Genomic DNA, 72,089 nt, shown 5'->3' on the forward strand with positions numbered 1-72,089 from the left:
GAATTAGACATGCAGATAAGCACCTATGAAGTGTTAGCTGCCATACAAAATCTGAAAAGGGGCAAAAACTGTAGCGAAGATAACATTTTGAATGAGGTTTTTATAGACTGTTCGAATGAACTACTTCTGTGTGATTACTAATGTTTTCAATAATATATTCAAGTCTGGGTTTTTTCCAGAGTCATGGTCAAAAGGTTGTGTAGTACCAATTTACAAAAAAAGGTGATATCAATGACCCAAATAATTATAGGGGGCTGACATTAGTGTAGTTGTATGTATTACATCGATACTTAACAAAAGACTGATGAAATGGGATCAGAAGTATAATGTAATAACAGATGCCCAATTTGGTTTTAAGCCTGGATGTTCTACAATTGATGCAATTTTTGTTTTGCAAACATTGATAAACAAAACCTTAAAAAGTTAAAAAAAAAAAAAATATATTGCTGCTTTATAGATTATAAGAAAGCATTTGATCTAATTGATAGAAGTATTTTGTGGACTAAACTTATAAATCAGGGAATCGATGGAAACATGCTAAAAATCATTCAATCACTTTACCAAAATGTGAAATCTTGTATCAAATATAATGGATTTCTGTCTGAATATTACAGAAACACGATCGGTCTATTCCAAGGCGAAATATTGTCACCGATTTTGTACAGTTTATATGTCAATGATTGTGAAATGTGTTTTATAAGAGAGAACTGTCCATCAGTAGAAATTGGTTTGATTAACTTGTTTTTGATTATGTATGCAGATGATACAGTTCTACTCGCTGAGTCGCCCAAATCTCTGCAAGAAATGATTGATACGTTATATAAATATAATAACGATTGTAAGTTGACTCTTAATGTTGATAAGACAAAAATAATGATTTTCAGAAACGGGGGTAGACAGAGGGAAAATGAATATTGGACTTACAATAATGTTAACATTGATGTAGTCGACGAATTCAATTATCTTGGTATGTTATTTAATTACAATGGTAAATTTAAGAAAACGCAAATTCATGTTGCAAATCAAGGAAGAAAAGCTTATTTTTCCATATGTAGTAAGTTGAAAAATCATGCATTTAATATTTCGACTCAGTGTTCTATTTTTGATACATATATTAATAGTATACTGGGATATGCAAGTGAAATTTGGGGACATCATAAAGCTCCTGGTGTAGAAAAGGTGCACACTAACTTTTGCAAAAATGTTCTTGGAGTAAATAAAACAACTTGTAATGATTTTGTCTATTTAGAACTAGGAAGGTTGCCTTTGTATATAACCAGAAAAATCAAAATTTTGAAGTATTGGATAAAACTAAAAGGTACTTCCAACTGTATTTTAAAAGAATGTTTAGATACTAGAATTGAAACTAATGATGAGTGGTCCATCAACATTAAAAATTAACTAGCAAAAATTGGATAAGCATACCTCTGGAATGATAGATACGTTGACTGTTATACATTTAATATTATTGAAAATAGAATTAATGAGGTATACAGACAAGAGGTTATCAACAATATAAGTAATACAACACGAAGTATACTGTATCAACATTTAAATGATAATTTTTGTTTACAATTTTATTTTTAAGAAAGCCTATTGACACTGTATATAAAAAATGTTTAACCAAAATAAGAATTTCGGCACACAATTTGAATATTGAAAAGGGTAGAAAACAAAATATCCCACGAGAGGATAGATTGTGTACATGTTGTGATTTAAATGAACTTGAAGATGAATATCACTTTCTATTACAATTTCCATTTTATGTTGATTTACGTCAAAAGTATATTAAGAAATATTATTACAGAAGACCAAGTGTTTTTAAATTAGTTAAATTATTAAGTGTTAACAACGTTAAAGAATTACAAAATACTGGTAAATTTATTCATTTTGCTTTTAAGAAAAGGTCAGAAAAGTTAAAAAGTTGAGACATTTGGCTGGAAATTTATTATCTATTATATAAATCACTCTCCATCTCATTTGTTATATCAATTGTATATTTCACATGATGTAATTTGTACTTATGGACCGTAAGGTCCACGGAATAAAATAAATTGACAATTGAAAATGAATTGACAGCTGCGAGCCGATCCATAGACAATCGAGCCGTAGTCAAGTTTTGATCCAAAAAGCATTTCACGGTCTGCACCCCAATCAGAATGGGAGAGAACTCGTAGAATGTTCAGCGCCTTCGAGCATTTATCCTTCAGATGGAGTTTGATATGTGGAACACAGGATAGTTTCGTATCAAATATTTGTCCAAGAAATTCAGTTTGTTCGACTACTGGAATTTTAATTCCATTTAGCGTGAGATCAGGATCATTGTGTGGTTTTCGTTTTTGACAGCGCATACAGACAGTTTTTGATATTGAAAATCTAAAACCATTTTTGTCAGCCCAATTTTGTAATTTGCCTAAACATTGTTAAAGTTGTCGTTCTATAGTGTGCATGTTTTTTTATCTGTAACAGATCAAGAAATCTTCCACAAATAGAGACCCTTCCGTAGATTGGCCAAGATATTTGGTTATGCTGTTAATTTTTAATCCAAAAAGTGTAAAAGACAGAATACCACCCTGAGGGACACCCATCTCCTGTGTTTCTGTTTCTGAAAAAGTTGAACCCGTTCGAACTTTGAAATGCCTGTCAGATATAAAATTTGAAATAAACTTTGGCAAATTACCACGTATACCGATATCATGGAGATCGTTCATGATTCCATATTGCCAAGTTGAAAACGGCCACAAGATGTTCTTTCTTGGCAAAGGCTTCTCGAATAAATGTTTCTCCTCTAACTAAGTGGTCTACCGTTCCCCTGCGGTTTCTAAAGCCGCTTTGCAAAGGACTTAAAACATTGTTTGATTCCAGGAACCAAACTAATCTAGTATTTATCACACGTTCTAGAGTTTTACAAATGCAACTCGTCAATGAAATAGGACGATAGTTATTGGCATCAGTAGCATCCTGCCCGGGCTTCGGAAGGGGTATAATAGTAGATTCCTTCCAAGACTCTGGAATTTTGCCAGAAGAGTAAACTTGGTTAAATATAGTTAAAAGACATTTTAGTGAAGAGTCTGGTAATTGTTTTAAAAACATATATGGAATTTCGTCTGGTCCAGCTGCCCAGAGTCCTTTGATTTCTCAAGGGACTCGAGCAATTCTGGAATCTCGAAAAGCCTATTGTAACTATCAGTATTGGAGGATTTAAAATTTAGATGTCTCTTTTCCTTCTCTTTTTTAATTTTTTGAAAAAAATTTGAATGATTTTTGACGGATGAATTTTTAGCAAAGGCGTCAGCTATTTCGGATGTTGAAGAAAATATTTTATTTTTGTTTGTGAGGTTGGAGGATGGTGTTGTTTTTCTTTTCACATTTTACCAATTATTTCCCAAACTTTTTTTCGAAGATGTATTGGAATTAATTTTTAGTATTTTTTTTTTTTTTTTTTTTTTTTTGCGCGCGCGTCCTAAATCTGTGATTTATCTACTCCTGTTCCAAACTCAATCGGCGAATGTCAAAAAATATATAAAGTGTTCATGTACAATATACCGTATTAGAAACTAAAACGGTCTTCATGTACATACGTGAAATGGAAATTTTCAAACATATTATCTAAATCGAGAGAGAAAATGGTCATGGTGCCAGCCTTAGATCTACTTAATCGTTTTAATTCGTCATTTGTGTAAGAGTTGTCCCCCTTCCTTCATACCCTGATGGAAAAACATTAGGGTTATGAATGTAACGTGTTCTCCCCTTTGGCATTATCAGAGATTTAAATAGTATTATTACAAAAATTGTATTAACATGTTCAGAAAAATAAGAGTAATTATATTACTATTTCAATATTTCCTTGATTGTAGTTTTAAATAACGTTAGGTCCAAAGATATAGATTTTTTTTAATTATTCCCATGGATTTAGGAAAAACCTTCCACGCAACATTGGGAAAAATAGCTGATAAATGACTTCTGCCTATTTCAAATTTGCATGGGTTCTGATTAATCATTTTGCAAAGGACCTTGTCTGTTTCCTGAACGGCCGGGCTGATGAAGCAGGGAGGTGTCAACTAAGACAACTCCCTCCTGCCACCTGCCTTAAACATTCCGCGTTAGATTGAAAAAAATATAGTACTTGTTTACATTGGCGGTATAAGTTTGAACTCTAACGTGTATATCATTATATCAACAATAAGTATAAAAATCTGAATATACTTGTTTCGGTAAATTCAGTGAGCATTACACAGTATTTTAGGAAAATGGAGGCGATATTTAAATGTCACTAATGGACTATTTACGCGTAAGAATATTAATTCAACATGGCGGACATACGTGCATGACAAACCTTGTAAATATTTGTAAGTATAAGCCATGCCAGTTTTGCAACATCCATCTCGATATGAAAGAACGCAATTTGTAATGATATATATTCTTATTTAGCAATGTTGTCATTTACAATATGCTCAGCCCTGTATGGGCGCTAATAACACTGACTTAGCAGGTATTGTTGACATGCCTGATCGTTCACACTCCAGTCATTCGCTCAATCTGTAATAAACACATGATCGTGTCTCGTGCTCGATGAAACTATGTGTCTCACAAAGCTAGGTACCTGTGACCAGAGAAACTCTTATGCTAACTCCACGGTGCATTTCTGTGCGTTAACTATTATTTCTCATTTACTGTGGTCCTAGTTCTAAGTTATGACGCACATCCCAGTAGCAAAACAAAATTGACAAAGATCGTGAAAATCTATAATGACGTGGGCAGATTCTGATGCAGATCCTGGTTTCCTTCCAAGGGTCCGATCGTCTTTATTGATTTGACAGGCGTATATAGGGATACAAATAAAGTGTATTTTTTAAAAGGAAAAGGTGTCATTTGAATGTCACAGTGCATCAGATTTATATTTCCATCCATGTCTTGAATTTTCCCCCTAAAAAAACATTTTGATGATTAAGTCATAATATGGCTGAAAGCAAGGCCTTAAAGGGTGCAGCCAGATTTTTCAGTAATTATTAATTATGCAATGTTAAAAAGTGCGATTTTATGGAAATATCAGAGCCAATTTTTCTGTTTATTTTTTAATCATATATTCAAACGTCCCCTGTCCCCAAAACCCCATTTGAGATGGAAGATAAAAAATTTATTTAATGGATATTAAGTTTTTGGTCAGCTGATTATATTGGAAGGTTGTGTAAATCACTTGACCGCTTTAAATAAAGAGCGATAGCACTTAGATTGTCTCTGTTAAGATTTACGTTTGTCAGATCATATAAGAGCGTTTGAACGGCTCAATTATATATTGAGCTTACATCAAAGCATCATATCCCTGGTGATTACCCATGATTCACTTCCCCATAGGTATAAAAAATGGCAGCCACAAACTGAAGCTGTCAGTGTGTGTAGGATTGGATTTTGAAAATTGGGTTTTTTCTTATATTTTCATGTACGTGTAACCTAAAAAGTGCTTCGCATTTCATGCACTTTGGCGCGAAGGGCTGCACCCTTATTAGTTTATTTTCTTCAGAAAGGAAATTGAGCTATGCTTGGGATGATAATCCTGTTATCATGATTTAATTAACATTATATTATTTTTCCCATATAGTTAACTTATATAGTTGTTCAGGCAGTATTGAATCGTTTCTGATAAAAGTGCTGCTCTCATTCAAACAAACAGGAAAATGACAGAGATTTCGGTATAAAATGTTAAAAGAAAAAAAATATTTACATAAGCTTAAGTAAGAGATGCATTTCTGTTTACATTTTTTCGGTAGTACGGTAAATGAAATTTTTAGTTCGATACCTTAATGGCCAGGGAATTTCCAAAAATATAACTCTTGACAATCTGATTATTTTAATAATCAAAAACAGTCACAAAAGATGTAATATGTTCACATAAGTATCAAAAAGCGAACATATACCTGGTGTTAACATGAACTTGTTGCAAATTTTAAAAAATTAAAGCCATATTACTAAATTAATGGTCAAGCTAGCTGAAACAGTGAAATTAATGTTGATTGTGAAGTTATAATTTCAAGTCATGATTGCAAATATAAAATTGAGTTAATAATGGTCTGACTTAATGTAATGAGAGTGTTAGTCATAAGTTTTAGGGTTTGGTTCAGTTAGGAATTCCTACCATAGGGTCAAAATATGTGTCTCATTAATAAATATATTTTTTTAAAAGCATACACATGAACTGATAAGTAAAACATTTCATTTTTAGGACGAAGAGAACGCAAAGAATTCTAGGTATTTTACCTCAAAACGACAAGATGATAAAACTACACTTGAGAACAGTGTCGTCTGTTGGCTGACAATATTTTACCTGGCATGCTATAGCTGTCATTCAGGATGTGAGAACACTACCCAGAATATTTAATTTGTTTGATATTTTATTGGATTGAATATGACTGTGCCACCATACATTATCAGCATAGCTACAGAAAATTAGAGGTAAGTCCTAGGCAAGCCATAGTGTGCTGCCAGTAATATAATTATTGAATTATGTGAGGAAAAAAATGTCTCAAAATAACAGCTCAAGGTGACAGCAAAAAATGTGGAACTGATGTCACTATTATTGTTCATGTATATCAATTATAGTGAATGGAGCAGAATTAATGCTAAATTTGTATACATATGGCCATTATATAGTAGAATATAACATAGGACATATATAGATAAATCTAAATGATTAATGATAACAATTTATATTTTAAATCCTACCTATGTCTGAAATTAGGGAATATCTTTTTAAAAAATGATCTAAGTTTGAATTCATTAATCATTTTCATTTTAATTGAAAATTGGGTTATTTTTACCATAAGTTACATACATAAATATCTTCTAATTATCATTGAGATCAGATCAGCTGAAAAAAACCAAACATACATATATATAACCCAAAACTTAATCCTTGAATTCTGGATCTGGCAATTAGCAATATAATTTAACATAGCTATATTTGGATGAGTTTAAATCTGGCTTCACAACTTAAGGTCACCTGAAAAAATACCCACCAAGACTTATCACTTTATCAAGTCAATATACATTAAATAAAATTTTGGATATACATGTATAATTAATTTTTCTTTGTTTTCATACCAAATCTGACTTTCTGATTGGCCAATTTTTTTTTTGCATACCACTATGAAAAAAAATCTGAGAATGGCGCAAAACCCAGACGTTATCGTGACATCACAATAGAGACATTGACGTTGCGTATTGATTCGGAAAAAAGAATCCCTTGAAAAACCACTATAATGTTACATTTAAACATACTTCATTTTATCAAATAGAGTATAAAATTAATTATAAGTATTGATGTCACTATTTTTTAATTTTATCGGGGTATCTCACAAGAGTTTGTAAACAATTCTTTTTTCATACCCTGATAAAATTAAAAAATAGTGACATCAATACTTAAATACACAAATAAATAACAGCAATACTTAATTAGTTTAACACCTAACTCTGTTACCGATATATTTAGTTAAACTGTATATAGATCCATACATGCAGATTTACCTGAAATAATACAATAATTGTAAAGTTAAACTGTGACTGACAATGAAACAGCACTGCCATACATATGGCTAGTACTAGTGTTATTTATATTTCACACAGACAAAATGGAGGAGCGTAGAGTGGCAGACTACTTTATCGTGGCTGGGTTACCAGATAACCCATTACCTTTAGAGGAGTACGCTAACGAGGCTGTCATTAAACCGACTTATAAACAGGACCCGATCACAGATATCGGCGTCATCAATAAGACACTAGGAGAAAAGGTGCCCAAGGGATTTACCTGTCTAGAGAGAACAACTGATGGCTTCCCAGCAGATCTCAACCATGGCAGCTTACGCTGTGCAGAGATGTATCTGTGTTATCGTAGGAGCAGAGATAAAACACCACTTACAGATGTTGGGTAAGCACACACACACATGTCATGCAAGACGTAAGTTGCAGTCTCCAATAACTGTATGCATATTGATATTTTGAAGCTAATCACAAAATGAAATGCAGCAATTTTATTTAATGTGTATAGCTCTGCAAATGAATTAGGTAACGGCAATGTGACAATATGATTTGGTGATTTCTAAAAAAAAAATGACAAGATTATGGTTTGTTATCAATGTTTATCTCAGAATTTCTTCTAAGATCAGGTAACCAGAATCTTAATGTAAAGGAAAGAAATGATGGAGAAACATCACTGAGTTAGTGTAGAGTGCACTCACACTCACAGTGGGCGCAGTTCCAAAGTTGGCACAGTGATCTTTTGGACTTTCTTTTTCAGTTAAATTGAAAAAAATATATAAATATGTTATCACATATTTGTTTGCTGTCAATCACTTTTACTAGTTAAATCAAAAAAATGAATGAATACCCCGGGACAGTGACAGTCTCTTTAAAATGTTGTATTGATTATACATGTAATTAGAAGTGTGTGATTATATAGGGTGCTGTTTGAGGGGAAGGAACGACTGATGTCAGAATGTGAGGTAGTACACACCACACCATTTGGGAGTCCAGCCAATGTAAACAACAGTAGTAATGGTCGTACCTATATCACATACCGTAGGGCTAAGGAGACTGCCGCTAGTGACACGCTGGCCGTGGTCGACATATGTATTATACTTACAAACAAGGTAGGTAACTCTCGGTAAATACTTAAAAAGGTTGTACCTACCGTATTCACTGTAATTAACACCCAGGGTGCTTAAGTAATTATAACAAAGGGGACACTTATTAATGAACCAAAATGTAAGTTGTGGATGAAAAAGTCAGCCATATTTAAAAAACTTCAGTACTCTTAGTACCTAAATCTTTTTCCAGTAAACATGCATATGCCTTTTATCCTATGAGATGAATTATTATGTCATGGTTCCCATGTAAAAGACTCACAAGTTCATGTAATATGGGATACAACACTGATGTTAGAGGCATCACATGATGTTAAACAGTGTTAAAGGCTTCAGATGGAAACATTTATAATTATACAACTTCAACTCTTCTTCAGTAAAATGGAGGGACGCTTTCAGGATAGGGGCGCTGACGGCGAATACAATATGAAATAAATGACATGCAGTACTACATCAGTAACAAAATTATCAAAGACTTTCCAACTTTATTTTGAAAATCAAGCGGTTGTATTTGAAAAAATGGGTTCAAATTATGTGTTTAGTCCTTTTCTCAAGTGTTACATTAATTGTTTTCAAATTCATCCTGTCTGACTTAATGTACAGTTTGATACTGCAAGGAATACACCTCGACATAAATTTTAGAGGTTTAACAATTCACCGATGCATCAATGTATTGCATTACTTGGTGGTGCATCGATGCATCATGTGCAATTTATTTGTATCGCAGTACCTAAAAATAAAAATGGAAAATTGGATTATCTCCCTTGGTCAACGTCAGCCGAACATGTGTCAGCTCCTGTGGCCTATAAGACCTCTTGCTGGTCTTATTTCAAGTTTCTGTCTAAATCTAGTAACAGAACATGGGAAATGGATAATTTTTTAAACTCACATCATTTGTAATGAGTGTAAGCAAAAGCCAAAATATTCCAGAAATACAACCAATTGCAACGTAACCTAAAAGCACATTTACAACGACACCACACCATTTGAAGTGATATGCCTAGCTACTGTAAATCAAGTGTGAGTAGGCCTACCAAACTTGCACTAACAACATTACCTTCAAAATATTGCGATACGTATCATATTGTGAACCCTGTATCGTGATGCCTCATTGTATCGTCACATACCTTTTGATGTATCAAAAGATGTCTGAAGTTTGGTTGAATGAATAGTTGATTTTTTTCTGCAGGGTGAGATCCCACCTCATGCTTACCACAGAATAGAGAAGAATTTGAACAGAGGAATGGTAAGTACACAGGTTCAGAATACCATACAATTTCCTTTTCTGTTGTACAGGGGTACAAAATACCATACAATTTCCTTTTCTGTTGTACATGGGTCCAGAATACCATACAATTTCCTTTTCTGTTGTACACGGGTCCAGAATACCATACAATTCCCTTTTCTGTTGTACAGGGGTCCAGAATACCATACAATTCCCTTTTCTGTTGTACAGGGGTCCAGAATACCATACAATTCCCTTTTCTGTTGTACAGGGGTCCAGAATACCATACAATTCCCTTTTCTGTTGTACAGGGGTACAAAATACCATACAATTCCCTTTTCTGTTGTACAGGGGTCCAGAATACCATACAATTACCTTTTTCTGTTGTACAGGGGTCCAGAATACCATACAATTCCCTTTTCTGTTGTACAGGGGTCCAGAACACCATACAATTACCTTTTTCTGTTGTACACGGGTCCAGAATACCATACAATTCCCTTTTCTGTTGTACAGGGGTCCAGAATACCATACAATTCCCTTTTCTGTTGTACAGGGGTCCAGAATACCATACAATTTCCTTTTCTGTTGTACACGGGTCCAGAATACCATACAATTCCCTTTTCTGTTGTACAGGGGTCCAGAATACCATACAATTCCCTTTTCTGTTGTACACGGGTCCAGAATACCATACAATTCCCTTTTCTGTTGTACAGGGGTCCAGAATACCATACAATTCCCTTTTCTGTTGTACACGGGTCCAGAATACCATACAATTCCCTTTTTCTGTTGTACATGGGTCCAGAAAACCATACAATTCCCTTTTCTGTTGCACAGGGGTCCAGAATACCATACAATTCCCTTTTCTGTTGTACAGGGGTCCAGAATACCATACAATTCCCTTTTCTGTTGTACACGGGTACAAAATACCATACAATTCCCTTTTCTGTTGTACAGGGGTCCAGAATACCATACAATTCCCTTTTCTGTTGTACAGGGGTCCAGAATACCATACGATTCCCTTTTCTGTTGTACAGGGGTCCAGAATACCATACGATTCCCTTTTCTGTTTGTTTGGTTAAGGTGACATGTTTCTGTAAACATCAACCTGGATGCTAGGTTCTATTTAGGGGTATCAATAGAAAAATAATATTCAATTACTTACATGGCGGTTATAAAAATGCAACTATGAATGGATTTTACTTCATTTAAGTCCTCAGGAGAGTTTGATACTTTACCATGAAAGTCTAACCCTCCCCTACCAGTTGATATTTACAGTAATATTCTTCACTGTATGTCTTTCTGGCCAAAAAAGGCAAACTTACTTTGGTGTGTGATTTGTCTTATCAGTTAAAGTGATAAGGACATGAGGTCATCTTTATTTTGCGTCCATTTAACTTTTCATGATTACTTGTAATTTTTTGCTATTGTTCTTTTATATCTTTACAACCAACTTCTGAAAAGGGTTCTGAGTTGGTTAGCATCATTTGAGTACTGTTAATTCCAACCTTCAATATTTGTAACATCATATATTTACCCACCAAAATGACAAAAAAGTGAGACTAATCATACTGAAAATAACGTTATTGTCTATGAATTCAAACTCCTGTTTTATCTTATGCTATATGGAAACTTTCAATTTAACAAAATGCCTTTAATTTTACTTATATTGAAGCATCGCTGTGATACGGCTTCTGTTCCTCATGAAATTATATGTTAGTGTGTACTCTTGATATACAGCTGTTGTAAAGTGGTTTATGATTTTGTGTATAGGTGGGTTCTGATGTTTACATCTGCTACAAAAAGGCTATGACTAAGATGGATGTGCTGGCATACCAACCAGGTAAGATTGTAGTCAGCAGTAAAATGTTATTTATAAGTTAGTTGTTCTGTCACTATAAAAATATATAAAGATATTTTTGATGACATGCATGGATTTTATTTAGCTGCATTAAAATTTTAGATTATCATTATTCCTCATTCGTTATGATTTGTGCCGTCTTTATGTTGATAGTGATGATATACATCTATTATGTTTGTAGCCTGCCTGGATCGGTATCCTAGAGAAGATTACCTGAGTTTTCCCCTTCCTGAATCGGTACCCCTATTCTGCCTGCCCATGGGAGCTTCCATAGAGTGCTGGTCAGCCAAGGCCCAACATCCTCTACCTGTATTCTCTACATTTGTACTGACAGGCTCGGCCGGTGAACAGGTAGAACTCATCTTAGAAATTCACTACATTTGTTCTGACAGGCTCGGCTGATGAACAGGTAGAACTCATCTTAGAAATTCACTACATTTGTTCTGACAGGCTCGGCTGATGAACAGGTAGAACTCATCTTAGAAATTCACTACATTTGTTCTGACAGGCTCGGCTGATGAACAGGTAGAACTCATCTTAGAAATTCACTACATTTGTTCTGACAAGCTCGGCTGATGAACAGGTAGAACTCATCTTAGAAATTCACTACATTTTTACTGACAGACTCGGCGGTGAACAGGTAAAACTCGTCTTAGAAATTCACTACATTTTTACTGACAGGCACAGCCGGTGAACAGGTAGAACTCTTCTTAGAAATTCACTACATTTGTACTGACAGGTACCGCCGGTGAACAGGTAGAACTCATCTCAGAAATTCTCTACATTTGTACTGACAGGTACGGCCGGTGAACAGGTAGAACTCATCTTAGAAATTCACTACATTTGTACTGACAGGTACGGCCGGTGAACAGTTTATACTCATCTTAGAAATTCACTACATTTGTACTGACAGGCTCGGCTGATGAACAGGTAGAACTCATCTTAGAAATTCAACTACATTTTTACTGACAGACTCGGCGGTGAACAGGTAAAACTCGTCTTAGAAATTCACTACATTTTTACTGACAGGCACAGCCGGTGAACAGGTAGAACTCTTCTTAGAAATTCACTACATTTGTACTGACAGGTACGGCCGGTGAACAGGTAGAACTCATCTCAGAAAATTCTCTACATTTGTACTGACAGGCTCGGCCGAAGAACAGGTAGAACTCATCTTAGAAATTCACTACATTTGTACTGACAGGCTCGGCCTGTGAACAGTTAATACTCATCTTAGAAATTCACTACATTTGTACTGACAGGCTCGGCCGGTGAACAGGTAGAACTCATCTTAGAAATTCACTACATTTGTACTGACAGGCTCGGCCGGTGAACAGGTAGAACTCATCTTAGAAATTCACTACATTTGTACTGACAGGCTCGGCCTGTGAACAGTTAATACTCATCTTAGAAATTCACTACATTTGTACTGACAGGCTCGGCCGGTGAACAGGTAGAACTCATCTTAGAAATTCACTACATTTGTACTGACAGGCTCGGCCTGTGAACAGGTAATACTCATCTTAGAAATTCACTACATTTGTACTGACAGACTCGGCTGTGAACAGGTAAAACTCGTCTTAGAAATTCACTACATTTTTACTGACAGCACGGCCGGAGAACAGGTAGAACTCTTCTTAGAAATTCACTACATTTGTACTGACAGGTACGACCGGTGAACAGGTAGAACTCATCTTAGAAATTCACTACATTTGTACTGACAGGCTCGGCCGGTGAACAGGTAGAACTCATCTTAGAAATTCACTACATTTGTACTGACAGGCTCGGCCGGTGAACAGTTAATACTCATCTTAGAAATTCACTACATTTGTACTGACAGGCTCGGCCGGTGAACAGTTAATACTCATCTTAGAAATTCACTACATTTGTACTGACAGGCTCGGCCGGTGAACAGGTAGAACTCATCTTAGAAATTCACTACATTTGTACTGACAGGCTCGGCCGGTGAACAGGTAGAACTCATCTTAGAAATTCACTACATTTGTACTGACAGGCTCGGCCTGTGAACAGTTAGAACTCATCTTAGAAATTCACTACATTTTTACTGACAGGCACGGCCTGTGAACAGGTAATACTCATCTTAGAAATTCACTACATTTGTACTGACAGGCTCGGCCTGTGAACAGTTTATACTCATCTTAGAAATTCACTACATTTGTACTGACAGGCTCGGCCGGTGAACAGGTAGAACTCATCTTAGAAATTCACTACATTTGTACTGACAGGCTCGGCCGGTGAACAGGTAGAACTCATCTTAGAAATTCACTACATTTGTACTGACAGGCTCGGCCGATGAACAAGTAGAAAAGTAGAACTCATCTTAGAAATTCACTACATATACATCTACTGACTGCCATTACTGTCAAATTATAAATTTTGTTAAACTTTATAATAGATTATAATTTGCTGCTGGCAAAATTTAATTTGGATGATTTTTCATTACAGCTTTATGGTGCCGCTGTGACATTTTACGAAGAATTTCCAGAAGAAAGACTCTCAGATCTACAAAAACGCCATCTTGGTCTAAAGAATAAGCACATTCGAGAGCAATACCGTATTCTGAAGACTGTGCATGCTCACAAAAGTATCTGCTTACTCTCTCATTGGCCCTTCTTTGATGCTTTCCGCAAGTTTCTGACATACCTGTATCGTATTTCAATCACAGGGCCCCACTCTGTCCCACTAGAAAGGTGAGAAAGTGATTTGTTCACACTTGATTTAGTTATAGTGTAATGAATAACTTATCACACTTGATTTAGTTATAGTGTAATGAATAACTTATCATTAATGTCATATGCAAAATGTGCTAATGGGTCTACATCTTGGATGATTCCTCTTATATCAGTCAAAATTAATTAAAATGAAGTCTGTCAGCTTTATGATTGATCATGGAATGAAATGTTTTTGACATTTCATTTTGGAGTGGTGTTGAATGATTAAGATTTCTTTCCTAAATCAGTCTTACATATAGTTATACACTAAATTGATCAATGAAATGTGTTGAAATTACATCAGATATCGCTTGTCAATGAGCCATAACTTTTTCTTTCAGACATATCTCCCACTTCATGTACGATGTCCCATATCCATCTCCTCAAAGACCACGCATCCTTGTCCAGGTTAGTAAGAATTAAGTAAAGTTATTACAGATGTCTTGGATAGCGTGGACAGCTTCTTTTTCATTTTTCTCTGATTCTATTTTGTTCTACCTATCACGTGCAACAGTGAGGTAAGCCCTTTTGTGTATAGAGAAAATGGCTGGTACTTCAGATGCCAATGATATATGTGATACTTATCAAATCAGTATACATTGAAATGACATTTCTCAACTGTAATTACCGGTAATCACATGGAATGATATGATACATAAACGAGTCGATCACAATGTATGACTCACCTGTGTAACATAGTGATATTTGTTGTAGTTGAACCATGAAGCCCTGTGTTTGTCTATGCCAGAGGATTCTCCATTACCCCAGACGTAAGTGTTAATTGTAAATTAATTTACAGATCAATAGGTCATTTCAAACAACTCTGTTTTGGAGGACTAGAGGTAAAATGTTTGACACCTTAAATATACAGTTACTGTGACTGATTCCTCCATACTTCAAATCTGAGATGTCATTTATTGAATAAAACTGATAATGTAGCAATATCTTTTTTTAAGCTTTTGCCATGAAATGGTGTATATATAGTGTTATCCATATCAACCATGATAAGACATGGAGTTGCGTCCTGCACCAACCTTCACTGAACTCATATATATGTAAGCATAGAGCATTAATGTCCTACAGACGTTTCTAGTGTTTCAATCAGTTTAGTCATCATAACCAAATTAATGAAACTGATGATTTGTTACAGTGGTGCTTCCTATATAACGATGCTGAAGAACCTTGGTCCAGAGAATTGTATGAACCTACTACTACACATACTGCTGGAACAGAAGATCCTTCTTCATTCCTTACGGCCGGCTGTTCTGACTGGGGTGGCGGAGGCAGTCGCCAACGTAAGCATTCAACATTTCTATATGTATACCATTGTCTGATGATGAGGCAAAATAGAGACCGGATAACTAGGTGATGAAATTGATAGCATTTTTATTCTTGAATTAACAAAATATTCTGGTTCATGATAAATAATGATAGATTATTTATGTTGGTTCCAATGATACCCTATGCCTACTGAGATCACGTCGTAAGTCAAACAAATTTTAAAATACCTTCATACAACTTATCAGCAACCAAGAGGCAGATGATTATGATGATATAAATGATTGTGAGCAGACTACGATTAGTAACAGTATCGGATGTGTTAAATTCTTTTATCCCATAAATATGCATGTTTCATAATGGAAAAAACATGTAATAAATTCCATAGCAGTTGGTTATCATTTATGTTTACACACTCCAGTGTGTAAACACCTATGGCGCCTCTGATTGGTCAATGCCAAGATCTCTTGATTCCGATTAGCTTTCAACTTCAGGCTACTTTTCATAGCACATTTTCTTTAAAATAGCATTGTATTTACTGTATAACAGGTAGATGTTTATTAAAAAAGTATTAAATAGAATATTAGTTCACTATTAAGGCACTATATTTTATGGCTGAAAGATATCATTACACATTGTATGGTGGTAAGTTTCCCTGAACGAAGACGAGAAAATGGTCACCACGGTATAACTATAGAGTTAAAGTTATGGGATAAATAAGTTCCCCAACGCGTGACTATTGTTTATCATGTTTATCTAAACTCTCATTAGTTAATTTTCAAAAGACACTCACTAAAGCTTGTGTCTTTAAAAAATTTGAAAATTAACTAACTTGAGTACATGATAAACAACAGTCACTTGTTGGGGAACCTCTATTTAAATTGCATAAGATATAATAACCAAATCCGTTCCTGTCTGTTCAGAACTCCTGTGACAGTTGGCGTGTCAATTTGAATTGTATATGGTTGAGCATATGGGCCTCATGTACTATATTTGAATGAATGTTATCACCAACAGATGCTGTTTCCACTACACTGGCAGTGTGCCTACATTCCTTTGTGTCCCCTTGGTCTTTCCTATGTACTTAGTGCTCCGGTTCCTTTTATTGTCGGTAAGTAGCCACTGTTGATAAACCTTATTAGTTCATCTGACCTGAAGGGCCAGGATGACCTATAGTCATCATGCACCCTCCGTTGTCGTCCGCCAAGCATAAGCTTTTCATTCACTCAATAACTGAATGGCCTGAAGCATGCTGGGATGAAAGGCTACAAAGTTTGTTCAAATGAATGATCTTGAAATTTCAAATTGATCAAATTAAATAGTTCTTTCTATTGCTCTAATTGTTTGCCAATTCTATATTCTTTGAGGTGTTTTATTTTGCCAATAGTCAATAGACTCTTGTTACTGGATAAGAAACGCCTGAAGAATCAACATTATCAATCTGAATTTCTTTTAGCATACAAATGAACACACATATGGTTGTATTGAATGTTTTGCTGGTAAGGGTGAGAATGCCTGTATCATTGATGTGTTGTAGGTGTGGACACTCGCTACTTTGACCTATACGATCCACCACCCGAAGTGATCTGTGTTGATCTGGACACAATAGCAATTTTTCTGTAAGTATTACTCTAAAGTGTCTCTAATAATTCTCTGGTTAATGTTTTAATAAAACAGCAATTGTAATGGTTTAGGAGATATTTTGCGAAAGTTGTGAAAGAATTTTAGGTTTTGATTTAAGATTTAGAAATTAAGGCATTTGATATCTAAGACCATTTATGTTTACGTCCTGCATAACTTTGAAATCGTATATTGAAGGCAGAAAGAAGAATTTCAAGTGAAGTTTTAATAACTTAGATATGTTACATAAACAGTGAAAAGCAAAGAAAACTTTTATCTTGTTATATTATATTTTCAAGTCCTGATGACAAAAAGAATGTATCCTACAAGCAGTTCCCAAAGGTAAGGATATGTCCCAGGAAAGAAAGGGGATGGGGGTAGCTCATCAAGACAGTACCTTCTGGTAATACTGTCACATGAATATTCAAGTCAAGTTTGATCATAAGAAGAATTACCCTGGTAATGCTAATTGCTTATAATATCAAAAGAATATAATCATCTGAAATAAAGAGGATTTTTTGTGCCTAAAGCTAATTTTCAATATGGTGGTTTGGAGATATTAAAATTAAATCATTTGTGTTTATTAAGTCTCAGGTTTGTTTGAATATGATACGTCTCGTCTTTCAGCTAATGTGACTTCGAACTATAATATAACAGTCACCGCAAAGTGAAACAAATCATGCTTAAACAACACAATTTTCACTATCTCAAACTCCCAAATCATGTTAGCATGTGAGGTCTTCCCCAGTCTTTATCATACCTAATTATTTTGAAGATAACTACTCATTATGGGTAAATCTTTACAGAAAGCTGCCCGTGTGTTGTACAACACCCTACATCGACTGTTTGATGAGTTGTGTGCTCAGCGATCTCACACACATAACATTGATGAAATTTCTCTGGAAATGGCTCCAATAGATCACGACTTCAAACGCAAGCGCAAAGAGGTAGGAATACGGTACAGATTCAGACTAATTACAACCTATAAGGAATAAGTATTTTGGTATTTATTTACTTTTCTTCAGGTTGTAAAGTATCGTAAATATATAAGATTTTTGTTAGCAAATAGATTTTTAATTTTTTCTCCAATGAATAGGACAGTATTCGCTTTCTCACTTTTATCAGATACAATGTATGGCAATTTTTGCACATGATGACGCAAAATAGAATTTATTCTTAAGATCAATATTCAATTTGGCTTCACTTTAATTTATGAAGACCATTTTGGCTTTGCGTTGTAATTAATAAATTCTACATCTATATTATATTGACCACCTTCATCTAGCTGAAGTGTATGTCAAAGTGGAGTGTCGGTGTGAAAAAAAAAGAGGTTAAATAGGCAGATCAGATTGCTGATTTGAAGGCTGGAGTTTGGGGATTTGAAAGAATTTGAGGAGGTTGGGAATTCCAATCTGTTATAGTTCAAGGAAAAAATGATTATTTATAATATATTGTCTTATTAGAAGTACAAACCTGAATATGTCTCACTGCCTTTTTCAGACGCTGATGGAACTGCAGATACAAGAGGCCTTCCTTCGGTTTATGGCCTGTATACTAAAGGGTTACAAACAATTCCTAAAGCCTATTACACATGCCCCTACACAGAGTACAACTGACACCACGTCTCTCTTTGACATGCAAGGTTCGTGATGGATGTAAAGTTCTTATGTGTTGAAATCATTTAAAATGACTTTAAATAATCTATATGTGCATCACACCGATGTCATTTTGCAACAAAGGTTTAATTTTCAATTTGGTAAACCAAGATATTTAAGTACATAATTCAGCTTGTCCCTGATGTTTAGTTTCATTCAAAGCTATTGAAGTAACTATTAGCTCAGTTTTAAAACTATGAAACACTCGTGAAATAGATCATTTCCAAATGGATGACAAGACAGCATTATACAAGATTAGCGAGGGATTGTTGAAATTGTCATTTTAAGTCCTTTTTTAGTTGTCTGTTCAAAATCAAACAATGTGTTCATAAACAAACAATGCATTAATGACTACTTTCGTGATTTCATTTCTACTGTAGCCATTTTGCATTGTTAAAGATTAATTTCTGTGGAATGGAATGGAGTAAATGACTGTTAAGGACATTTTGATAATTGATGACCTTGTTGGACAGACATGACACATTAATGAATTATTCTTGTTTCAATATCAACATCTTTATTTTCAGGCTTTTTGAAGAGTAGAGATAAGGCCAACATAAAGTTCTACAGCCAGCTGACAAAAACTCAGACTTTCATCAGATTTATTGAGGAGCGATCCTTTGTATCAGACAAAGATGCTAGTCTTGCTTTCTTTGATGAATGTACAGAGAAGGTAGATGAAACAAAGGAAGAACCAAAGCTGATAGAAATTGATGATTCTCAGAACAGGTAAGATTTACCAAGAATGAATAAAACATTCTCTGATCTGTGACAGATTGTCGCCTTTCCTTATAAACTTGCTTGGGTGGCCACCTTTCTTACGTGGCCACTCTGGAATAGCCTGCTAGACGAAGAAATTTTTGTTATGATCAAACATGTTATTTGACCGGTTATCTCTCACCAAAATCAACGGCCATTTTGTCCAGATGTTAACATCTAGATGATCATATGACCTCAGTATATTTAAATTCATAGAGTATAAAGTCATGTGGCAATCTTTGACCGGGACCCCTCACCTCTCACTTGATTGTACTTGGTAATAAAATAGTTTTGATTATATTACAGTGAGAGAACTGTGTTTATTCTGCCTCCTGAACCTGTCGGACTTCCTGAAGGGATCAAGTACAGGTAGGTTCAGTTTTGAAAGGGGTCAAAGTTCCCCTCAAAGGTCAAAGTTCAAGTAGATTGTATCTAAATAGAATTCTTAAAGAATATGTCGAACTGAAATATAAAAAAACAGCATACTGCTTTTGAATTGTATATCTTTTGCTGAAATAACTGTTGTTTTTTTAAATTTCATGAACACACCACAAAACAAATCCTTAGATGAAATAAAAAATGTCAAGAACATGGTAAAAACTTAAATTATAGAGAAAACAATATAAATAATGTAAAATCTATGTGATTGATGTGATATTGTATTTATAGCTACAATGGATTCCCGGAGTTAAAACATGAATTGTTCATGAAGAAAAATGTATCGGAGTTATCCCTTCCAACTAAAGGCCCTGTATGTCCAAACAGTCCAATCTCACGCCGTACCAAACAGGAGGTTAGGACGGCTCAAAAGGTAAAGGAATTGCCAAGATACAGTCAGGTCAGTATTGAACTGTGTGGAGTTGGCAATTATGGGAGAATGAATGCCAACTGGACCATTACAATTTGCTGCTAACCTGTAATTCTTCCATAATTGCCAACTGAATACAGATCAATGCTTATATTTACATTTGATAGTGATTTGATATGAACATCTAAAGAAATTTGCACCTCTAAATGGCTGGCAGTCTTGCACTGAACAATGCCAACTGTTTAAGGTAAGGTTACATATAGTGGGGTTGCAGGAAAATGTAATAACTTACAGCAAATGTTCCTCTTTATCGAGTACCCTAGCCTGAATTCTTTATATAAATATAAACTCTATATCAACCGTTCGGACCTGATTTCTAATGATAATAATATTAACTACAACTTCATGATTGTTTTGAAATTAAATGGCTAGTAACATAATGTGATATATATATTGCTAAAAATTATTAAATGTATAAAACCTTGTAAACGAATATTAGAACATTTATTTTATTTAAGAGTTTTCCCCCTGAAAGTAACATTTTTTGAATGGATGTGTAAACAATGAATATATTTGTAATTATTGTGAAAGAGATGTAAGTGTTTATTTGAAATAATCAATTTAAATACAGAAATTGGTGTGGAAGTCCTTCTGTGAAAGGAAAACATTGTTTTTTACATGCATATATTGAATAAAAACAAAGAAAAAACAACAACAAAAAACTTACAGCTCAAGATTGTAAATATCATCCAACCAAAACTCAGTATCATTTGTTTATTTCCAGAATGCTGTGCAGAACTCTACTGATCCTATGCTCTGGGCAAAGTAAGTCTGAACAAGTTTTCTACAGTATTCAAAAACAAAAGCCATAATAATAATTATTTGTTTAGTGTTGTGTAATGCTGTAAAAAGTTGCATTCAAATTCAGATTTTAAGTGTTCATGTAAATTACTTTAAATTAAAAATATCGGTGTTTTTTTCATCAATTTTTACCTGTGTATGATATATGATCAATTTTTGAAAGAAAAAAATTAGGGGTAAAATAGATATTGTTGGCAAAGATGACTAGACTAGTAATTTAACATAGACCTTGTGTTGATGTGACAATTACACTGGTACCATGCTTTTATTTACAGGTGTCTACTAAGTCACTGCTACAGTCTCTGGTTTATACATCTGCCGGCATATGTGGCTGCCAGTCCGTCCAAAAACAAGGCCCTGAAGGCAGCTTACGATGTCTTACAGAAAATGAAGCTGGCGAAACTTCAGCCACCAGATGAGGTAGGTTACCGTAAATGTTAAGATTTTAAGAAAACGGGAAAATGAGGCTTTACTTTGTACCTCTAGTATGCTGAACAATTTTAGTTTTAATATTTACAGGGTGAGATCTCAAAGAGTTAAATGTGCCTTAATATTTATATTGAATTTTATTTATGATAACTACTTGAAAATATTGTATGGACAAGATACTTTGTATGGGACCTGTGGGATACAGGGATGAAAAACTACCATCTAACTAGTTATACCCCCAACTCCTCCTAAACTACTCAACAGATTTTGATAAAATTTGGTACACAGAACCCCACTCTGGCGTAAGTTCTAGTTATCCCCTGCTTTCTCCGAAAAGGGGGATATTAATTTGGGTTTATCTGTCTTTTTGTCTGTCTGTCTGTCTGTCTTTTTGTCTGTCTGTCTCTATGTTGGTCCGTTCGTCCGTTCGTCAGTCTTTAACACTTCATTTCCGTGCAATAACTGTAACAAATGTAATTGTGACAAGGTTAAATGACTTAAGGGCTTGCTCAAGTTCAATTGCCACGGCATGTTTCAACCCAGGTAAAACCTAACCTCAATAATGTTTACCTACCATATGAAAGCAGGAGATGGAATTTCACAAATTTGCTTGTTAAGCTTGATCTTGTTTATGAGATTTTTAATTGACTTTGGAAGCTACTTCGATAATTGAGCTAATTTAAATTCTTATAATGTTATGTTGTCAGGTCTGCTACAGAGTGATGTTACAGTTGTGTGGTCAGTATAACATGCCAGTATTAGCGGTCAAGGTCCACTCCCAGATGAAGATGGCCGGAGTGCACCCCAATGCCATAACATATGGATATTATAATAAGGTCAGTATGTAATGAAATATGTAAATACAATCCATTTCTGTAATGTGATTACAAGCTACAATATACCTGTTGGCTAGAGAGGGATATGTTGGTAATAGGATGACAGTGTTAAGTAGATGGATATGAGGTTTCTCTACTCTTCCGCTCTCGGCTAGAGATATCTTGATTGACTATTAGACCATTAAGTCAGATGTCCAAGTTTGATCACAGTGACGACACAATTAGATCTATGTGAAACCCTTAGTTTGCTATGTTACAGTATCAATTTCAGTAAATGGGTATGTTTATGTTGAATTAATCCACTCCTGTGTGAGGGGAATTTATTTTACCCTTTCCTTCTTAAAATTAAATTTTTTTTTAATTAAAAAAAAATAATCAGCGAATGATGTATAATGACATTTTTAGCAAAATAATCACTTTTTATAGCAGCACCTAAATTATTTGTAAGAGCTATGCTATTCTAACCATCCTTACTTTTGTTCATCAGGCTGTGTTTGAAGGGACTTGGCCATCTTCCAGAAGTCGTGGAGCTGTACTTTGGAAAAAAGTACGGAATGTGATATTTGGTGTTGCTCAATTTCGTCGTGCCATCCGTCGCCGGAGTATGTCGCTGTGTTCTAATTCGGGGAGCGATTATGACCAGATAAGCAGGACTAGTATTGATAGCTTTCTGGAGGATCCAGGAGAGAAACCACAAAGTATAATCAAGTCAGATATTGTGGTCACGGACACAACAGCTAGTGATATCCTAACGTCTACAATCACTGAGGAAAGTGCCCCTTCAGGTAGGTAGTCTATTGGCCACAACAGTTGGTTTACAATATGTGAGAGGGATAGCATTATAAACACAAAACTTTCAAGAATTTATTTATCCAATGAATTAAGGAATGTGGCTTACCTTATTCACCTTAATTAGGGCTCCTCCCCCTATAAGCACCCCTCCCCTTTTCTGGAGAAGGAGTTGAAGTTGTATAAACACTCCCATACCGTGGATTTAATGGTGTTTTACAACATGTGATGCCTCTAACATCAAACTAATGCATCTCATAGGTTATAAGGCATGTTTACTGTAACAGATTGATGTGTCATGAGTACAGAAAGAATTCAAATATTGCTGATTTTTTTCATCCTGAGCTAACCACATTTTGGTTCACTAATATTTCTAAGCTCCGCCTTTGTTACAATTTTTTACGCTCCATGGGCGCTAATTACGGGGAATATGGTAATTCTCAAATATAAAGTTAACTGACTGTCAATAACTGTACGTAGTTGACCTGTATTATCATGAATTGGATGAAATGCTGCACCATTTGCTTTACATTTACAGAAGTGGTACCTGATCGTGGCTACAATTCCATGACATACGATGAGGCCAAAACTATTGTCCAAAGTGTGTCAGAAATGACCATCGAAGAGGAGAAAGAGATTAGCAAAGTGAAAAAGGAGCCAAAGTCCTCACTCCGCTTCACCTTACCACGAAAACACAGTTCAGCTCGCACTTCAGGTTCACACTTTTATCATATTTAGTCCAAGTATCTGTAGACGATCATATATAATCTAACTGCCAGTATTTGTAGACTATCATAATAATTATTTAATCTGAACTCCCAGTATGTGTAGACTATCAAATTGAATTTAACTCCCAGTATCTGCAGACTATCATATTTTATCTTAATTCCTAGTATCTATAGACTATCATATTTAATCTAACTCCCAGTATATGTAGACTATCATATTTTATCTTAATTCCTAGTATCTGTAGACTACAGTGGACCCTTGATAATCCGGACACCTTTAATCCCATGGCCAGCCTAAACCGTCTGGATTACGAGTTTTCCGGACTGCCAAATTCCTTGTTCTTACTCAATTAAATTGTCACTTACGAGTTACTACCCTTTACCTTTTAATTAATGATAGGCTTTTTTTTTGTAATATACATGTATTGTTATGAATACTTCGTTTGTTATGTTTTATAGGTGTGTTTTTTTATATATATTTGTTATGTTTTATAGGTGTGTTTTTTTATATTATTACGTTAAGAAAATACGAAACCAATGGCCATCGTTAATTGTGTACTATGTATGCATATAGCTACATATCCAACTCTTGATCTGATGTCGTACGGCAAATTATGTTTCAAAATGCCTAACCAAGGATCAATATCATCTACGTTCTTGGCATGAAAAAAACTATGATAACAAATAGTTGTGAACATTTGAAGAACTAATGTAATTGTTATTTTGTATATTGTGTGATATTATTGACCATTTCCACAAGTCTTTGCTTTATGACTTACAAACGTGTGAATCAAGCACGCACCTGTTCAGGCTTAACTTCGTGCATAATGTGTCAATGTCACACATGTGTATAAGGCATGTGCCGTAACCTTTATATATTGTACCATAGACGATGAATCCGAATAGATTCACATACATATGAAATACTTATTAATTTTGTCAGTATTATCTCACTTTCCGAAACTCAATACTTATCAATTTTGTCAGTATTATCCCACTTTCCGAAACTCAGAGCGATATATTCTGCATGCAAAACCAGTAAGGTCTACAGCATACATACTCGTACCCAAGCTAAAACTGTTGGTTTAAAAGCGTGTTGCTAAACATATTTTGCTTTTATCTCAATTACAACACTGAAGTTTGATCTATAGAAAACCATTGAACCATTACATAACTGCATGTACCCATGTGAAATGTGTTCAGGTAAACGCCCATGGCTATGACCTGCCACCCGTCATTATGACAAGACACACTAATGTCAAGTTTTAGACATGACTGTAGCTGGCCGAATTTCTGGACTAGCGAGTATAAATAACGTTACGGAAATACGTTTCCTGACATTTCCGTCGGCGGGTCCACTGTATCATATTTAATCTTAATTCCTTGTATCTGTAGACTACCATATTTAATCTAACTGCCAGTTTCTGTATACTATGATATCATATTTAATCTTAATTCCTAGTATCTGTAGACTATCATTTTGATCTAACTCCCAGTATCTGTAGACTATCATATTTTATCTTAATTCCCTGTATCTATAGACTATCATATTTTATCTTAATTCCTAGTATCTGTAGACTTGTTGGTTGCTTATTTGCTCATTAGCAATATCCGTTAATAATAAAATCTGACTTCGCCTATAAATAAAAATAAGAGTAGAAAAAGTAATTATGATCAATCGGACCAAATCAGATAGAGTGATCATCACTTTTCACTGATTCTATAGTTTTTCACCTTATATATATTTGTGTGTGTTCTGTAACAGATTTTTTTTTTGTGTTCCACCATGGGTTTTTTTTTGTATATGTGTGTGTCTACATTGTATTGTGTAATATGGAGGTAGCACTTTTGACATTTTTGACACATTTAATAATTCTCTAAAGGAAAGAAAGACCTGGACTTTCCTGCTTATGATGCTGACCCAGTGGCGTTTCGATCACGAGTAGGAAGCATTGTACGGAAATCACTAGGCAGTATTGGTAGTATCGGAAGTCATGAGACGTTAAAGGGCAGTCTTAGTAAGTTTGATTTTATCTGCGTAGCTGGTCATTAACAAGAGATTAAAATGCAGTAAAAATTATTAACCATAATCAGCAACAGGGCTAATAACAAGACAGAAAGGGTTTTTAATGTGTAATTGGTAATTACCACAATGTTAAATTCTAATTTTGTCATAATAAAGAAGCAGTAAGGGCCATCTTGCCCTTTTATTGTGGAAGCCCACTTCATACTAGTACTCCTGCTATTATTTTAAGAAATAAAAAACTACATACATTCAGGTTAAATAGCAATACTGTAAGTCTTGTTTCTGTGTTGATTTCAGTGAGTTTGTCCTCCACTGGATTGATCATGGTCAATGAAAATATCAAACCTACAGGATTTCAGAGACAGATATCGTTAGAGAATAACAATGGAAAGAGAAAGAGACACAAAAGTGCTGGTGACTATAACAAGCCTAGATCTCAAAGTGTCAGTGAAAACTGGCGACCCCGCCATGTCAGCGGGGAGGACAGGCTTCTACTCAAATTCAACGAGTTGGAGAGGAAGAGCAGTGATGATGACATATTTGAGGTTGAGCTAGATAAACCCGAGGATAGTGCTTTGTCCGATGAGATGAGGACTAGTGACGACACCAAGGATAGTGGTGTGGTGTTGGACGAGTGTCGTGTACCGTCTGATACCCCCACAGCTAGACCCATGTCTATACCTATACACTTGTCTTCCATGTCTAATTCAGTCAGTGCTCCAGAGACACTCGATGCGTCCCCCGTACAACATTCCATTGGTACCCCTGTTACAACAAACGATCCACTTGGATTATTCATGGAAGGAAACATACCCGTTTCTGATTCTGTGGCCACATTTCCCAGTGGGACGAATGTGACGTTTTCCAAATATGTCTCACAACCTTATGAAACTTGTACACAGCCAGAACCTGGTGATCAGTTAGATTCTGGTTTGACTGCTCAAGAGTGCAATAATAGTGAAGCCAAAAGGACTAGATCGAACAGTGATAAACATGTGTTTAGTCTGGGATCAGCCCAGAGTCTAGACGCTGTCAGCGTAACAAGTACAGGATCACAACCATTGTCTCCTGTGGGGAAAATAGGAAAGAGATTGATGGACATAGGTAGAACAAACAGTTCCCCGGGATCACTAGACAACACAGAGAAATCAGGGCGAGGGTTTTGGCCTGTAAAGGGCTACCTTCAGTCTTTATCATCCTCTTTAAGAAAATCTAACGATTCCCTGGATGAGAAAGATGAATCTAGTCAGGCCACAACTCCAGATTCTCATGGGCCTAGAAAAACTGGAAGCTTTAAAAAGCATAATGAACGTTTGAGTGGGGCAATAAAGTACGGATTTGGAGCTCTGGCAAACAAATTTAGTGAGATTAAACAGACAATGAGTACACCAACAAAGACCGGCTCCAATACCTCTCTGTCACATGCTGGAGATTGTGATAGTGTTCATAGTGAGGAAGGAGGCCACAAAGGGGCGTTAGATGTACCCGCCAGGAAGTCAACCATGGGCTCAGACAAAGATCTACGGCGTGGTGACGCTCATGATGAATCTAAAGATACTGCCACGGCATTACCTGTTGGTATGTAACATTTCACATCTTGTGTCTTTGGTTTATATTTGTTGTTGTACCAAGAGTTAATTCAACCTCATATGGAAAGAAATTCTGTCGTTTTGAGGCTGCCCAAGTGTGGAAAAGTCTACTGAATATTAATGAACAACTCCGTAACTACCAAACTTTTTTTTTTTGTGAATGTGTAACCCTGGTGAATACTAGCCACAATATGCTGCTTGGCTAGATAGAACTTCTCTTTAGCTTGATCAGTTGAGCATCAGACTAGTAACCCAGAGGTCTGGAATTTTATCCTGGCAAAGGTAGTGATTATATCAATATCAAATCATACAAATTTTATGATTAATTATTACTTGCAATCAAATTTGTGAAGCTTATAGTATTAAAATCTCTTCTGATTCTGATCATTTGAAATAGTCTTATTTCCAGACAGGCTAATATATACATATATATATATAGCTTTATAGATTTGTTTAAATTTTACTATTTAGTGGTAAGCGGGGAAATAATGAACAAATTTTATGTACTCAGGTAATATGTGAATGAGACAGACAATTTTAAAGCTTTTCACTTGAATTATTACAGGAAGTTTCATGCCATCTTCTTCCTTCATGGAGCAGTATATTCCACTGAAGGAGTTCGGAGAGCAGAAATCAGTCCACTTCGCAAGCTTGGCTCCAGCCTTGAATGATATCGCCATAGAGACTGAAATCAGTAGTTGTTGTCGGTGTACAAGATGTAAATCATTGTTGTATGATGAGGAGATCATGAGTGGCTGGTTAGCAGACGACTCCAATCTTAACACAACGTAAGCTTCCAAGTGATCTGCTGCTTTAGAATGAAAGGAAAAGTGTAATCAATAGACTTTTAAATGTAATATTTGCATTGGGTGCCATCATGGTTTTGGATTGCATTTGGGTACTGTTTATAATTTACTTTTTCGCCTTTCTCTATAACATACTAGATAGCTTGTTTTAGTTAGCTATATATAGGGCCTGTTTGATTTGTGAATATCAAACAATTAAATTCACAAAATCTTGAGTCCCCCTGAGAAATTATATTGTTGCCTCAGCCTCATTTTGCCTTCTAAACAAATAAGAAATCTTTTTTTTTTCTGTTCAAGAAATCTTCTTCGCTTATTATGCTTGTTATTTCGATTGATGGTGTTTGAAATGGAATTTCTATTGCTGGATTTGTTGGCAATATTTTTATAGATTTTCATGGTTTGTATCTTTGTAGGTGTGTATTTTGCCAGACAAAACTTGTACCAAGGCTACAGATTTATGTCAAGGTAAGAAATTAGTAATTACACAAAGACTTGTGATCAATTGTTAAAATATCTGGTTTTTGGGAGGCTTCATATGTCATTTATCAAAATTTTGACATTGAATTTTAGATAATTTGACTGAATATATAGCTGCACATAATAGTATTTCACTCACGGCTGTTTTATACAGGGAAGGCCAAATGTCATTCTTTAGCTAGTAAATGATCATAGTCTTTGATAGAACAATCAAAATCACTTTGTTTTCTTCCAGGATTGGAGGGATCACAGTCGAAACACTGACCTGGATGACTTGGATGTGAATGATCTAGTGGATAAAGTGGAGGAACACAGCCTTCAGGTCCGTGATCATGATCGTGACTCGGTGTCAGAGACGTCCACCAACGATCCTTGGGTCCTCCAGGATAATACATCTGTAGGAAGCGTAGACAATAACCATTTCTTTTTCCCCGGAGAGGACTGTCTGGATGGTGATGGACATTCCAGTCCTGTCCAATCTCAGCACCGATCGGCTCGCAAGGATGCACATCTGGCTGAGGCTGCACGCTGCTCAAGTCCATCAGGTGAAAATACTGTAGGCTCTAAATACAACTGATGTGATATTACAGACTCTGTAAAATTTCTAAATAATTGTATGTGTAATGTGATATTCTACAATTCGGTAATGTTTGAAAATGAAGTTTGTAAGAGTCATCAAATGATGAAGATAACTATTAAGCAAACGTTGAAAGTACATATTGTTTTGTTTTGTTGTTTTGATACAATTTGACAGTAATTATATCTTGATAACTTAAATTGTAATCAAAGATTTCGAAAAGCTCCACATTTCAGAAATCTGCCATGAGCATTTCTTGCAATATGTGTTTATGAAACTGAAAAGTGCATGTGTACTTGTTGTAATCCATAAAGTTGATGCAAAATTTAATGATTTAGAATGTAAAAATTCTTCAGACTGTTGCAGTTGATACTATAATCCAGTTTATATCTGTCTTTACTTTTCTTGTGACAAACATGTTTTCAAAGAATACAATATATCAATACGCAGAACTTTACAGGTATTACAATATAATTTAGTGTCATCAGTTACATTTTCAGTAAAGTTTGTGTGTGTGGTGTTGTAGGTACCAGTTCTGAGTTTGATGTGACCACTGGTCGGCGACGTTGTACAAGTGAATGTCTGACTAGTGCCACCGATATGATGTTTGGTACCTCTTTCGACTCCATGGACAACTACCAGAATCAGTTTGTACGCTCCCCTCTCAACACTTCAATAGAGGAAGACAATGAGCTGCCAACCCGCCCCTCGGATCTACCTGAAATGAAGAAAGATTTTATGGAGAGGTGAGTACAATTTGTTCATGTCCAGGAGACATCCATATCAGTCCACTTCACCAGCTTAGCTCCAGCCCTGAATGATATCGCCATTAGCGACAGAATCAGTAGTTGTCGGTGTATGAGATGTAAATTGTTGTTGTTTAATGAGGAAATCATGTGTGGCTGGCTGGAAAATGACTCTCAAGAGATTATGTCCTTTAAATTGACAAATTAATGATTGTAGGTAATTGTAACTATTAAATTAGAGGATGTTTGTTGACAAGACTGTTTGTTGACAAGACTACAAGCAGTGTCCTAACCAAGTCGAACAACGTCATTGGACCCGATTACTGTTCTCGATGAAGTGTTATTATATGTGTTGTTTTACAGGGGAACTACGTCGATGAACCTGATCACAGTGCCCTATCAAGTGTTATAATATGTATTGTTTTACAGGAGAACGACGTCAATGAACCTGATCACGGTGCTCTATCAAGTGTTATAATATGTGTTGTTTTACAGGGGAACGATGTCAATGAACCTGATCACGGTGCCCTATCAAGTGTTATTGTGTGTGTTGTTTTACAGGGGAACGACGTCAATGAACCTGATCACAGTGCCCTATGAAGTGTTATAATATGTGTTGTTTTACAGGGGAACAACGTCAATGAACCTGATCACAGCGCTCTATCAAGTGTTATAATATGTGTTGTTTTACAGAGGAACGACGTCAATGAACCTGATCACAGCGCTCTATCAAGTGTTATAATATGTGTTGTTTTACAGAGGAACGACGTCAATGAACCTGATCACAGTGCTCTATCAAGTGTTATAATATGTGTTGTTTTACAGAGGAACGACGTCAATGAACCTGATCACAGCGCTCTATCAAGTGTTATAATATGTGTTGTTTTACAGGGGAACGACGTCAATGAACCTGATCACAGTGCTCTATCAAGTGTTATAATATGTGTTGTTTTACAGGGGAACGACGTCAATGAACCTGATCACAGCGCTCTATCAAGTGTTATAATATGTGTTGTTTTACAGAGGAACGACGTCAATGAACCTGATCACGGTGCCCTATCAAGTGTTATAATATGTGTTGTTTTACAGGGGAACGACGTCAATGAACCTGATCACAGCGCTCTATCAAGTGTTATAATATGTGTTGTTTTACAGAGGAACGACGTCAATGGACCCGATCACAGTGCCCTATCTCAGTCCTCTGGTGTTAAGGAAGGAGTTGGAGAACATCCTTCACAGTGAGGGGGACATGTCACTTAGCATTGACGTCTTCCTTGATGAACATCCTATCATATTCTGGAATCTGGTAAGAAAGTCAACATGGTTAACTTTAATACAAACCTTCTGTATTTCATCAAAAAGACATTGAAGTTAGCAAGAACACAAATTGTGTTTCGTTGCTGAGGATGTTTTTAATACCATTTACAATGTATTCTTTATTTTATGACTTAAGATAAGTATTATTATAATTTGTATATATTAATTAAAATGCTTTTAAATCAAATTTCATATTAAAATATTTCTGTCATGATATCTTTTGAAATGTTTCCATCATGTAAACATTTAAATTGAAACATGTCTAATCTTTCATCTGCTCTCTAGGTTTGGTATTTCAAGCGAATTGAAGTGCCTAGCCACATGCCTGGATTGTTACTAACAGCCAAATATTCAAATCCAAAACCAGTAAGTTTTAATACTGATACCAAGTCCTCTAAATACGTGGCATTGACAGAATAGACATTTTATGCTATGCGGATTCACACACAACAGTATGCATACAAAAAAAATTTTCATGTCCTGATGAAATTAAAAAATAGTAACATCTATACTTAAGTATATGAAAAAATTATTATCAAAATCTTATTTAAAAAAATTCAAAAATGTTCATTTGGGGGGGTGTAAATTAAATTGTAAAATGTCGATAAGAATGTCCAAATTTCAAAATACAGCAGTCCTGCATTCAACATTACTTATTGACTTTTAAATATTTTAATAATGAAGTAATGACTGCTTTTTATGTGACACGATGAGACTACCAACTTTTTCAGACTAAGTCCTCTGCTGTGTACACCAGCCAACATGTGTTAATTCGACCACTTTGGGATAACATTCGTATCCATGACGAAGTGGGTCTGCCTATGTACAAACTGTGGAATGAAGGTAAATTATCTACTTGTCACATCTTACAAATTAATGGCTTCCTAGAAGCACTTATAGAGCCTTTTGCTTCCAACAAAACTTTCTTGAAAAATAAAAGTTTGAGTTGTAGTATTCTGATGTTTGATGTATTACCTGACGTGTATAACCTCTATATTCTGATATTTCAGGTCACAGCTCTCACACGGTGGATGCTTTGATTACAGAGCAGCAGCCATTTAACAGGGCGTAAGTATTCATCTGAAACACCAGTGGCCCATTGTGAACACCCTAAATGTTTTTCATTTTCCTTCCTTCATTAAAATTAAAAAAAAAAATGTATTGATCTCAGCATTGTCCAATAGTGGGCTTTTCAAATTGATTTTCCTTTCCTACCTATCTTGTCTGTAAACATTTCTTATCACAGCTGTTTATCAGAAAGTACTGAATAGGTATTTCATATAGTTTGAATGAATCAAAATATTGCTATCTGGCTAGAAGAGTACAGTAAATCACATTAATAACGAACACACTTACAAAGAATTTGTGGTTATAATGTAGTACTTTTCATTCCCCATTAAAGTTCCAATAACATGTCTATACTATGTGTAAAACAAACCATGCTTACATCAAAGTGATTTTGTTGGTCCCTAGAGTTTCGTTATAACCGTGTTTAGGGTAGAGTGATATTAAGTCGGACACGATCTAGAGTCGGACATTTTTAACACGTTTTACCATCCTTATTCCGGTTACCACGTTACAAAAAAACGCTGTCTACATGCTAAATGAAGTATTGACTTTCTAGAGTTGTCTCCCGTTGATAACTTTCTCGTTTTAATACATATTTTGCCAAGTCTGATCGCGAATAGTAACAAAAGCGGTACATTTCACGGTGAGAGCGGGTAAAGTTTTGTGACTTCAAACTGAAATGAGAAGTCATTTCTTTTGATAATTACGCTATAAAACTTAAAACTGGAATTTAACTGTAAGATTTGTGTAAAACAAATGCAGAATTATCTTCACTTTGACAATAGAAACAGCATTTTATCTCATAATTTGGTTCAAAGTTGCAAACGTTATTTGATCTTGAGTCGGACACCAAAAATGTTCAAAACGATCATAAGTCGGACAGTGTATTTTATCATTATACAAGTGAATATATATGATATATAGGCATAAACAAGTGCTGTAATAACCCTTTTTTCATAATATAAGTTTAAATATTTCATCCCTTATTTTTTTTTATAAATATTTTATCTATTTTTATTTTCTAATCAGTCTTTAAAGTTTCCTTTCAAGTCACCATTGGGATTTTTCTTAAATTTTTAATCAGAATGTATGGCAAAGCACATTTTAGTGGGAAAACGTGTGCAGCCAAATGAATTAATTTTCTATTTAAAAATATATTATATATACACCAAAATTTCTCTTGTTTTATTGGTGGCAATCTGTTAATTGTACTTCGTAAAGCGAAGAAGTGATATCGAGAACGCAATACACGATTATTTTTACTCGTCCATCAAATAAACAATTTTCCATCAAATAAACAATTTTCTCTGACATATAGCAATGGTACATTCATCTAAAATATCGGCAACACAAGCTAGACAAGAAACTTTAATTTGGGATGGCCATGACTAGTGCAGGAATATGAAATTGTCCATCCAGTCATCCTGGAATTTCGACACAGCGCTTTTGGTTGTATAGTTTTCAATTCTTTTAAAAGTAATTGGAGCAGGTTCTGCATGTGTTTATTAGGAACACCGGAGTTGCTATTGGCCATCGTCAATTCATGAAAATGTTTTACTTTGCAAAGGACAAAGTCTCCTAGCATAACTACAAAAAAAATGTACTATATATTTCAGAATTGGTTTAGAGCGACAGGCATTTTTCCTTATTCAACTTATGCAACCACGATAAAACACAAACTCAAATTAGGCAAATAGTTGTTTAATGATAAGGCCATCGTTCTGGCTGCTCAGATGACCGCGTAACATCGATACATAGCGCATGTGGACTGCAGATCCCTTTCGTGGTTTAGTACGTCAGGTTCTAAACTTTTACTAACATTGATAATCTTTCCCTGCAAGCTTAGAAATAACAGAATATACTTTCAAGGAACATGTTATGTTGAAACATATAACAACCCAATTTCAAGCATTGTATGAAACAAAATCAATGTAAAATTGACCGCAGTTTCTTTCGTTTTTCAGTCTGCATCTATTTCGTCAGGCTCATATTTGTTATACAAGCTATACCTATTTATTGATTTCCCAGAGATAAGTACACGTAAAGTGATCGCCAGGAAGTATAGCCACATCTCGTGCCCGCAAACGCACGTGTATGTATTCGATGTCGGAGCAAACGTAATGTTGTAGCATACACAATACAAAATGCAAAGTCATGTGCAGTTTGCTTGACAGCTGGCGATATGTCAATTACCGAAAGTAATATGAACAACAAATTTCTTATTTTATGATCAATTACTAATATTTTTTATTCAGAATTGTATAAAATGTTAACTTAATCCGATTGCCCGACGTAATATCAAAGCAATCTGGACTGTCCGACTCAAAGTCAAATGCGTCCGACTCTCGATCAAATTGCAGGTTAGGTACTTTATTTGCTCTGTATTGTATCGTAGGATAAAAAACGAGAGTATCGAAATGTAAATATGATTCAGAAAGTGTGCTCTCTGGGACGGTACCCATTACATTAATAATGGTCTTCATATCACGACGTACTACTGTTCTGAACACAAAGGGTGTCCGACTTACGATCACTTTACCCTACATGTATGATTAACTGTCATTTATTTATTTTTGCATATCAATTTTTAGGGACAAATACAATGTGCAGTAAAATCTCGAAAAAAACATCCACACAGAAATGTACCAGCTTTACAATTTGTAGTAGATAAAATTTTGTTGATTTTACAGAACCCTCCATCAGATCATTACCAATATACAGTGTAACGATGTCATATCGCCCATCAAAATAATCGGGAACTGCCGGCGGCGCCACAGATTACGGAAACCCAAATACAGGAGTTTGTACAGAGACATGCTGTTTCTGGCGTTTACAGCCTGTGGCAGGGAAAACATAGATCATGGTAGGTCTTCATTTCTCTAAATACAAAAGATTACATTGGATCTCCTTATTTCTAATATATATCTAAAGAGCACTGTGCTAGTGGGTTTGCTTATCTTTAAAATTGACAGTTGGTCTTCATATCCCTACTTTAGACCATAACATTGACACCTGAACTCAATTACCCTAAACTCCATTAAATAGTCTTGATAATTTTTATCCCTCGCTTTCACCGAAACGGGGGATATTAATTTGGGTCTATCCGTCTGTCTGTCTATCTGTATCGCTTGTTTTCCGTGCAATTACTGCCACAAATCTTATGCCATTTTTAGGTCACCTGATCGTAGGTCATGGTGACCTATATTGCGATAGTCTTTTGATCATCGTCGTCCGTTGTCAATCGTGCGTCATGTGACATTTGTTAACATTACAGAGTTATTATCCTTTGCACTAATAATTATTTTTGGACTTTGTGAACATGATAACTTGAGTAAACATAAACTGAGCTTAATTTAAACTTTGTACATAGACTAACATTGGAAAGATCTCGGACGAGTTCGAAAATCAGCTTGATCCTACTCTTACTTAATTACGGACAAATTGCCATTCTCATCCATGTCCGTTAAATAACTCTCACAAATATTACCAAATTTTCTAGAAACTTGGTAACATGGTTAAATGTCTCAGGGCCCTAGCCAAGTTCAATTGAAGCTTTGATTGGACCCTTTTTGGCAGAGTTATGGGCCTTAGATTTATGAAAGCGGGGGTTATAAATTCCAAGAATCTGCTTGTTTTCTACATGATTAAAATCTAAAAGTAATATCATTGTTATCAGTGATTGTTTCATTTCATGATTGAGGATTTTCGTATTATTAATATTTTAACCAATCGATCATTATTAACATACCCCTGTAATGAAGTTAAGGCAGGTTATACCGGTCTCGTTAGTCTGTCTGTCCGGCTGTCCGTCTATCTGTCTGTAGACAGAACTTTGCCCGGCGAACTTCTCTTAAACTACAGATTTTGATAAAATTTGTTACACAGAACCCTAACCTAAAGGGGAGTTGAGTAAACCAGGTAGGGTTCTGCAATGTCTCCTATTAATGGAGTTATTGATAAATTTGTGCAGCAGGGGGTATTAGCTGTCCACCCTGGCAAAAGTTCTAGTTATAACTTAAACATTGCCTACTATGAATATACGAAAAACGTTTTTTATCAAAATTAATGACATACAATTATAATTTTAGTATAATATGTTTTCCAATTTACTGACTTTTGATATTGTTTCTTACAGATGCATTTGATAGAGAATACAGACAGGCTTTCAATAAATTATTACCAATGGAGGTGAAAAGATTACAACGCAATGATCGCCCGCGGAAGACCAAGGTCATCTGGTGTCGAAAAGTCTTTGGAGAATTAGAAGTCTAGTTTACAGAAAACTGGATGTGTTCTTGAGTGAAATGTGTTAATTGTCAATGAACATTAATTTTTTTTATGGGACATTTAGGTGTATGTTTTAAAGGGATTTAAGCTATAAACAAAAATCTAGATTTCTTTCCTTTTTATATGGCAGTCAAATTTGGACTAGAGTACATTGCTTGTATTATGATCAGGTGTTAGTCATCTATATGATGTGATTTTTTTTCTTTGTATAGAAACCTCCCGTATTTGTCAGTGAAGACCTAAAAGGCTGTCATCTTTTCATTTTAAAATTAAGCAAATAATATTCAGACCAAGATCATATATTCAACAAGTATCAAATGTTCTGTTTGATTCACTCATTTGATTTTAGCTTAATTGTCGTTGAAGAAAGCAGGTAGTACTATTTTCTCTCTTTTCTTTTTTTTTGCATAATGAAGACACATTAACATATATGCTTTAGGAGAATGGAAAGTGCAATGCCAAAATTGTGTATTTAGTTTAGTTACAGTGTGTATTTAACAAAAGTATCAACTCATTCACCTAAGAAACTGCGATGAGCCTTAGAGTGAGATCATGTGTGGTCAGGGTGAATGAATTGATATTACATTGTACGTTGTGGTTCATGGATATAAGTGTTAGGTCTCTATATACTAGAAGCTTTTAGGAAAGAATGTGGCTGTGATATCAGAATCATTTATTTATTTCCATCATTATTCTGTTCTGATTCATTCCTTGTTACATTTTTTTTAAGATTATATGAAATTATGTTGCTGAAATATAGTGATCATTACCTTGATGTTTGCAATTTTAACATTCAATGAACCAAAGAATTATGACAATTTCATCTAAATTTCTAACGAAAAAAAAAAACATTTTTCAGAACCATCATATATAACAATGCGGTTTAAATTCATAAAGCATTTATTTAGAAATGATTAAGATTCATGCATTTTATCAATTCATAGCTTTTTCATCAAATGCAATTTATTTCAAAGTTATTCTTGTGGGCGTGGTATTTCCTTAAAATATTTCGTTATTTTGTGGTCAGGATTTCTTTAAACATTCTGATAAAATATAATTTTTTGTGCTTATCGATTTGCCTTCGTATTAGCTGAGTTTAAAAATCACATCACCACAAACCCCACTGTCAATTTGTTTGCTTATTTTAATATTGACTTCTATTCATTCAGGCAGATGTAAATATATTTTACAATCATGCATTTTAGATTTTTGGAAATCTCTGCTTAGTTACTGATCTGATACTCTCAGCTTAGTTTCTCCAGTGAATTCTGTAACTTTATCACGAAAGAGTTGCTAGTTTTAATCTTAGTGCTAATACTGTTATATAGACCTGAACAAAATAAAGAACTCTGATTTAGTTTACATACCCAGAAGTACATTACAGGGCAGTGTAAGAAGGAGTTTTCCAAATGAAAAAGCTAAATTCATAAAAAAACAAATGTTACCAGCATCAAAGATATTAAACTGGAAAAGATACTATCATTTTGGTATTGTAGGTATTATTATATAATTCTAATATAAAACTAAATGATATAATGACACAACATGGACGAACAACAGCAAATTGTTTTATGGTTTAGTTTAGATTTATTAACTGTCGAGATTATAGAAGGACTTGTGAGGGCGTTTTCATTTTTATGATTGGAGTGGTTCAACCAAAGATAATTGTTTAGGAAATAATAATAGATCTGGTGATTGATATTGTTTTCAGTTGAGCTTTGACGTCAAGGCCTGTAAGTACAATTTGCATATTTCATCAAGATTCATTCCCAAAATGATTGTTTCACATAAACCAAATTATTCCTGGCTTTGGTAGTTTTAGCAACACTGAATATCTGTGAATTTGATACCTATCACAAATTCAATACTGCTTGCTCAACATGATTATATTAAATGTTTTCAAACTTTGAAAGAGTTTTTTTATGGAAAGATAAAAACAATAATTATGACACATTAATTTCCATCATTATTTTACGATATAGAAATAATAATAAGAGTACAATTTTAGAAGGTGAATTTTTAATTACAAGTTCCCATTTTAGCTTTGTTTTGTCCCGTTCAACTTCAGTATTCAAGCAACGTCCTTATTAGTCTATGAAGATATTATGTTGTGTTGGCAGACCACTATATCACTGTTCAATATTTATTTAAAGAGTTGGATATATTTATTCTGCAACACATCTATAAGGCATATTTAAGACTACTCAGGATAAGACTCAAGGGTGGTATTGATACAACTTTTTATGAAACATCTCTTTACTTATCTACATGATATTATAATTTCCATCATGTTTACTTCGTTGCACAGAAATAGATAACAGAAACTTAATATGTAGATATTACTGGATGAGAAATAACTTTAAAGGGAAATTCTGATATGTATTCATACTTGAACATGTCCAAAGAGAGTTGTTATGGAACCTGTTTGTAGGAGTATCGTGTATGTGTTGTGTTTACTGCTGTGAAACAGTTTGTACAGAGTCTAAATTGGATGAGATTTACTAATGTTAAATTTTGTAATTCTTTATGTGTGTGAATAGTCATTGATAACACTGATGATGAAATATGTACATTAAAAACAAATTACACTACTCTTTGTGTCCTGCGTGATATTTTATGTCACTTATGTGATCATGCATTCTTTGTTTCGATACACAAATGTATAAGAATATAAGACTCTTTCATATGTGGATATGACGGATAGGGATATTCTACCCGAGAGTCACAAAATGTTGTAAAACCCGAGGCTTGCCACATATGAAAGAGTATTTTTCTCTCATACCTCAATGTTTTATTGCAATTTTACTACTATGATTTTCTGCCATTTTGAAATGAATTTGAAAAAATGTGACCGCAAGTCAATTCTCGTTACATGATACATTGCGCTATATTTTCAGCGCAAATTATATTGTTTATATCTTTTAAAGGAAATAAAGCATTGTTTCTGAAAAAATGTTAAAATTGTACAGAGAAAGTAGAAAATTTATTGACGCTGTAACGTCACGAGGCTTTATTGCATGGGTAGCTATGCAATACAGCTTCAGGCGCCTGTATTACCCATGTAGGTATGAGAGAAAACTTTCTATTGAGTGCATGCAATAACGACAATCTCTATGAGGCCAAAAAAAATGTTTGTTTAGAGTTACATTGGCAAAAAAAATAGGGTTGGGAGAATTTTTTTTTATTATTTTTTTGTGTTTGTTTTTCACTCTTAAAATGATGGCCGGAACCGGAGTCTGAGTTCCAAATCCCGACTTAATATTTTTTCGTAGAAAAGAGTAAAAAAAAAATTGGGTTACCCTAAACAGACATATTTTTTTGTCTGATCAGTAGCCTAGTTATTGCCCCATGTACTTTGGTAACTTTCACTTTGATTGCAATTTTACACAGTTATCGCCCCTTGTATATTGATGATAATTCTACAGTCAATGCCCGTTGTACTTAGATCGCAATTTTACAGTTATTGCCATTTGTACTTAGATGACAATTTTACAGATCTATTGCCTTCGTGCATTATTTCGATTGGTTAAATGTGTTGAACCATCGTTGGTAAATATGAACGTCTTCATGGTGAAGCTTTATTGGTAGAAACAGGGATCCAGCTCTATTGGTAGAAACTGGGATCCCAGTCATTATCATAATTATTCATTAAATGTTTGTCCTTAGAATTTTGATTAAACTAGATCATCAGCTTCTAGCTATATTTCAACAAAATCGTAAATATGCTACACCACCTATAGAGCATTGATACTCATTATTTGAACAATAATTGGTGTTTTAATCGTGTTTAAATCGTGTATATATATAACAACGTTTATAACTTGCTTTAAAGACGGAAGATTTAGAAGAAATGTCTTAAACTATCGTTAAAAAAATACGACCGCTCATGAAATGGCAGCACGCTTCAGAAAGTAAGACGGTAACCCTCGCACCCGCAAGCTACATCAAAGGCTGCGGCGGCGGATATCAAAGGAAATCAGTCGTCGCCCAACGTCACGGTCAGTGCACAAACACAAAAGCGCCTGCGCTGTCTTTGCCCAAAACTCAGTGTGACTTATCCTTCTCATATACGTCCTTGTGTATATATATTTTCTAATTAACACAAAAAAATAATATGAAATAAATTATTTTGCTTTTGGTGCATGTGCAATCACAGTTCTTCACTCTATATAGGACATAGTGCCACGGATTTTTTTTTTTTTTTTTTTTTTTTTTTTTTGATGTAATTAGTTATAAATATTTGTATCTTGAAGTAAAATCAAACGCTAAAACTTTTCAAAAGTGGTAATGATGTAAAGTAAGTTCCTTTCGTGTAACCAAAGAAAACAACAATGATTATTTTTTTAAAGGTGGCAACTACATTCTAAAAATGACGATGTCCCATTGGGCGTTAAAAAGGTTGTGAAATTTCTGTAAAATATTTTTTTAAACGAAGTAAAAATATACGATAAATGGGGAAAAGCGATGAAATATAACGTTAACCGGTACTGTATGCTAATAAGTTACAAAGTCGAAAATCGCAGAGTTTGACCTGCTTCACATAGATTAATTAACAGAACTTTAAAGCATTGTGATAGAGTAACGACTCCATTTTTCTTCATCAACTTTTTATTATGTAATTTCTTATAAACAAAACATATAAATTCCGGAATTCCGGTAACGGAATGCGGTGAAAGGAATGGTAGTTATCTCCCTTTGACTGTATGTACGTTGTATTCCAGTATTAATTATTACATATACACCACAGCATCAAATACAACTTGTATGTTTGTGAAGAAGAGATCAACGATATTTTGTCTTCCCTGGACAATAAAAGAGGTATCATAATGTATTTTGAATTAACTTCTCTGCATAACAACCAAATAATTACTGTCTATAACAACCGCCGAAGGGGAGACAGAGAAACGGCCACTATTGACAGGTTGCCTTTATGGACAGGTTGGGGGTTTCGTGCCAACCAGCAAACCAGTAAATATATATTGCATTGTAATGCCAAACAGACCTGCTAATGGATATTTATATATTTATTACAATGCATTATTAAAAAACTAATTTTTTTCAATACATTTCCGTGATTTGTGTTTGTTTTATTCATAATTTGCAATGTTTCTAATTACTGACTTCTGACATGTTCTGTAATTATCTCTGCAAGATTAATTTCAGTTTACCCAATCTGATTATCCTTGTTTAAATCACTCGGTAATCATGATAAGAACAAATTTCAATTAGATTGAAGTCAAATGTAATATCTTAAAACCATAACATGGTATATATATATATTCTAACACCATGACACCACAGGTATACAGCAGTCAAAGGACGAAAATCCGAAAACTCTCATAGACAAAAAGCAAGAAATTCTACTACCTATCCAAGGCTAGATTTAGACCCCTAACTGGCCCTTTATATCCTAATTTAAGTCTGAATTTTATGGTTATATTCTCTTTTAAAAAAGGCAATTGGTTATAGTCTATTTATTAATAAATTCTTTATCACCTTAAAATTGCTCTTTCCATATATCGGAGATCAAGCCTTCTGGGGTTTAAACACGTGCATGTGGCTTGCCATTTTGAATTTTCCCGCCATCATCAGTCAATCGACTAGAGGCAATCATAAAAATTTGCTAATTAGGCAATATTAATGATAGTATTATTTACAATTATTACTCTCAATTTTTTTTCAATTTTTATTATTATTTCAAAAGGCAAATTTTTTTTGTATCTTTTTTAAAACTTACGTCGTTTTAAATTTACGACATACGAACTATTATTGTAGCGACCCCTTTACGGCAGTTCGGCATGTGGTTTGAGATTGCCGATCAAGACTTTTAAACTTTTAATCCAATGGTTGTTCTATCCGAAGTCAAGAATATGTTCTGGGGTAGGTTCATTACAACTAATTAACCTGTTTGTCTTATATGATCTAACGTTCCGTGAATTCAGAGCTCATTTCATCTCGTTATTAAAGGTTTTTGGACCGTTAGGTGTGTCACACGTGTATGGCCACACGTGTTTCACTCCGATCAGCTGGTCGTCCAGTTAATTAGTTGCTGTATGAGGACTCATTGTTCTCGAATACCAATATCTGTAATATTACATGTACAGTCAATCGTTTTGTTTACTCGGATATCAACTTTAAGCAAACTGATATTCGATATGTGAAAGTCTTTGTCGGTACTAGCACTCCATGATCTCATTTTCATTTTTAGTTTAACTGCATGTAACCAGAAACATGTATATATGATTCTGATGTAACTTAGGCTTACATTATTACCGTATGTATGTTTCTTAAATCTGTTATAACGTTCAAATAGATGAAGTAGGTCAGTATGTAGTGGATTAGTAGAAGTAGCAGAAACATAAATACTGTAGGTTTTATTGTGAAATCTCTGATAATATCAACTATAAAACAACCACAGATAAAATCCAAGATGGGTTTCATAAATGATAAATTAACGATAAGATATAATAAAGATATCGAAATGATGTAGGTTATTTGATATCATACTACGGCCAAGGCCTATATACAGTACCCGGGCCTTCACCCTATATAAGCTAGCTTGTACTATAAATTAGTTCCATCTTATGTGATATGTCATATTTATATGCATATTGTCAAAATTGATGGAAAAGAGAAGCGGTCCACATCATTTTTGTATCTCAAAACTCTGTGTTGGATTGGATATTCAGAAAAGTGGAGGTGTTTTCATTTTCTGTGCTTTAAGGCCCACTATCTTTCCGAAACAGATTGTGGGTTGTTGTTTATTTAATTTCTAAAATGGAAATTGAAAACAAGATTGATAATTTTGAAGATTCACAAAAGTTATTAACTTACCGTGAATACTACATGTATCATCACCTTGTGAAAAATTAAATTAAACTAAATAAAATGTTAATTTTCTTAACGCGGGTCATCTTATGTTTCTTTTGGTCGTCCTAAATACCTCATGGTAGTTGCATTGACTATCACTGCGTCAGACAGCAAAACAGCGAAATGACTTTCTACTGTTATCATATCGTATGCAAGAAATTTTGCATATGTTTGGTGTTGTGACTTCATCTTAGTCCATCGGTTTATATTTTCTGATGTTACTAATGTTTTTAAGAAACCTTTATGTTTTGCTTCGGAAAAGTAGTGGGCCTTTAATATATGGCGCAGTGTAAATTTAAGGCAACTTGGTTGTATTATATTTGTATGTTGTATAATTTGTATTAAGAGTGTTAAGTTAAATGCCCATGAAATGACAAAGACTAAACTTATTGTTTAAAAAACATGTTTAAATTACAAGTTTTTGTTTGTACAGGTGTGACACTCGATGGCGGTAAACACTATACTCAGACTGTGGAGCGGTCCTTCCACATCTCCATGGCAGCCCTGGAGCCCAGTACAGGTAAGTAAAGTTATCAGCAAGGTGCAGGAGCATGGTATTCCAATATTCATGAAGGATTTTAAGACAGGAATCCAGAAGAATATAAATATTTAATTTGTAACCTTCCCGCGGGGTTTGTTACCAAGATATACTTGGGTCCCCGTTATGAATCACTTACTAGTACACTACAGCGGCTAATATATACAAATAAAGATGGTTACTACCAGTAACACAATCTAAAGCTCTATGTACTGTGCACAACACATGAAATAATGACAGAGTACCTCTCTGTACTACAATACACTAGGTGAAGGGAGACAACCCTTATAATAACAGAGCGCAACACATTCAGTGCTGATCACAGCTACATATGACTGCCAGTCGTTAAAGCTTGTAGCCCGCTGACAGTGAGTGTGTCACCAACACTAACAATGCTAGCTGTTACCAGCCCTACTCATGACTACCTATGTCGTGAGTGTTCATGACTACCTAGCTAGTGGTCGTGAGCCGATGTCGCCAGTAACTTGCAACCTATAAGAATCTTGACAACACAATATGGCTGCCTGCCATCAAAATTTATTTATGAGACACTGGCACATGTATGAATCAAACATAGCTACCGACTACTGTAGTACGACTATCCATCACCAAGCTAAAGCTCAGGCCTGCTGATTGTTACACAACCCAGGTATCTCAAGACCTATGTCGTGAGCACACGATCACGACTAGTAGTTGTTAGTCGTGATATTATGTCGAATGTGGACACCACAAACTACACACTAGCCACAGCTGAGAGCTATCCTAGGAATGATTTGCTGAGTATTACACTGATCAAGGCAAGGCTTCTTCAACCACTTCTGTCTCTCAGTGCTGATACCTTCTGGAGAGTGTGACTTGATATTAAAGGTAGGTTTCGCCAAACCTAATAATCTGATAAACGGAAGAAAATGTGAAAAAACATATTAAAAATACCTCAATTTAATTTTCTAATGCATATGAGATGGAACAAATGTGTCTTGAATACAAAATTGAAGGAAATCCTTGAATTATTACGATCGTCAGGCTGACAGGATTTTATGCAAATGAAGCTGCGATGGATTGTGTTGTAGAAGTTTCGCGCATGCGCATTGTTACGCACTAAAAGTAAACAAAATGGCTGAAAGAAAGCGTGTGAGAAAAAAATAAAGTAGAATCGGCATCAAAAAGTAGGAAATTAGAATTAAATCGATAGCACCCTAGGATATATATCTAGGGAATGAAACTGAGAGATGGCATGTAGCAATAGAAGAAACAGAAGCCACATCTCAAGAGGAACTCGCCCGGATTCTGTTTGGACTTTGTTGCACGCGGTGAGTTAAATTTCAACACATTTGCCAGCACACATACAGCGGCAGACTTACTATGTTTGATGTACTAAGCTAGTGAACGTATGTAAGTAACTTGAAGTGTTATAGATTATATGAAATGTATAAGCAATCCATTGTACTTCAATTTCTTGTTGTTGTTTTTTACTAAACATGCCGTTGCAAGACTCACTTCTGTCTGACACTTTGTTGCACGCTTCCGTTTGTTGCTGCGGCCTCGTTTTGGGGATAAAATATGTCATGTTCTATGTAAAGTTTGACTTTGCTCTATTTTTAGAGGAGTATTTTCTGGTCAAGCTAGGCAACTGACCACCCATATTGTTTGCTGTATGCTTCGAAAATGATCTGAAGATTATATCTATGATCAGGATAAATTTCAATTTCGTAAATTTTATATTTCATTGGGCGAAACCTACCTTTAACCGGTGAATGACCAGAACAAAGAGTGATAATTTTCTCAGCTTGTTTCCTTTTATAGTGCAAGAGGAAGGAGCTCCCCTATTGGGAAACATAGAAATTATAATCTCACTGAGTCATTGAAACTCTTACAAGATATATATACTACAACAACAATAAAGCATCTGACTAACATTTACAATAATAAAACACATACATTACATGTGTGACACAGTGGTAAAGGCCTATTTTTGCCTCATATCCTCATATACTCCATAGATGATAAGAAAGCAAGAAAAAAAATCACTATGAAACTTAATCTCTTGTTATTGATTCATTGCTGTACATGTTCTTAGTATGAAAATTTGAAAGCAAGTTGCAGCAAAAATAAGTTGGCATATATACTGATACAGTACACAGTGTAATTTGATTTTTTTGTATACATGAATTTTTCTGTTATCGACTAGCTAATGAGCGTACATACAGGTCAAGTGTTTTACATACAATTTATGTCCTTTATATAAGACATTCACATAACTATTTAACATTCCTTTACTATTAGAAATGGGAAGCTTTGATAGTTTGTTTCATTGACTTTCAAGCTGGATATCGGGGAATGAAAAAAATAAATAGATTTAGAAGTTTATTAAGGTAAATGACATTCTCCCCACATAAAATTTCAGATGGGAAACCGTCCAAGCAGCCAGTGTCTGTAATGATACAACATGACAAGGCCGAGTTCATGCTGTGTACGCTAGAGCAGGGACGAGTCTATCAACAGACACTAGACCTAAACTTCACAGAGGGCGAGGAGGTGACATTCTTCTTAAACGGAACAGGTGAGTGATCTAACAGGTTCTAGATCTCAACTTCACAGAGGGCGAGGAGGTGACATTCTTCTTAAACGGTACAGGTGAGTGATCTAACAGGTTCTAGACCTCAACTTCACAGAGGGCGAGGAGGTGACATTCTTCTTAAACGGTACAGGTGAGTGATCTAACAGGTTCTAGATCTCAACTTCACAGAGGGCGAGGAGGTGACATTCTTCTTAAACGGTACAGGTGAGTGATCTAACAGGTTCTAGATCTCAACTTCACAGAGGGCGAGGAGGTGACATTCTTCTTAAACAACGCAGGTGAGTAATCTAACAGGTTCTAGACCTCAACTTCACAGAGGGCGAGGAGGTGACATTCTTCTTAAACGGTACAGGTGAGTGATCTAACAGGTTCTAGATCTCAACTTCACAGAGGGCGAGGAGGTGACATTCTTCTTAAACAACGCAGGTGAGTAATCTAACTCGTTCTAGACCTCAACTTCACAGAGGGTCAGGAGGTGACCTTCTTAAACGGTATAGGTGAGTAATCTAACTGGTTCTAGACCTCAACTTCACAGAGGGTCAAGAGGTGACATTCTTTTTAAACGATATAGGTGAGTAATCTAACTAGTTCTAGACCTCAACTTCACAGAGGGTCAAGAGGTGACATTCTTTTTAAACGATATAGGTGAGTAATCTAACTGGTTCTTCAACTTCACAGAGGGCGAGGAGGTGACATTGTTCTTAGACGTTACAGGTGAGTGATCTATCTGGTTCTTGCTCTAACTTCACACCTGACTGACTGCGGCTAGGTTAATGATATGAAATGGATGTGTTTACAGGAAATGTACATATGACTGACTTAGTTGGTTTATATTTTATAGGGGTGTAACAATACATCAGACTATCAATATATTGTGATTGTATGCCTTCCAACTCCATCAATTGGTGGCAAATTCAACAAGTCAATAACAATCACTGGTAGGACGCTAAGCTATCGATAGTTACAATTGTCAGATATTTTTCTGTAACTTGGACTAAAATGAAGTACTCACAGAGGTTTGATAAATAATAGACTAATAGTCACAATAAAATGTCACTTATTCGGAAGTTATTCCATACTATTAAGTCAAAAAGCAAAACAACGTTGTTCTCAACCAGGATCATCAATGTGTTTTGAGTTGCTACTGATGCTAAGAGGTAAACGGAAGTAACTCTAAACCAATACTTCACTAGATGTACAACATGGCTAGAATTTAATAGAATTCAGAATGCAGTACTATCACGATACTATTGCAATTTTATTTAAGGATTAACTTGAATAGATTTTTTTATGTTATGGAGATATAACACAAAAATCTGAGTGTACTCTAAATAAACCGCGAATTTTTTCCTTAAAATTCAATTTACAATTGACAATCTCTTCAATATTCAAAATTCATTTGGGACTCTTTTGTCTATGAAATCATTACACCGCCATATCCGCCAAACAGAAGCAACTTTACAAACGGCGACGCCATTTTTTCCTTTATGGGCTGATAGATAAATTTTTAAGCCAATGAAAATGCTCGTACGAAGCAAAATTGAATTATTCTGCAATAGTTAAACTATCGGTGATGTCCATGATAGTAATAGTGTTGAAATGGTTAACATTGTAGGCGATGGTCACCCTGGCCTAAGCTTTCATTTACAGGAATCGTACTGGCTAAATTAATATGTTATATACATGGGATTTGTTTACAGGAATCGTACTGGCTAAATTGATATGTTATATACATTTATTTACGGGATTCATACTGGCTAAATTGATATGTGATATACATTTGTTTACAGGAATACTACTGGCTAAATTGATATGTTATATACATTTATTTACAGGATTCATACTGGCTAAATTGATATGTGATATACATTTGTTTACAGGAATACTACTGGCTAAATTGATATGTTATATACATTTGTTTACAGGTATCGTACACCTGACTGGTTACCTGATTGAAGATGAGAATATGATGTCTGATATGGATGATATGGACGACATCAGTATGGAGGATATGTCGGACTCTGAATCTGATACAGGTAACCTATTCTGTATAGATTAGTTTCATAATTGAAGATGGCCCATTTATTTCATTAAATTGGGCAGAAATTGATTAAAAGTTGTTTAATAATGTATGGTTGCTTTTATTAGGTCATCTGACCTATTGTCATCATGCACCGTCCGTCGTGGTGTGCCGTCCGCCGTGCGTAAACTTTTCATTCAAACGACTTCTTCTCAATAACCGAAAGGCCCAGGGTACTGATATTTGGCCTGTAGCATGCTGGGACAAAGGGCTACCAAGTTTGTTCAAATGAATGACCTTGACCTTCATTCAAGGTCACAGGGGTCAAAAAAAGATAAAATCTTTAAGCCAATTTTCTTCTCAAGAACCCAGAATTGGCCCAGGGTAGGGTCAAATGATATCCTTTAAACAACTTCTTGTTTAAGAGGCTAGGCCTGTATTGGCATGCTGGGATGATGAAGGGCTACCAAGTTTCTTCAAATAAATGACCTTGACCTTCATTGAAGGTCACAGGGGTTAAATACGCAAAAAATCCTTTCAAAACATAGACCAGGTACTGATATTTGTGAATAACTAAAGGCTTCTAGAGACCTTGACTTTATTGGGCCTAGGCTAAATCTTTAAACATGCTTGGATGAAGGGATATCAAGATTGTTTTGACCTTTCTCAAAATAAATAGGCTTCAAATGAAAAACTAAGACCTTGATATTTCATGCTTTCAAGGTCTACAAGGTTCAAATAAATGACCTTGGTCTTATTCAAACGCTAAAATCTTTAAACAATTTCTTCTCAAGAACCAGTAGACCCAGGGTACTGATATTGGGCATGTAGTATGCTGGGATGAAGGGCTATCAAGTTTATTCAAATGAATGACCTTGATCATCATTGAAGGTCACAGGGGTCAAATAGGCTTAAATCTTTAAATAACTTCTTCTCAAGAACCAAAAGGCCTAGGATACTCATATTGGGCCTGCAGCACGCTGGGATGAAGGGCTACCAAGTTTCTTCAAATGAATGACCTGACCTTGATCTTCATTCAAGGTCACAGAGGTCAATTACCTTGCTCATTCAAATTCAATAAACGATCTTTAACATTGTGATGTGTAATAGTCAGATGACTGTTAAAGCCCATGGGCCTCTTGTTTATCACAGAGGATTGATTGTTGCTTTATTTAAATTGTGGCCAAATTTATTTCTATGAACTTAGATACACAAAAAAACAATGGAACAATGGTTTTATAGCTTGTTACTGTTAGAAATTGACCAATGCTGGCACATTTCACCCAATGTATTAGTATCAAAAAGGAAATAACAGATTTTTCTCTCCTTGAAATTAAACATGGTGGACTTTATTGTGTCATTGATATTCTGGTTGTAGCACCAGCTCTCGTTGGTCCAGATGATGATGATAGTGATGATGATGATGATGATGATGACAGCCCAGTTTTGACAGGTAGTTTTAATTATACCATTACAGATTCAAATGAAATATGTTTACCTGCTTTATCCTGGTCTTTGTTCTAACTTCTATATCATTTAAGGCCATTCCAATTTGATTTCTTGTTCTTCGGATTTTGGGATTTTAAAATAGGAGCGAGCGAGCAAATTTTTTTTAATTCTAAAAATATTTTGAAAGCGGGAAAAATTGGAGCAAGCGAATATTTTTACAGTATTTTTATTAGACTTTTATGTCTATTTCTTGAAATAACAGTTTTATGTTAAAATATGAGCTTTGCTGTTTTCTTCAGTGTTTTCAACATTCATACCTGTATCAAAGATGTAAAAAAAGGAAGTCTAATGTTGAGGTATTTGTGCAGCTATTGAACATATGCTATTACACAAAATGCTTTCAATGCATGATATATTTCAATTTTAAGACAAATCTTGACAATTTTAACATTGAATAGCAATGTTTAATACTTAAAAGGAAATAGTCAAGAAAGTTTAACTTCTTGTCAATAATTTCAATAATTAATTTGCTGTTGACAGAGCTATCAGCAAAAACCAACATACTAATAGAAACAATAAGAGATTAGCATTAATGGAAAATATTTTAAACCAATATAACCTCATCCGACATGCACATTCTTTCTTAGTTGTCACATAATATTGTATGGAACTGACTATTTTTGTTTAGCAAGTTTCTAACTTAGCTGCTCATACTTTGAATGAGATGTTTATACATGTATAACTACAACAGTATAAACAACAACATAATTCATTTTAATTACATTAATTCATTTTCTCTAAAAAGCATATTTGTATAAAAAATATCTGGACAGTATGGCTCAAACGTTTCACGACATGTATATCAGTATTCATATCATAAAAGAAATATTCTAAATTTATTATTTATGATTTTCTCATGAAACGCTTTGAGTAAATCAAACGCACACACATATAACCTATCAACACAAAAATGAAGGCAAATGTATGTTATGTTGTCGTAGAAGTCAAAATGAAATATCAGCAACACTAAGTTTGGATCCCAGTAAAATGTGTAATTTACTACCGATGTTAATTTGACCGAATAGCAGACGAATCGTCACCTAGCTAGCTGTTACTAAGTCATGCAGTCAAAACATGTTTGCAAATGCAAACTATGTGGGCCACGTGTCAAAATTCACACTGACCAGGTCTTAAGATATAAGGCATCTGAGGTGTTAATTTATTAGCGATTGCCTCCAAATAATGGATCACCTGTTATGGTCGCCATTTTTAAAGTGAGATAGAACGCAAAGTTTTTTAAAAGAGTTGCAGACATCGGCAAAAACAGACTGAAATCGGGACACGTCCTGTTAAAAAGTATGCGTCCCTCAGTCACCACTCTGTCTGCACGTCGTGGTGGAAAAACTTGACATTTCTGTTGTTGTAAAGGGTTGTACGATGCTTGCGGGTTTGAAGACACAATGTACGAATAATTCAAACATCTGAGTGACCAGGAAATGGTGACTAGTAAAAATGAACCCTATGAAAATTTGCCCGGGTTCGTCAGATTCACGCACAAAAAAATGAAGAGCGGTAAAAAATTATTTTATTTTTATTTCATTTTCGGAAAATAGGAGCGGGAAATCCGACGAGAAATCAAATTGGAATGGCCTAAGGATTGAATCTTGCTATAAATTACTTGACATCATGGGTGATAAGTTAAGTTGTTCTTGCAACAAATTGAATGAACTTCAATTTATTGATGTTAATGTAGTCAAGTTCATGGGTAAATGAAACAGATTCTTTAGGTTCATTGAGTCCAACTTGGGTGGAAATTAAAATATTTGATGTTTGACACAGACAGTTTTCCTCTCATTACATCATACATCACCTAACAGGGTCAATATTTTGCGCTTTAATAAATGATGCACATTCTTTATTTTAGTGTCTGCCAAAAAACGCAAACAAGAACAAAAAGAAAAACCTGGAAAGAAGAAAGCAAAGGTTGTGGTGGTGGAGCAAGGTGATGATGAGGACAGTGACGATGATGACAGTGATGACGATGATGATGTATGTGTAATGACTTGCTTTAATTGCTAATCTTTCAATGGGTCTGTGGCCAGTACGATTGATTTCAAAACTTACAAAATTTAAAGAAAACAATTTAAGACCTGTTTCTTATCTAGTTGATTTGGAAAAAAAACTTGGGTGAAATTTTCAAATCATGTTAGGATGTTTAGTTTCCTTGATAATGAATAACTGTACTTAATAATAATTTTGCAGATGCCTTTTGCATTAGAAGACTTTGATGATGAAGATGGTGAGTTTTGATTTTAGTAAAGTCCAAACTTAGATTTAATGATTATTGATAATTCTTTTCTCTTAAAACACCTTTAGTGTTACAGACATGCTGCAGAAGAACTTTTCGTTTAGAAAGATGAAATTATAGGGTTTTAATGTCATGATCAATCAAGTGTGATGTGATTATTTCAAAAAGCAAAACGATATACACAAAATAATATATATATGTTTACGTGTACAGATTTATAAGAGTTACGTATATAACCGTAATGTCAACTTCGCTTGAAAAAGGAATTTAATAGGATACTCTCTCAGAAACCCTTGGTGGATCTCACATCAAGATTTGCATACTGCACCTCCTGCTGGATCACTGCAGTTCCTCCCCTTCCATTTACGTAATAAGCAACCAATGGAAAGGCACTTATTAATGATCTTTGAATTAAAAAAGTGGCAGTACCCTTTAAAAAACATGTTGTATGCAACTGATTCAAAATACCAAAGATTAACATTTTTGTGAGTTATTTGTTTGGTTTAGAAACCAGTTTTTGTGTTTCATAGTTTAGTGTCCAATTTTGTCTCAAGATCAAAGTAAGTTTATCTTTGCATAATTTGTTTAACTTTGTGAAACAGAAACCATACACATATTTACTTTTCCTATCTGTTTTGAGAGTAACCTATCCAATAACTTTATTTAGCTGGTCTAAAAATTTAATAATTTACTAAATAGAAACTGTTGTTGACAGACATGGTATAACCCGATGGTTACTGCCATCACTTTGTTTTGATTTTAAGCATGAGATCCGTCAAGGGATTCAGGGAAAGTATCGTACTGAATACCCATGGCTAGCGAAGTTGACTTATTATTGATATGTGTAAACTTGAAAGGGACATTCCTTTGTTTAAAAGAGTTTTATTGTGTTTAAATGAAATCAAATAATATTTCATTGTATGTAGAAAAAGAATTATGATGTATAATTTGTTAAAGATAAACAAAATATACAACAGTAAACCCTTTGCATTAAATCTAATTGATACACACAACTTCTGCATAAAGAGCAAGAATATACAATGTTTGTTTTCCTTACACGTTTATCAGTACTGTAATATTTGTTTTATGTTCAGAACTCTTTTCTCATGTCCAAAATGACGGCCAGTTCCTCATGAGGAAAAACACCTTCAAATATATAAGGCCATGATATAAAACAGTTTCTTTAGCCAGAAACATTGTTTCTAGCCTAAGTATTTGATCATATTCACCTCTTTTTATTCCTGATTTAATAAACCTCAATGCATCCTTTGATATTAAATGTCTGATTATTTTACTCAATTGAAAATTTTGATTTCTCCAGATGATGATGATGATGATGATGATGAAGATGATGATGATGAATTGAATGAAGAAATAGTGAAACAAATAAAAGCTAAAAAAGTACAGCCAGCCAGCACACCCAAAAGTGGAAAGAAATCTGCTACAACTACACCAAAGAGTGAAGTGAAGGCCACACCTCAACAGAAACCAGATAAAACACAGGTAACTAACAACACAAACCTGATAAAACACAGGTAACTAACGACACAAACCTGATAAAACACAGGTAACTAACGACACAAACCTGATAAAACACAGGTAACTAACGACACAAACCTGATAAAACACAGGTAACTAACGACACAAACCTGATAAAACACAGGTAACTAACGACACAAACCTGATAAAACACAGGTAACTAACGACACAAACCTGATAAAACACAGGTAACTAACGACACAAACCTGATAAAACACAGGTAACTAACGACACAAACCTGATAAAACACAGGTAACTAACGACACAAACCTGATAAAACACAGGTAACTAACGACACAAACCTGATAAAACACAGGTAACTAACGACACAAACCGATGATGAAAACACAGGTAACTAAACACACAAACCTGATAAATAAAACACAGGTAAACTAACGACACAAACCTGATAAAACAACAGGTAACTAAAAAGCCAAACCTGATAAAACACAGGATAAAACTAACAAACACAAACCAGGAAAAAACACAGGTAACTACAACAAAACTGATAAAACAGTAACTAACAACACAACTGATAACAAAAGGTAACTAACAACACAAACTGATAAACACAGGTAACTAACGACACAAACCTGATAAAACACAGGTAACTAACGACACAAACCTGATAAAACACAGGTAACTGTTCTAACAACACACGCCTTGTAACGCACAGCTTGGAGAAATTGATCGTAGCATACTGAGTTGATGGGGTACCAAGTTCCTTCAAATGAATGTCCTTGACCTTCATTTCAAATTACTTTCAAAATGTTCAAACATGAAAAAATCTTTAAGTGGACTAACTGGGGCCTATATTGGTGAGCATAGGTGCCTTTTACTTCAATGAAAATTACTGCATTATGTGAATATCAACACTTTGAGAAGTGCTTTGTTGAACAAAGTGTACAGTAGTTATCCTACAGTTGAACATCTATCTGAATACGCATACTGGCAGATAAAGCCAGAAACCAAACTGTGAACTAGTTATCCAGTTTATCTGTTCTTGCACTATTACTTGTAAACAGAAACAACATCCAACTAAAGCTAGCTCATGTCACTTTGTTCCTAAACAACACTTTGTTCCTAAACAACACTTTGTTCCTAAACAACACATTGTTCCTAAACAACACTTTGTTCCTAAACAAGGCTTCCTCACTGATGCATGTCAACTTCAAACATTATTGACATAGTTATCCAGGCTAGTATTAACTCCTCATTAATATATTTAACAGTAACATGTTGTATATACCTCATAAGAAAAAGTAAGCAAAACTATAGTAACGATTGAAATCAAACTTTTAGTCTGCTTTAGAAAGGTGACTGATTTGTATATAGGTTGAAAAGAAGATACAGTTTTAAAATGTTGTTTTGTTTATTCGATAGAATGGCTCAGAAACAACAGAGAGTAAAAAGAAAAAGAAGAAAAAGAATAAAGATGATAAGGAGAAGACACCAGCTGGTCCTGGAGGAGATGCAAAAAAGGTAAAACAAATACTGTTTAGCAACATAAACCTGCATGCATGTATAGTAAACCAAGTTTGTAACAAACCTCTAGGGATAAACAAATCACTTTGCAATAACAGTTAATTTATTATAAAGATATTAAAGACATCTTACAGGAATCTTGACAGGTAATAAAAAGTACTATGTTATGACTATATATTCTTTGAAAGTGTTTTCATAATAACCTTGTTTTACTTTACAATATAATGTGCAATTTTATCACTGTTAGCAATATAAACCATATAGTACTAGTATTAAGTGAACTAATCAGAAATATTATTGGTAGGAAAGAGCACATGTGTTGTTAACAATTTAACCAAAGGTAAAGGTCATAAAGACACTTCAGTGAACCATTAGGATTAAGGTGAAGGTCATGCAGTAAAAAATAGAAATAAAATGAAACATGGTAATATCCAGTATTCAGTCAAATGTGAATGTCATATTCATTTGCATTTAGTAAAAAACAAAAATTGCAAATTAACACAAAGTCGTTATATGAATTTAAGATAATTATCTAACTACCAAATATCATTATTCACTATTAGTTACCAAGGGTATGATATAGTTTATATAAGTCAAGTTAAAGCAAGGTTGAATCTCTACAGTAATTACATGGTTTAAGATTGTGCTTTAGTTGAGCACTGTTCTTCCTACTTTTATTCAAGTCAAACACAGCTGCTACAAGTCAGTTTTGACATAAGTTGCATAAGGAAGTGACTTGTTATTAGTAATGAGTTTTGACTTAACAATTAAGTTGGTTTGAGAAATGGGGACCTTTTCATAAACATAGTTTTTGTCCAACTACATACATGCATATGTACTTTTTGTAGGACAAGACACCAAAGAAGACAGTTTTAGCTGGAGGAACTATTAGTGAGGAAATTAAAGTCGGTCATGGACCAGAGGCTAAGAAAGGCAAAATGGTAAACAGCATTCACTATTGTTTTATATGTATTTGTTGTCTTACTGCAGAACCATTATCATGTCTCACTGTCCTTCCTTTGGTATCATCCTGCAGGCTTCCTGCAGGCACTACTTGCTGGAAAAAGTTTGAATACTTCAGGAATAGTAAAGATATAAACTTTCTTCATTTTACAACCATAGCAAAATATTTGTCAAGTAAAATGTAGGAACAAACTAAAAATATCTGGTACTTAAAAATCTGCATGCTTTGGCAGTTGTTTTTATTCACATCTGATTGGCAAATCAAAACCCTTGCAATTTTGCTGAAATACAATAGCATCGATAATGCACTGCGTTCCTGAACTTACACCCTTGTTTTATGCAAGGTACTTGTATCAGACCGAGTTTTCCTTTATCTTGATTTTAAAACCTATACCAAGGTAAATCAAAGATGCTACACAGTTGACAGAGCATAATCAACAATTATTTTATTATTCAGAAATTAAGTGGTATCAAGGGAACTTATATAGGCTTTGTCTGTTGTTCAATCCAGTTGACATGCAGAATCATTGTCAATAAAATTTGATGAAATTAAATAAGTGGTATGTTCATGTTTAATTAAAACATACAAAAAGATTTTAAAAAAAAAGTCTTGGTGCATGTGCAATCAGTATTGTATTTAAATAAAAGTCTTGGTGCATGTGCAATCAGTATTGTATTTAAATAAAAGTCTTGGTGCATGTGCAATCAATATTGCATTCAATATAGGAAAAATAAGCTCATACTGTAAAAAGGTGATGAAAGCATAAAAAAGTATGTGACTTAAGTTATTGTCTGCTTCTGTTTTTAAATGCTTGTCGATTTGTACAAACCGCACGAGGCTCTGGACTGTTGAGTGAATAGTCTTGTTACTGTAGATTTGTGTTTTCCAGGTACATGTTTACTACAAAGGAACCCTAGGGAAGACTGGCAAACAGTTTGACTCCTGTACGAGTGGAAAACCTTTCAAGTTCCGTCTGGGTAAAAAGGAGGTGATCAGCGGCTGGGATTCAGGGGTGCAGGGTTTGTAGATTCACCTTTATATTATCTGTTCATGTTGAAAGGACTTGGAAACTTCAATAATAGAGGATTTGTCCGTTGGTAACAGGAAAAGTTGGTACTATGTGCACAATTTACATTCACAATTTCTTAATCAAAATTTATCTGTGCTAATGAAACTCAGTTTTCTCTGTGTCTAATTTTAAAGCAATCCGAGTATCATACATTTCCTTATATTCTCGTCCTGCTACATGAGTGGTTCGACACCATCTCATTTATCATCTTAGTCCAAGATACTCTGGCCCTGACACCAGACTTAGACATTATGGCAGTTTGGTTTTATTACATTAACATCCTACTAACAGCTAGGGTCACATGACAGATTGATATCCTGTGTTTAAACATCAATTAATCAACAAAATATTTTAATATGGCTACCTTATATCGTGAATTCAAATAATTGTATTTATTTCATTCTTTCTGCCCACAGGGATGAAGGTAGGAGGAACAAGAAAGCTGACAGTACCCCCACAACAAGGGTAAGACAACAGTTATATCGTTTGATAATCATAACATTTAAAATGAAGATATACCATTGATGGTGATTTAACTTTGTGTGGTTAAGATTGATATACTGGTAATGATAAAAGTTTCTGATTTGATAATACTTGTAAACTTACTATCACATTTATAATGTTGGTATCAATTTTAAAGTAACAACACCTTTTGATTGGGAGTAAAGTTTCTTCAGAATATTCCATATTAAAATAATATTTGTATCCTAATACAATAAAATTGTGAAACAGTAATTATATAAAGTTTCTTCAGGAATGGTCAATAGATGACGTAGGGATAATCTCCCTGTGATATGATATCATAACAATGTCGTATTTATTTACCCATTTTTTGTTTGTTTCAGATATGGAAACCAGAGAACAGGACCAATTCCTCCTAACAGTACACTAGTGTTTGAGGTGGAGTTAAAGGCCGTAAGCTGAGACAGAAAAATAAAAGTATAAAACAAACAAAAAATGGTCTCTGTTATCTCTCGCAATCTGATAACTTCCATCAAGGGGTCTTATTATGAGTCTTATGTATCTTAGAAGTGAATTTTAAGAGACAAAAATATTTATTTGAGCTTGCAGGATCATTTTCTATCTGGAGTCATTTTGTCCTTAAATTCTTAACTAAATTTAACATGATGAAATGATGTTTGCAGGTAATACTGCCTGATTTTTTGCCTTGAAAATTGATTACGATGATCATCAGAACAAAACCCCTTCATGCAATGTTGTCAGACTGTTCATTTACACCCGGTCCACCCCAACTGCGAACGATGCGTGTATATAAACCCCTACCGCTCTACCGCTGACTTGTATCGATGTATTGAATGAGTGTAGTTATTTATAGACTCCAGTACTGTCGCCAAATCCACAGGTAAACTGGTACTGGATGCTACGCTCGGGCCTCTCATCCAGCTTAACGAAACTGAATGGCTAGTTAGCTTAACCGATCTATATATCATCAACAATGCGTCTGTATCTACTTAAAAACAAAACAAATATTCTTCAAATTGCATAAAAATTCACTTGACTAGTATTTCTTTATTTTAGATATTTTAACAAATCTTCATATTTCTAGTAAAACTGCATATGAAACTCCTTATAGATCTAGCTATGCTCATTACGTAGGGAACCGCCATAACATGTCCCGGCTGCAGGCCGTGTGCAAAAAGTCAAAACACACGTGGGATTTATAAGACGAGTCCTAAACTGTCCTATATTTAGGATTTTCAATAAGTGGTTTGTAATATTATTACAGCAAAACTGACAAGCTAGAAGGTTAGTGGCATTTTAACCGTACTGTTATATATAATTAGCCATCAGCTTGGATCTGGTGCCGTACAGATAGTGAGTTCACTCACGATGTGATTATTGCAAGCCAACGTAAATGCTATCGGAATGCTCTTTAAAGTTTGTTAATGATCTCAAACACACTTAAAACTTATTGTGGCAATATTAAAGTAACTAAATTATAATATTTTCAAATAGTTCTGATAACTATTCATGTGTAATATCTCCAGACATTGACATGTGTACGGATCGAATACGGCGGACTGCCAATGTTTTTGACGTGTTCTGCAAGATATATTTCACTGTTTCAGTTACGGTGGCCAATAAAAGAAAACAAGCACAGTGCAATTATATTATGTTATTTCTTCTAAATACAACACTTTTTGTGCAAGTTGTCAAGCATTTATTGTGAATGTTTTGCAATGAAATTACCACCTTTATAACACTGAATTTGTGGTTCCCCGGACATCGTTTTCCCCAAAATTTGAATGCGCAAAATATACCGATAGTAGATTTTTTTCAGTATTTAAAGCCATAAGAAAAAATACATGTGCAAAGTACACTGGTGTGTAAGTAACACAAGATTTTACGGTATTTGTAACATTTACGATTGTGTTTGGTATAGCTGATGTAGCCAGAGCGCCCCGCGATTTACCTGTGGATTTGGCGACAGTACTCGAGTCTAAAAATAGCCACGTTGTGTCGGTATCGCTACACGGTACAGAATTTCTCGCTGTGTTACAAATCAATCGATTGACGGTAAGGAACTTCATAATATTTATCATTCGCAGTTGGGGTGGACCGGGTGTAACTTCAAAGTTTAACTGCTTGGAAGTCTTCAAAGGAGTTGATAGACTCAAAGCCATCACTTGATATTGATATGGTAGATTAAAAACTGATATTTCACATGCATCTACCACAGAATGTTTTGCATTTCATCCAGAGGAATGTGTTCTCGAGTGATTTCTTGTCATTGCCCGAGTAGGGAGAGACAGGCACCCTTGTAATATATTGAGAATACATGGTCGTTGTCTAAAATATAAGCTGTATTTTGGTGAGGATTCAAAAAATACAAAAGTTGCTAGCCACTTTTGTCTTTCTGTCCCGAGCCAAAGTACTGCTTATAATTTAGGGGACTGACCATGTATTCTTTTTATCCTGCAACATTACAAATAAAGCATAATGATTTTTATATTGATCAGTATGAGACGAAGTCTCAAGTGACCTATTCTAATCGCCTTTTGTCCGTCGTTGTGCGTTTTGAGGGGCCAAAAGGGGTAAAATTGAGTAAAATTTCAAAAATCTTCTTCTCTACTCACAGATGTGGTAGAATCAAATACTCTTCATAGATAGAAAGGTCTTAAGGTCCTTTACAAAAATTGTGAATTATATGACCTTGGGGTCTCTAGTTTCCCCCTGGGGGAGGGGGTTAAGTTTACTATATAGTTTATATTGGGAAAACACATTTTTGCGCATTATTTGGTCATTTGTAATAGGAAATGAGTCAAATGTTGTCAGAATTATCAGTATGAGATGGCCATTTAATCCTATTAACAAATTTTCTATGACTGACCCCCAGGGGCCTTAGGGGCGGGGTCAAAAGGGGTCAAATAGGCTAAAACTTCAAAAATCTTCTTCTGAAGTTCTGGAAATGGTAGAATCAAATACTTTTAATAAATAGAAAGGTCTTAAGGTCCTTTACAAAAATTGTGAATTATATGACCCTGGGGTCTCACGTTGCCCCCTGGGGAGGGGGTCAAGTTTACTATAGTTTATATAGGGAAAACACATTTATGAGCATGTTTTGCTCAATTTTCATTGGAAATGAGTCAAACTTGGTTAGAATTATTAGCCTGAGATAGCATTTTAATATCATATCCATATTGGTCCAGGCCGACCCCCTGGGGGCAGTGGGGCGGGGCCAAAAAAGGTCAAATAGGCTAAAACTTCAAAAATATTCTTCTAATGGTTCTGGAAATACACTTTATAGATGAAAAGGTCTTAAAGTTTGTTTATAAAAATTGTAAATTATATGACCCTGGGGTCTCCTGTTTCCCCTTGGGGAGGGGGTCAAGTTTACTATAGTTTATATAGGAAAAACACATTTATGAGCATGTTTTGCTCAATTTTCATTGGAAACGAGTCAAACTTGGTTAGAATTATTAGCCTGAGATAGCATTTAAATATCATATCCACATTGGTCCTGGCCGACCCCCTGGGGGCAGAGGGGCGGGGCTAAAAAAGGGTCAAATAGGCTAAAACTTCAAAAATCTTCTAAAATTCTGGATATAGTAGAATCAAATAATTATAGATGGAAAGGTCTTAAGATGTTTTATAAAAATTGTGAATTATATGACCTTGGGGTCTCACTTTACCCCCTGGGGAGGGGTCAAGTTTACTTTAGTTTATATAGGAAAAACATATTTGTGAACATTATTTGCCCAATTTTCGTAGGAAATGAGTCATACTTGATTAGAATTATTAGCCTAAGATATAGCATTTTAACATCCATATCCGTCCTCGATGACCCCCTGGGGGACCAGAGGGGCAGGACCAAACAGGGTCAAAATGATTAAAATTTCAAAAAATACCTCTAAATTCACAGGTTTGATGGAAGCAAATACTCTTCATAGTCTAAAAAGTCAAATTTATAAATCACTGACCAACTTCAAGGCCCAGCATATAGTGTTTATATGTCTTTAATTTGTTTCATTATTTGTTTAATTATATATTCTAACTCAGGTGACCGTTAAGGCCCATGGGCCTCTTGTTTTTATATTGATCGGTGTTACATTTATTAAAATTTGTTAACACAGCAAAAATATATGTGGTAGGTGTATTCCGAATGCAAATGCTGGTTGCAGGATAAAATAGCCTAAAATAAAGGAGACGCTCATAGTCGAGGTTCATATAAGGACAAGTGTACCAAAAACCAAGGCTGTAGAGGAAAGATGGCAAGATGGCAACAAGCATGAAATATATTTAGATCTTTTATTGCACAAATAACTAAATTTTTGTCTGAAGGATTTGAGTAAGTAGATCAATGTTCAGTTACTGATATTCAAAGTTTTCTTTGGTACACACATTTTGACCAATCACCAAACACTTATTTAATGTAGAGTTAAAACTCATTGAGAACATTTGTTTACAAGCTGAAGGAAATGTAACAACAAATCTACAACATTAAGTACTGCAACAAACAATTTACAACAATAGATCTCATTTAGATGTCTATAACATAGGCTGGTATTCAAATAATCAGCAATCAATGTTGCACTGAATTTTATCAAAGAAACAAATACCAGGTACATCTAGATTTAGAATACTATTTTTAAGTTTGTCATAATTCTAATCCATGAGAAGATCTGACGCATTGATTATAGATTGTAAAAAGTGTGTAAATTGCTCTTTAGAACATGCCTGCAGTTGGTTTGTCTCCAAAATTTAAATTGAGTAAATACATTTTCTTCACTCTGCATTTCTTTAAAGACACAATTCCTGAAAACGTCTATTTTCATCATCATATATGATATTATCTTAAAATCATTAAAAATATATCAAAAGTCCTTTAGATAACGTATACAGTAAAATCATATAAATTGAACAGTTGTATATCAGAAGTCCATCTGAATCGGATAAAGTTTGATCTGTATCGGTTTAATTTGCTGGATTTTCAGATGTGTCCACTCCTGGAATGTGGCCGTTACAATCTGTGGCATCAACAGGCTCTTCTTGATCCACTGCAATGTCTTCTAGTTGTACGTCAACTGCTACGTCAGGTTCCTGAAGTGATGGCAAAACAGTGTTTAGTAATGGTCATCTTCAGCAATGTCTTGTAGGTCTACATCTATATTTAGATCAGGACCCTGCAGCGATGTAAAACATGCATTAATTGTGATTTCTTTCTGTCAAGCTCTGCAGCAATGGTTGAGTCTGTATATAATGTAAACCACATGGACTTTGCATGAATTTTAAACCAATAGACAATATATTATAGCATAGTATGGGTCAATGGTTGTAATTCAGATAACACTGTATTCTTGCAAACATATGTTTGTATGATACAAATTAGTATCCCATTTTGTGTCTTGATAAAGGGGCAGATCGCTTGAAAATTTGACAATATTTTGTCCACACTGTTCGAATTACTTTGTCCCATATTATACTACAATACATTGACTGTTGGATGGAAATCGTGCCAAGTCTCTGTGCTGTAAACATACATATTTCAACAGTATTCATATTTGTGTGCTTTATGTGACAGAAGCTTTGCGCTAATTACATTATCCACAAATCTTTGATAAGGCAATTATTTTTAATGCGGAATTCATTATAACTGCTCTAGATTTGTTCTAAATCAATTTTGCACTATAATTTAATTGTGTATGGTATCACATATAGCCCTATCTATTCTGTCGTTTGGTAATTTTATTGAACTGTACTGCATCTCTACATTTAATTTCATATTATTTGTCATAGAAGTATAATTTTCAGTTTGATTTCCTCAATAATTGTAGAACCAATTTTAATGAGATGTCCACGTGTCTTAGTTGTGTCTATGCTGTGGTGCACCTTGACTACAAGTAACATTTAGAAACCTTGACCCAATCAAATTATGTCAATGCATGATTACTGTAATTTCAGGTTTGAAAATTTGAAGTTGAAGACCATTTTTTATGATTCTTCACATACAAGTTTACAGTGTAAATAAAGAGTAATGCAGCTAGAGGACATCGAATCCATTATATACTATAGACAGAGATCCCACCAATTAAATCTTTGTAGAATATATACTAGTATTTGTAAAGTCTGCTATACTGAACATGTACCAGTAGTAACTCTAGTGGCCAGCTATTTCTTTAAAACTTACTACAATGACATTAAGTTTTGACATCTTTGGGAGCTTCTAGGGTACTAATCTTGGATCTCAAAACTTAAAACACCTTTTACATGGAGCAGCAGCTGAATTAGTTCTCTGGAGACTTTCCTGTTTATTACTGTAAATATACATATTTTAGTTTTGATACTATTTTAGCGTGTTTCGTGCAAGAATTAATGTGCTCAAGGGTCGGCTGAATTCATGATTATGCTAGCCTCATTAAGATTGATTTGTGCGATTATTTGATTGTGTCAAAATAAGTGTATGTTTACAGTATTCTGTAAGACAATGACGGAGAATAAATCTGTAAAGAGTACTTGATGTACCCAATAACAATACAATATAAATCCAGATGGAGTCTCTATCAATGACTCTCAGGTGACCCAAGACTAACCAATCAGGCTGTACGAAGCAAACAATAACTCCCGAGTCGGGAAAGCTGGTAAGTGAGATGTAAATCGCCTGAACGTGTGAAAATTCATTCCAGCTCATTTACTATATAACAGAATACATGTATATCGTGTGTTGACAATATTTGGAGAAAATTAACAAACAAATCAAAATGATGACACAAAGCCATTTAACATGTGTTACTAATTCCTTAAATTGATACAAGTTGCATGAATATCATACAGGTCTAATGGCAAATTTTGTAACGTATGAAGTCTGGCAGAGAATTTTCACAAAACCAAAGTGATTTACACACACATTAGGGATATTGATACTACATACTACAGAATACAGTACAACAGGCCATGCAGAAAAGTATAACTTTATTAACTTATACATTTTTGTATCCATAATGCAGTATTATCATTAATTATATATCAATAAATATTATTGTGTCGTATAACAATACATGTAGCACATTGTCTGAAAACTTGTCATAAATTATTGGAGTGTTAATGACTATTTTGATTGTTAATAAAAGATTTATAAAGTCACCTAATGTTTGAATGTTAGTAGTAATCAGGAGTATATAAACATGTATATAGATTATTCCATCACAGATTCTAAATCTTCCTTAAAATAAAGATAGGGTAATGCTATTTTGTAAATAGAGAAACTTTAGTCATCAAGATCTGACGCCAATCAATATGATAATGTTTGATGTATATTATTCTGTCAACATCTCTCCACTTGTGAACCATGAAACTAAATATCACATTTTTTCATAATGGGCTTAACTTCTTTTACATTAATTTCGAGAATTTTCTATTATAATTGATATTTTTCAGAGCTTCCCTCCTTGATTTTTTTCCCTATCTTCCAAAGGTCCATGAAAAATTTATAAATTGATTTTTTTTTTAAATCTGTGTACAATTTATAATTCAACGTTTTGTTCTTTTTGCACTTTTCAGATCAATTTCCATTGTTCAATTTATTTCAGTTCATTTATTCACCGATTCCTGTTTAGAAAACAACATTTTTGAGAAACGTCATGGCAAACATTTTGTATATGGCACTTGAAATGTATAATTGCATCATTGCATTTTCTTGGTGTTGTCATCTTTTGGTCGTAACACCTGATAAAAAGAAACAAGATTTACATCAATCAACTCCTACCATCGCAGTCCTATTAAAAGTAATATAAAATCATAATATGATAACCACATTTTAATTTTTGTATGGTATATCAGCTGAAACCCGACAATATTCAGTTCAATGTGTCAAAATGATTTACTCTATTCGACCCTGTAAGAACCCCTCACCTTTTTTTGGAGTCTTGATTTTATTTACCTCAGAATTCAATGCAGCCAGAAAATATGAAAACCATTGGTTTCTTTATTCAAACTCTTTTGTAAATTGATTTACTGGTACATGTATGGCTTAATTTGTGGAACAATTTTGTGAAAAGGTAGTCCTAATTTGATACCAATAACTTCACCCTCAAGTAATTAAGTCTGGATGCTTATTGGGTCAAATACAGTACATGTACATTGTATTTAAGGTTTTTTTTTTTCTATAGATGAAATTGTATCATAATTGTTAGTGTCCTAGAGAATATTACTACTTAAGTGTGAAAAGATATCTAGGGAAATAAGAATGTTAGTAATAATCTTATATATTTCTGAATTAGATAAAAGAGATTCACAAACACATGGTTATATTCATTACATGAATTTTACGCATGTGTTTGTTATTGAGTGTATACATGACATCTAGCTAATTGGAGTTAGTGATTTAGTAATTAAGTGAAGACTTGAAAAACACTGGTACTTTTATGATAGAATAATCTCGATGACTTCATAATTCAATGTTAGACTACAATTAGGGCTGGGTTTTCTTCCAAGTCATGCATTACAATATCAAAATAGTGTAAATGTATAACTACTGGTAGTCAACAGTCAAAACTTAACTGGAAAAATCGAGGAGTTTACCACTGAGGAAAGGAGACAACATAAAGAAATGATAGGAGTTCTAACGAAGGACGATGTACAACACATACCAGTCAAACAGTGTATAATGTAAGTATGATTAACTTACCAGCCACGTAAGAGGGACCGTGACAAATGTTTCTGTGAGGAAGCCCAGGGTTGACTGTAGGTACCCCAACTTCTCCTTGGCTTGAGACAGGGCTAGAGTTGGCATGTCTTCATATTTGGCAACCTGTGGGAAATTGTCATTGTTTGTATGTTGCTTTTTATTTTAAGGAAAAACATTATGGATGTTTTGTATTAATAAAGTATGTAATAAACCATATCAGATATATATTTAATGAATAACAATTCTATACACATTACAATATGTCTTTATCTAAATGCATTACAGAATTGTATTGTGTATATCTAAAAACAATACCATATAATATCAAATCTATATCTCTGGGGAAGATTTTCTTAACAAACTGTAGTGAGCAGGCAATGGAATTTTAAAGTATTCTTCAACATTTGAAAACCGAAGGGATATTATATCATGGTTCTTTTAATAATTCAATTCATGGCAGCTGCGAGCATCTTGATTTTCTCTTTGAATTCTTAAGCATAGTCAGCTGCTAACTTACATCTTTGAAGTATGTGTAGAGGTCTTCTGTATACTGGTATGTTTGATGGAGTCGATCACGGAGGGCAGCGGGCTGAAGGGATTCTGGGACATAGTTGTTCAATGTGGAAAGACCGGAGCGGAGTTGCTTGGTGAGATGACGTGCCATAATAATGGATTTTGTTTCCATGGTCTGGAAAAAGAAATACATGTACATGTAGGTTCATTTTACTAGAATGCATATTGTAATCTAAATCTGATGAACGTTTTAAAATTTCAAATTAATCTCCATTTTGAGTACAGTTTTAACAAAAACAAATGACTGAAATTTTGTCAAGTAGAGAAATTTTACGCTCACTGCTTATTCGACCTTCACCAGAAATACATGCAGTAAAGAAATAATAATGGGAAGCTGCTCACATTAGGTACCAGTTCTCCTTCCTCTAGTTCTGAGTCGTCCTTATTGATCTCTGTCCACAACATGGTTGCTTTACTCTGGAGATCTCCAACCTTCTCCTCTGCCATCCCTTTAGCAGACTGCATGTTTGTTTTGGCATAATCAATCTGAAAATTTAATAAGATTCTTGATTTGGATGGTATTATGTGTTATGTAAACATCATATATATGTACATGCAAAAAAATTATTCACTGAGCCTTACTTGCTATGAAGTATGTGTGTAATGAATTCTCCCCCCCACCAGCCTTTTCCCATTTATATTTGAAATGTAACTGTAACTGTAACTAGATATATACATAAAATAATATGATGACACAGGGTTTTTGACAGGCCTTTATAGGGTGCAGTAAAAGGACCCATTCCAAATGAAAAATAACACTTTATTTTCCCCCAATTAAAAATAACACTTTATTTTCCCAAACTCAGTATTTTCCCAAATGCAGTAAAATTTAATCAAAACCCCAAATATGATGTCTTATATTATACCTATGAAATCAGTAAAATTAAATGTAGAATTTTAAGAATATTATAATATCATTTAAAGAAACAGCTAAAAACTTCTTTGTTATTTAATTTCCCCATTTTGATATTATTTCAACAAAATTGTGATGAAAATTTTAACAAAATAATGTTGATAAATTTCCCCAATTTTTGAAAAACGCTGATGATATTTTCCCAATTTTTGCTTGGTGTCCTTTTCCCAAAACAGCTGGCAAAAACCCTGTGACATTTAGAATTGTAAGATAGACCATATATATAAGCACAACCTAAACTTTTACTCACCAAATCTACTGTGAAGCTGAGTTTAGCCAGACTTTCCTGACTGCGGACTTGGACGTTCCTCAGATCCTTTAACGCCCGCTTGTACATTCTCCGTCTCAACTTTGTCGTTAGATCCTTGGCTCGGCCAACTGGACTGGGTGGGTACTCGTCCATTTCTTTGGCTTCATCTGGGTCTGAAATTATTTCATTGCATCAAATAAATGAAAACTTTACAACTCTGAAACAAAGTAGTAATCTCATATATATAACCTCAATTTTTACTTGGATGCTGCTGAATTTAAACTTATGATTTTTTAAGAAACTAATTTATCTAAAATTTAAATTGTTTATTAAAGTGAAAGCAAATGTATGGCTTACTGTCACACTTTCATAATTATTATTAGTTATAGTCTGGCAACATATAATGGGTTAATGGGAGTGATATATAAATTATAAACACCCTACCATTCTCATCCTTTTCCTCTTCGTCCTCAGGTAGGTACTTGTCAAGGTATTCTTCAGACAAAGTCAAGGCGGTATTCACCTTGTCTGTCACATAATGGCCGTACGATGTGTCCATCGCTTTGGACACTTGCATCAGCCCGTAGTCTTTAACGGTAGACACAGTATCCTTTCCAATCTGCTTCACGTCTCCTGTACGTACCTGTCAACCACAAATTAATCAAGATATTACACGGGTGTGAGCTATCCTGGTCACAGCACTGGAGAGCAAGGGTAGGGCAGTCATTCAACTGAACTCTGAACTGAGCTATATAATCAATTTATATTATATAAATATTTTGTATACCGTATTTCAACTTTGACCCTTTGTAATATTTTTTTCATATCTGCAAGACATTAAGTGAAGATTTTTTCAGATTTTCAAATTGTTTTTAACAATGTTATAAATATATATTTCTAATGTAGGAGTAGTTAGGAAATTTCTTGGTTTATGTTTAAGCCATCATTTTTGAAATCAAAATCTTCCTGAGCAAAAAAAAAAAAAAAAAAACAACACACATTATCATATAAATGCAATTGATTCTTGTAAAAATGGTCTTAAAACCGAGCATATCCTCAATACTTCAGGGGTTACTATCACTGCCATTATATCCACCCCTGCACAAGCTAGGTCAAATCATGTCATTCGATTTTTTTTATCTACATCAAAGGACCAAACTACCTGTTTATCTGTTGTCACACACAATACCCAGTTGTGCACGGGTGGATATGTGACAGTGATATCAACCCCTGGAATATTGAGGATACATTGAGCAATACTCACCTTACTGATGGTGTCTGTGCTGTACTGACGGACAGCGTTCACGCGGTCAATGGTTGGCTGAATAAGTTCCTTACCATCGGCCATCAACTGTTGTACAAAAGAAACATTCACATTACCCACCTCCTTTAATAAACAATTATTGATTTTATTGGTATCCATTTTCATCAACCTTAAAAGAAATGCATGTAAATAATAAATTACTTTTGTAATGAAATTTAGATGAAAACTTCATTTATGATTAAATCACGCAAGAAGTTGTAGAAATAACCCTATTTGTAAATCATCCTGTAATCTCAAAGATTTATTCACATAAATTTAGTGAAAAGTAATAGTACATGTAATGATAAGCATCAGTGTTCAGTCAGAAATTATTCCCTTGCTTTTAACCTGAATAGTTTCATCCAAAATATAAAAGAGTCCTCATTTCTGAAAGGTTATTTTCAGCATCAGATAATTAAACAATCAAGTAACTGATATCAGTATAGGTATCCACATTTAATTAATATTAAAACTTAATTTGATACTGTAGTCTACATAAAAATATCTAGAATTAAAATTATATTCTGGGGATCTGTTCTAAAAACAACCAAATGAAAATTCTAATTTAGATTCAGGCTGTCAGGCTGTTGAAATGTTTTTTTGTTGTTTGTTTAATTCTAGATAAGAATAAACATGTTTAATTCTAGATAAGAATAAACATGATGCTAAAAATAACTCCACCTAACTGTAACCTTGATATCATCAAGGACACACGGATATCAATACCAGGTATATGGCAATCTGCCACATATAAGACCCTTGACTGACAAAACTAGTACTAGAGTGTGGAAATTTCCTACAGATAATGTTCATCATCTAGACAGTTTGTCCCGATATAACCTGGTACTCTTTTTGTATACACTTCACTTTTAGTTTATGATAAATGTACCGTATACAAAAATTGGTATTGTTTCATTTTTTCTTGACAATATCATTAAAATTCTAAATCTTTGACATTTTTTCTGTTTGAGGTAACAATATGTAATGGATGGAGCAAGTATAAGTAACATTGTTCATCCCTTACAGTACTCTGTCCAACTAAATCTACATTTTTTGTAATCTTTGAAATTCATTATCCAATTTCTAACAGGCTTCACTTGTAGCTAAATGTATATGTAATATATAACAGAAGGAATCTAAACAAATATTTTCATTTCATGTAATGTACAAAAACAATATGTCAACTGTACAATGTATGTTGAATATAAGCTATATACAAGTATATAATGCCCCTCTTTGAGGCCACCAATTCACCAACCTTGATTCAAATGCAGACTGTCACTACAGTACGTAAATTGTTAAGTTTATACAATTCTTTTACAAATTGATTACTTATTGCAATGTGCTAGGTTGGTCCAAATTGGTACTTTTAAGTGCCCCCTATTATATTTTTCTTATTTTCAAGTAACCTGGGTGTCAATTACACATGTATCCATGAAAAAAATTAATTTTACCTCATCAGTTGGTTTTTTGATGACAGGGTAGTTTTTCTCTAGGTTATCCAGCTGTTCACAGGCGTACTTGTTCACACGCTCAACTGAAATATAAAATCACCAATAAATAAAGATAACATTGTATTATGGTAATTTGTCTTCAGGTCAGAAACATGTTGGACACTAAGTGTATATACCCGGTATATATGGCAATATACTGTAAAGATATCTCTCCAGCCTGGGTTTTGTGGTTCAGTATGACTATAGACCATATACTACATATACTCACGCTGAGGCTGATATCTCTCCACCCTGGGTTTTGTGGTTCAGTATGACTATAGACCATATGGCATATACTACTCACTCTGAGGCTGATATCTCTCCACCCTGGGTTTTGTGGTTCAGTATGACTATAGACCATAAACTACTCACTCTGAGGCTGATATCTCTCCACCCTGGGTTTTGTGGTTTGGTATGACCACAGGTGTTCGTTTCTAATATAAGTATAAGTATAATACTGGGTCAAGGTCTATAACTCGGCCGGC

The 72,089-nt window shown here is 34.5% G+C and overlaps 3 protein-coding genes across 8 annotated transcripts in view; 2 read left to right on the forward strand and 1 right to left on the reverse strand.

Moving 5' to 3' along the window:
- Positions 1-4,291: 4,291 nt before the first annotated feature.
- On the forward strand, positions 4,292-39,699 carry LOC138333067 (C-myc promoter-binding protein-like). Of its 2 annotated transcripts, XM_069281185.1 has the most exons (36): positions 4,292-4,349; positions 6,221-6,450; positions 7,621-7,921; positions 8,453-8,642; positions 9,826-9,882; positions 11,632-11,701; positions 11,901-12,070; positions 14,186-14,430; positions 14,793-14,859; positions 15,166-15,221; positions 15,602-15,746; positions 16,747-16,840; positions 17,267-17,348; positions 17,649-17,691; positions 18,156-18,296; positions 18,850-18,991; positions 19,532-19,733; positions 20,070-20,132; positions 20,433-20,574; positions 21,356-21,396; positions 21,708-21,852; positions 22,569-22,697; positions 23,185-23,482; positions 24,025-24,201; positions 26,098-26,232; positions 26,538-27,818; positions 28,395-28,617; positions 29,049-29,100; positions 29,348-29,657; positions 30,216-30,435; positions 31,591-31,741; positions 32,038-32,118; positions 32,484-32,595; positions 32,763-32,820; positions 35,511-35,683; positions 36,956-39,699. In XM_069281185.1, the coding sequence occupies exons 3-36, from the start codon at positions 7,626-7,628 to the stop codon at positions 37,090-37,092; spliced, it is 5,928 nt and encodes a 1,975-aa protein (XP_069137286.1). In that variant the 5' UTR covers positions 4,292-4,349; positions 6,221-6,450; positions 7,621-7,625; the 3' UTR covers positions 37,093-39,699. The 2 variants fall into 2 exon arrangements, with proteins under 2 accessions (XP_069137286.1, XP_069137287.1); XM_069281186.1 differs by lacking the exons at positions 31,591-31,741; positions 32,038-32,118; positions 32,484-32,595; ... (1 more) ...; positions 35,511-35,683; positions 36,956-39,699 and adding an exon at positions 31,129-31,566.
- A 3,178-nt stretch (positions 39,700-42,877) lies between these two features.
- On the forward strand, positions 42,878-58,885 carry LOC138333068 (46 kDa FK506-binding nuclear protein-like). Of its 3 annotated transcripts, none has more exons than XM_069281187.1 (13): positions 42,878-42,987; positions 44,411-44,497; positions 46,920-47,075; positions 49,019-49,129; positions 50,492-50,566; positions 52,487-52,611; positions 52,825-52,861; positions 54,192-54,373; positions 55,793-55,891; positions 56,743-56,835; positions 57,748-57,877; positions 58,344-58,392; positions 58,773-58,885. In XM_069281187.1, exons 1-13 carry the CDS (start codon positions 42,951-42,953, stop codon positions 58,849-58,851), a joined length of 1,260 nt encoding a protein of 419 aa, XP_069137288.1. In that variant the 5' UTR covers positions 42,878-42,950; the 3' UTR covers positions 58,852-58,885. The 3 variants fall into 3 exon arrangements, with proteins under 3 accessions (XP_069137288.1, XP_069137291.1, XP_069137290.1); XM_069281190.1 differs by having other exon boundaries at positions 52,825-52,857; positions 54,194-54,373; XM_069281189.1 differs by having other exon boundaries at positions 52,825-52,856; positions 54,190-54,373.
- A 3,795-nt stretch (positions 58,886-62,680) lies between these two features.
- The window catches only part of LOC138333069 (perilipin-2-like), a 12,651-nt gene continuing 3,242 nt past the window's right edge, over positions 62,681-72,089 (reverse strand). The window contains exons 3-10 of one of the 3 annotated variants that reach the window (XM_069281191.1): positions 71,566-71,648; positions 70,073-70,159; positions 69,253-69,451; positions 68,809-68,981; positions 67,988-68,131; positions 67,590-67,760; positions 67,073-67,195; positions 62,681-63,489 (exon numbers count right to left, since the gene is read on the reverse strand). In XM_069281191.1, the coding sequence (XP_069137292.1) occupies positions 63,364-63,489; positions 67,073-67,195; positions 67,590-67,760; positions 67,988-68,131; positions 68,809-68,981; positions 69,253-69,451; positions 70,073-70,159; positions 71,566-71,648 (1,106 nt within the window). In that variant the 3' untranslated portion in view covers positions 62,681-63,363. Of the gene's footprint in view, positions 63,573-65,339; positions 66,112-67,072; positions 67,196-67,589; positions 67,761-67,987; positions 68,132-68,808; positions 68,982-69,252; positions 69,452-70,072; positions 70,160-71,565; positions 71,649-72,089 lie in introns of those variants that run through there. The other 2 variants (XM_069281192.1, XM_069281193.1) reach the window with 2 other exon arrangements.

Source organism: Argopecten irradians, chromosome 10 (assembly GCF_041381155.1).
Source record: "Argopecten irradians isolate NY chromosome 10, Ai_NY, whole genome shotgun sequence".
Lineage (NCBI taxonomy): Eukaryota > Metazoa > Mollusca > Bivalvia > Pectinida > Pectinidae > Argopecten > Argopecten irradians.

What these genes read in the sequence shown, in the direction of transcription:
- LOC138333068 (XM_069281187.1), top strand. Translation starts at nt 42,951, where the DNA reads ATGGTTGTTCTATCCGAAGTCAAGAATATGTTCTGGG. An exon ending in GGACTCTGAATCTGATACAG is followed by an intron (nt 49,130 to 50,491) that starts GTAACCTATTCT and finishes TTCTGGTTGTAG; the next exon opens with CACCAGCTCTCGTTGGTCCA. An exon ending in ACAGTACCCCCACAACAAGG is followed by an intron (nt 58,393 to 58,772) that starts GTAAGACAACAG and finishes TGTTTGTTTCAG; the next exon opens with ATATGGAAACCAGAGAACAG.
- LOC138333067 (XM_069281185.1), top strand. Translation starts at nt 7,626, where the DNA reads ATGGAGGAGCGTAGAGTGGCAGACTACTTTATCGTGGCTGGGTTACCA. An exon ending in AGAATTTGAACAGAGGAATG is followed by an intron (nt 9,883 to 11,631) that starts GTAAGTACACAG and finishes TTTTGTGTATAG; the next exon opens with GTGGGTTCTGATGTTTACAT. An exon ending in CAGTTCAGCTCGCACTTCAG is followed by an intron (nt 24,202 to 26,097) that starts GTTCACACTTTT and finishes AATTCTCTAAAG; the next exon opens with GAAAGAAAGACCTGGACTTT.